The 72,089-nt window shown below is 41.2% G+C and overlaps 1 protein-coding gene across 9 annotated transcripts; it reads right to left on the reverse strand.

Moving 5' to 3' along the window:
• Positions 1-207: 207 nt before the first annotated feature.
• On the reverse strand, positions 208-37,859 carry FAR1 (fatty acyl-CoA reductase 1). Of its 9 annotated transcripts, none has more exons than XM_081878937.1 (13): positions 37,727-37,859; positions 27,917-28,085; positions 20,811-21,005; positions 18,940-19,115; positions 17,052-17,231; positions 15,828-16,005; positions 14,787-14,831; positions 14,567-14,694; positions 12,806-12,873; positions 10,029-10,200; positions 5,728-5,857; positions 5,181-5,308; positions 208-2,714 (listed from the first exon to the last, which is right to left on the reverse strand). In XM_081878937.1, the coding sequence occupies exons 3-13, from the start codon at positions 21,000-21,002 to the stop codon at positions 2,552-2,554; spliced, it is 1,560 nt and encodes a 519-aa protein (XP_081735063.1). In that variant the 5' UTR covers positions 21,003-21,005; positions 27,917-28,085; positions 37,727-37,859; the 3' UTR covers positions 208-2,551. The 9 variants fall into 9 exon arrangements, with proteins under 9 accessions (XP_081735063.1, XP_081735065.1, XP_081735057.1 ...); XM_081878939.1 differs by having other exon boundaries at positions 14,576-14,694; positions 37,727-37,858; XM_081878931.1 differs by lacking the exon at positions 10,029-10,200 and adding an exon at positions 10,472-10,643 and having other exon boundaries at positions 37,727-37,857.
• Between the last annotated feature and the right edge of the window lie 34,230 nt (positions 37,860-72,089).

Below are 72,089 nucleotides of genomic sequence, written 5' to 3' on the forward strand. Positions count from 1 at the left end.
ATTGGTTCAAGGTGCTAGCTTCCAGAGCAGGAGAAAACAAACTTGCTCTATATGACAGCCCTTTAGATATTTGAATATGACTATACATGCAACTTTAGACATTTTGAAATGAGATTTTGCTACTAATTTCTATTTCAAAGCACAAAATGTTTTAAGTTAAAGTTTCTACACAGCTTAAACAACTTGATAAATTCAACAAACATCATATTCAGGAATTTGTTTATTTTTGGTTTACAAACAAAGGCACCCAATATTTCTATTTTATAAAAGCTTATGATTTAAAATTTTGTTTTCAGAATCTGTTCCTACAGCAGAAAGCTACATTGCAGGGTAATGTTCTTCTATGGTCCCAAATTTTAAAGTTCTGGCACGCCTTCTGAGTGATCCATTTCAGAATGCTCTTCTCTCACTTTAGATTGGATAGTTTCTTCAAGTCAATTAGACTTTTCAGACTAATACCCAAAATTATGAATCTTGTTTATTTTAATTAACAAGTCTGAAATTACTGAAGTTGCAACATTAGTATGAACTCCAAAACTGAAGGAACCTTTACAATCTAGATTTATGTGGAATGCTAGAACATTATTGCGACATAGTTATGTTATTTCTTTGTATGAGAAAACTAGGTAACCATTCAAATTAAATGGAAATCCTAGGAATCCAATATGGCAGCCATACTGGAAGTTAAACTAGTGTGGAAAATTAAACAATTCCATCAGTTATTCAGAGGTCTTTTAAAATCGTAGTATGGATCCTGGTGCAATTTTCTCAGCTGCATTAGCTTCAGGAGTAAGCAGTAATTTGTTCCATAAAAAGAGTACAGTGAGAAAATGAACTCAGCATCTAAGCATCTTACAATTGCCTCTCACCAAGTTCAACCACACACACACGTACATATATACACAAATCAAAGTGGCTTGTTGGGTTCCAGGCACCTTGTGCAAAAGTTTACAACGTACTAAAATGCCAAGTAAATATTCAAGTTCAATGAGAAAGAATTAGGGGAGCAGCTGTAGCAGATACAGTAGGAATATTGCACCCAACTGTAAAACCTTAAATCACTAAATCCACAATTTATTGTATTCCAACACTGTAACACCAGACTCACACACTTCTTAATAGTGTGGACTTCGACTATGTAACATTTTGTATCCCTGGAAAATTATATGCAGATCTTTTTTAAAAAAACAACAACTGTACATTAAAGTACTTAATAAGATAAAATATTTAAACTTCAACAAGGAAGCTCTCTCTCCAAAATCAGATGCACATTTGCATGAAAGAAGTTATATTTCCACAGCAGCAAGACATGCTCTATATGTGGAATTATAAGTATAGGATGCATGTGCTTCGTGTAACTCCTATGGTTCATTCAGGATTCATTCACAATTTACTTAGGCATATTAATAAAAAAAACAACCCAGGTATAATAGAAGTTAATTGGTTGCCACCACACATGTATGGTAGATTATATCAAATAAAAAGAATGTTAATTATAGCAGAGAATTGTATGTAACTATGTTTTATAGAGTAAGATTTTAATATTATATGTACTTAATTAAATCTTAGAGCAAGGGTGTAAATGCATTTTTCCTGGTAAAGCAACATGCAGAAAAATACATTTAACCTAGAACCTATTCAGTTATTTATATTTTCTTCATTTCTATTTTCACCATTCCCAACAAACTGTGCTGAGTTTAATTTAGTATAAATATCAATTTCACCCCTTCAGAAGTACGGTAGTGCTCGATAATTTGGTTTAAAATTCTGTAGGTAATTTAAGAAATGTGGCATTTCGTAAACAGATTTATGCTCTAAATCACTGAATAAAATTTCAAAGTTCCTGATTTCTTCTGTAATAAAAGGAAAATACTAGTCACTTGTAATGATGTGGTTCCCTTGTGTGCAACTTCCAAGGGATAAATTCACCTCTTTCCTTGGCCATACAAACAGTTCTAAGCCACAAGTCAGAAAAACATGCAGAGAAAAATGCTGTATACCAGCTGCAGTTTTCCCCTTGAAGGATCCCTGCTTTTTCAAGTCAAGGGATTGGAAAGGAGGAGAGAAGAATAAAAGACTAACGAATGCCCAACTCACAATCATTTACAAAGATACCTCTCTCATAAGAATAACCAGACAAGTCTCAAATAAATAGCTCTACCATCTAAGCCAATAATTTGTTCACCTTAACTAAACACACTTATTTGCAATAAAAATTAAGTTTACTATGTTAAGGCAGATTTTAATTTCAATGCATTCCAGAATTGCACAGTTACACTGGTCAGTGGCCTAAAGTTCTTCCTCATACAGAGATATTAAATTCATTTGGATATTTAACCTACATATTTGCCTAATGACAGATTGATCCAGTACCAGCCATATGATCTTCACAGAAATACACAATTAAGCATCACGTGTACTGTACTGTATTTCACAATCCAGATCTAATATTTCATGTTTTTACAAAAGACGAGATGAGTAGGTACATTTTAGGGCTTTATGCCATTAGACCACCATATGCATAGATGTCCTAATTCTAGAACTGCCATCTTTAATATCTCATAGTGCTGGATGCTCTGAAGTAAGAGAGAAACTTGTAACAGAGGCTAACGACAAAATACCAGATGTTTCTTGCCATTTGTGATCTTGCAATGAAAATACGCCAGATGAGGATCACAAGCACTGTATTGAAGCCATAACGAATGTTCCTTAGCCTAGGAAAGCAAGGAAAAACAAGATGTGAAAAACATAGGCTGAGCCACAAGTAAAGTTAACAACTGTAAGATGAATTGGCACTTGATGCCCGCCCCTGTTGACTAATAAATTGAGAAGTCTAACAATCAGCTACTTGTATAAAGTATGCATTATACAATAAGCCAGCCTTTGTCAACCTGGTGCCCTCCAGATCTTTAGGTCATGCTGGCTGGAGTTGATGGAAATCTGGAGTCTTAAAAATCTGAAGAGCATCACATTACCTATTCCTGCAATAAGGAAATAAGCTGCATCTTTTACCAGTAGATGTTTTCTTTCATGTTTGTCATAGAGGTCTCTACAGATAACCCAACCAGTAACATTTTCAGCTAAGAAATGCCTGGCTCTGGTTTGCAAACTGGAGGGGAAATATCAGAATTCCCCCAGAATTCCTTACCCACCAATCCAGGAGTGGTTTCTAGAAGACAGGTACATAATTTACAAGTGTTGTGAGAAAGGAAGGGCAGCAGTTCTCCTTTCTTCACTGCATACCAGTGCAATCTCAGAGCACAAATCCAAGCCTCGAATTATTCTTTACTATAGTAAAACTAAAAGTAGCTAGGATATTTGTGGCCAGATTGATCATACTTTTGGAAGCTGCTGTGAAGACAAACAGTGGCAAATGTGTTTTTTCAGCTGTAGTATATACTTCTTGCTTAATGCCTATATGGTTTGGAAGGTAGACAACACAAAATGGAGTAAACATCCTAGTATATGTTATCTTTCTAGTCCATAGATCTGGGTTTGATCAAATCCTGGGATAAGTTTAGAAACAACCTACCTAGGATTTTGAGAGAGGCAGCCTCAGAACTGGTAGAGCTTGCCACTGTTGACACCAAGAAAAGGGAAAGATGGCACCTCTGTGCAATGACCAAAAATTGCAGCAACTGTGTGTCCAACTAACACAGTTGTGAAACATGACAATTATACACAGACTGTGAGTTATGGTTGAAAGGTCTAACAGTTAATGATAATTACTGAAGTATAAATGTGTAATAATCATGACTTGTCAACTACCTGTAACAACAAGTCTTACAGTATTAATCCAAACTTCACAAATGAAATGTAACTTTTAATTCTTAAGTCAAGAGCACAACAGATTAAACTGTTTCATAGCTAACATCGTGTAAGAATGTATGTGCACAATACATTCATGATTTCCAGTCCAAAGTAGAGTCCAGTTTTAATAAACACCTGGGCCAAACCCAGATTTCTAGAGACTCCTTGTGACAAGACTTGTCAGTAAACCAGCTGAGGTGGTAAGCCTTCTCCTGTTAAACCCTACGTTGCAAAATTCTTAGCTTAGCTGCTCACCTACATACAAAAATCATGTTATAGCACTGTATTTTATTTCATATCACAATAGAGCATATGGGTAACGCCAGATTTTTTGTGGTGTCAACCTTTTTTTTTAAGCTACCCAATATTACTGCAACTTTCCCCCCAATCGGAAAAGCAACAAAAATGGTGGGGTCATCAAGGAGATTAAATTTTCCATTTGTACAGTTTTATGTATTTTACATTGTGTGATATTTTGACTTATACTATGACTTCACAGCAGCTATATTGTTATACTCCTGTGATGGGATAATGAGCTGCTTGTGCGTAAAAGCTTGATCCCTCTGGGGTTTGGCTGGTCATCCAAACCGATGCACTAACGGAGCCCCCAAAGCATGACTCCGTCAGTCGCTGGTAGAATCTGACAGTGGGCGTCTACGGAATTTACGCCAACATAAAAGCTGTTTGACAGACATGCGCCTTCGTGACTCTCTGCGTGACAGTTTCCGGCGAAGGGTGGGAGTTCCCAACGGGGGTCCCGTTACCTCTCCACTACTCTCACTGGAAGCATCCCAGAGCCTCCCCTCCGCTGTGACTCCTGCACTCCCCCTGCTGGTTCCCTCTTCTGCTGCAGATTCTCTCCTATTCTCCTGGAGCCTGTCCACCACCTGTCTCTCCGATGGCAGTTCCCTGACAACTCCACAAGGAAAATTATCAGTAAACTTTTTTTTTACTTGCATATGGTGTCACACTTAACACCTTCCCTCAGGTAGTATATCTGCATGACAATTCTTTGATCCCAAAACCAGACAGATGCAGCATTACCCTCCTCTGCACCAGACATTAAAAGAGGCAATAAGGTTTCAATTGGCATTACCTTCTAAAAAGTAAAGAATAAAGGTTGAGGGCAGAACTTGAAATCATGCTATAGTGAATTTCCCATCAGCACAAGCACCACATTTTGCCAAGCAGAACAATCTCCTCTCTCGTGTGATGTTAAGGAGGCTCTCCTGACACCTGCCCCCACAAGTCAAATTATTTAGGGAGTATACTAGAAGGAGGAAAAGCTCTGTTGAACAAGTCGAAGCCCTTGTGCAGAGCTTGCATCGATTGGACTTGTTAGGTAAATTCCACCCATAAACTATACATACTTATTCAAGTGTTTCCGAGCTGCTGGGAGACCAGACATTTCCTCGTTCAATACATATTTTTTCGTTCCCATGCAGTAATTTTCCATATATTCTGCCCAGTGTAGTTGTCGAACATCAAAATTAAAGGTCTGTCACAAAAAGAACGAACAGTATTATGCCAAACTTCACAAATGAAATGTAACTTTATTCTTAAGTCAAGAGCACAACAAATGAAACTGTTTCATAGTTAATCAGCAATGCTGGGCAGAGGAATGCTGAACTGCTCTGCAGCCACCAAAACCTACCATACCCGGATTGCTTCTCCACCAGTGGTTGAAGCAGCAGGGCAGGTGGGGGCGCCACCACTTTCATTTCCACTCCCTGAGGTGTCTAGCATTGTAAATTAGTTTTTATAAAAGTTAAAGCAAAGAAAGGAACCAAGCACACAATTATACTATAGCTTGATTTTCTCCTATTTTCCCTGTCAGCTATTCTTTCTTTGAAAAGCTTGACATGTCAAAAGTACAGCGAGTAAGTCATTGCTAAGACAAAAACAAATGTAACTTGCCTTTTTGTCTTCAGGACTCAGCTGGCTCATGAGCATATTGACGTTATCTGTGTTCCATTCCCAAGAATTACTGGTGAAATATTCTAGCAACATCATAGCCTTGTGAAGACGTGTTATTGTTTTCATCATCCTACAGTTCAGGGAAAGATGTTATTCAAGAAAATGACATTTGAAAAACTACATATCTAAACTCAGATCCTCTAATTGTCTCCCAACCCCAAGGCACTCAAGTAAATTTAACATAACTAGAATATTTCTGCATTGCATTTTAATAAATATTTTAAGGGAAATGATGAACTACATGCTTAGACAGTATAGTGAAAACTAGATTATAGAGAGAGACTTAATATGAAGTAGATAGAGTTAAAGAAGAAGAGAAATATTATCTAGTAGTTTTCATTGCAGAGTCAAGAGGGGAAACACTGGATTCAAAAATTTATCTGTAACTTTCTGGCTTGACCAAAGCTTAGCATCAATCTACAAAGGGCAAACTCTAGAGACAGATGTCCTTTCTCTATTTCTCCACCGCTCCCAGAAAACTATTTCTGTGGATAGCATCAAAGGACAGCTCCCCTGCAACAGAAAGTGCCCCTGAGTATAATTCTCACACAAATAATATGTCGGGTATTTATTTGAGAATCAACACACCAGATGCCCGCTCCTATTATTCCAGAGGCCAATAAGGAAAGTTTACATTACAAAACAATTCTCCTTTCCAATATCATCACAGGTTACACCAACTGATGCAATGCAGTATGCCAGTTCAGATGTAAGGGTTTACTACATGATATGCAGAAATATTCTATCCATGTTCGTTGCCTACCTGGGGCAACAATGAATAATTTGTCTGAATACAGTGCATTCTATTATTAGGATCAATATGGAAAGCAGCTTTTCTATTTTAAAAAATATATTTATGTATAAATTTGAATCCAGGAAACTGAATATTCATTTTTTAAATACATGTTTAGTACATTTGTAGGGAAAATTAAGTTCTGGTGCATACTGTCTTCCTAGAGCAACAACTTATTCCACTGGTACCAGCTAGCCACAGCCAAGAGCATACAGTGATTCTACACATACATTTCCAGCCTGATCCTTAAAATGGAAGGCACTGATGATAAAGAGCAAAGAAGATGAAAAGGGGAAAGGGGCGAGAAAATAAAATCAGCATCTGTATGAAACAGCTTTAGGAAAGACTGTGGTTGTTTGCCTATACTGAGCAGGATGGTCAAATTCTACTGTGTGTAAAATATTTTATAATTTAAATAAAAGAAGTATGTTTGGGGGAAAGCTATTTAACAGGAAGAACTACATCCCAAATACAAATAACTACCTACCAGAAAAGCAATACAAGACAATGAAACTATGCAACACTTTTTCCTACTAGGATTTTTTTATATACATTTCTTCTAAGGACCTAAAATGTGTCTGAACTACAACAAGGGAACTTGTGCAGCTCACCCATATTATGAAAAGCTTAGGCAGAGCTCTTCTTTCCAAACATTCATAAGCACAAAATTCAGAAGAACAGAAAAATACTGACTATAAAGATTTTTAGCAGTAATTAAAAAAATGCATTAAATTCAAGTACACTTTAAGTTAAGGACACAAGCTTACTAAGAGTGACTATTTTACTTTCTAGATGAACAATTTTGAGTTTCAATTCCCTGGGTGACATCCAATGGGGCTTCTCACCAGCAGAATTGATTTCTTCTGGCATGACAGGAGTTCCTCGTCCCCTCCCTGAACTGCCTCAAAATCTGCTCTGGAGGGCTGTGAGTCACTGGACCAGAGTTGAAGAGGAGGAAAGAGGAAGTCTGCTCTCACAGACTTCGCTCTCCCCTGGCTACACTTTCAAGGCACTCCACAAAAGGAAGTGGGAATATTGGTAACTTGGTACTTTTTGCTATGAAATAAATGCTACTGATTTAAGCTAACCACAACTGTGGCCACTGTACCAAATACCCCCCTTTCATCCCCACACATGCTGCTGCACCAGTGAGAGGTTAAGCAGTATAACTGCTGTGCCAATGCAGTATCACATACTATGGTACCCATATTGCACTAGCAAGTCACCAAGCATGCTGTGATTTTAAGCTAAGAACCCAGCAGGATCAGACGAAAGACTCGTCCAGTCAAGTGTCCTGTTCTTACTGTGTCAACCAGATGCCTATAAAAAGCTGACAAGCAGGATATGAGTGTAGTATCACACTCCTATTTGTGATCCCAGCATACTGCCTCTGATATTGGAGGCAATATAGCCATTGTGACAGTGCCCATCTTCCACCCATTTGTCTGATCTACTTTTAAGCTGTTCAAATTGATGGCGATCATTACATCTTTTGGTAGTGAAACCCAGTTTATAACTATGTGCTGTCTGAAGCACTTCCTTTTTCTCTGTACTGAATCTCCAACCATCCAGCTTCAATGAACACAAGCTTCTAGTGTTAAGCAGGGGGGCATATATGTGGGCCAGATTCAACCAAAGACTTCCGCTAGGGCAACAGCACTTCCCCTCCTTCCCCTAGTTGCTCCTAGAGGGGTTGGGAGAACCCCCAGAACAGCACAGGGGAGATGACAAGGGGAAAACCTACCATCTGGCAAGCTGAAATAATTTCACTAACACAACGCTTGCAATAGTGCAATGTTGAATTCCTCCCTTAATCTTTAGCTTTCTCTTTAGAATGCTTTCATAGGTTAATTTTCATAGGAAATGATCTAATAAACCCACTGAAGACCACCGTTTTCAAAAGCCTATACTGAGAAACACCTTTGCGCATTGTGGAGTCTTCTAATGTGTGCTGTCGGGTCAACACAGAATGCTAGCTAGGTCTTTTACTGCAATTCTGAAGATTCCCTAGAATACGTTCAATGTTTTCTCTTCAACCACAGGTGTAAAATCAGGAGTGGTAGGCAAAATTTTTCTATTTACATTTTCCTACAATTACTGAACTGAGATACTGAGCAGTGTTAATCTCATAAGGAACTCGATGATGGTCTGGAAAAGTAACAAAAAAGAGTACAAAGCTATGCATATCTAGCCAGAAGTAAGTCCCACTGAGTTCAATGAGCATTTACTCCCAGGTCATTTGTATAGCAGCAGCAGATGCCCTGTGGTTTCCAGATGTTGTTGGACTCAATCTCCCATCAGCCCCTGTCAGCCTGGCCAATGCCCATCCATAATGTAAGGGACTGAAGCCTAAAGTCTTGTACATAGAGAAGAATGTTGTACTACATACATAGAATTATGTTACATACATAAAATTTATGTAACTGACAAGAATGTTAACGTTCTTCCAAAACCAATAGAGCAAATTCCTCTGGATCAGTGTAACAGAGCAGAAGCATGCCTTTATGTGTAGAAAGTCTACTTTGATGGACCTGAGAAGCTGGTATTGGCAGCTGAGAGAATGGCATAAAGTCACCAAATTCCAAAGATGTAGGCATAATACTTGCCCATGCTTCCACAATAGCCATCAAGACAACGCCACAAGCAATAAAGCATAACAAGCATTATTTCTGTGCATGAACTAACTTTTGGTAAAATATGCTGATGCTGTCACAGAACATGGACAAGTTTTATGCTGGCGCTTCTAAAGTCAATAGAGGACATACCAAAATATGCATTTGGTTTTTTTAAAAAAGTAGTAGCATTGCAAATGCTAATTTAACTTTGAAAAGAACAGAACTTGACAGTTCCTCTGTTCCCTCAGATCTCAGTGGTGGTGGTTGTTGTGCAGTTTGAACATCCATTCTGCAAAAGAAAGCTTGAAAATCGTGCCATTTTAAAACTATAAAATAGGAAGAATAAAACTATGCAATTTTGACGAGTTAAAGTAAACTTTTTGCTTACTTAAAAAAGGTAGCCAGAAGAATTATAAGCCGAATGTCAGTAAGATAAAATGTGTTAAGTGACTTGTATCATCCATTTAAAAAAAACCACAAGTGCACCATGATTGTCATCTATATCTATACAGATGGCAATATATACATATATATTTATATATTTATTTATCTCTTACATCTCCTTGCCCTCCCATTCCATTTCAGCTTATAATTTCAATAACAGTGCTAGAGTGGAATGATTCAAAAGACTTAGAAAATGGCTGGGACTGTTAGATTCATTGTAAGAAAATGAACTTCAAACAATCACTAAGTCCTAAGAAACATCCAGCTCTTTTACTGTTATTGTTGATACTTCTATTAGTAAATTTACAGAAGAAGCTCATGCCATTGATCTACACCGCCAAAAAGCTTCCATCACCTTTCCAGCAAAGTATTAGCCCTTTCCTTCTTACCACGGTTTCTGACCTGTCAACCTTAGAACAACATCGTATAACAACGCAGGAAGTATGTGACCGACTGTAGTCCAATAATGATGTTTAAGGGGGTTGGACTGGAGTTTAACATTGGGACGCCTTATTGCTTGTTCTAAAGGATTCCTCTTGAATGTCAAATTTATGTAACTCTCTGTAGGAAAAATAAGGGTCACAATGTTTTGAGCAGCTCTTGTTCAAAGAATGAACCCACAGTTAGGTAGCAAATTCAACAGCCTTAGACATCTTGATGGTTTAGCTACTTAGCACATTATCCATACTACACCATTTTCATGGCCTGAAGTCAAACATCTCTGTGGATTTAGTGGCACATTCAGTCATAATAACAAATAACATGTTAATGTGTTAATCGTGTAAACATGGGTTTGTCATGAGGAACAGAAGACAGAGCTAGTCACCATTACCTTGGGCTTCTTCCTGTAATCCTGAGGTAGATATCATACAGGAATGCTGGGGCCTTATGGCTTACAGCAATCCAGTAGTGATATAAAAGGTGATTGGAGGTTAGATTTACATTGGGCCGTCTGAAGGCCTGTTCGAGAGGGTTCCTCTTGAAAGTGGATATTACATGGTATTCTAAGAAAGAAAAGTTGTGTAACAGCTTTGATAATAACCATTTAAATGTAATGGACTTCCATGGACATAACATACAAGTACTATTCTCAATGAATCAAAGCACATCTTTCGTACACATCTTTCACTAATTAGCAATGTTCAGCATTCATTCGGTTCAACTGTCAAGCCTAAGTAGCCTCTCTCACTGGAATTCTTTTGGTGCTTTCAAGTGCTCCACTGACTGCAGCTTCATTTCCTGTTCTGTGCTCTCTCTGTTCCTCTTTCCTACTTAATTATTAACCTTGTGTTTGTAAATAATTGCAAATAGAGCTCCACTGGCTGACACTATGCTGTGACCTATGTATCACACAACAATTTGTAAGTTGCATTACAGATTAATCCAACATTTTTAATTAGCTCAGGTATCAAACACATCTGAATTAAAGTAAGGAATTGTTCATTAAGGTTTATTTTGGTTTCTCAGACTGAAGGCCTGAATCTGTAATCGTGTACTGTCTTAACCCAACTTCCAGTGAAACTAAAGAAGTGTTCTTACAATAAAAAGGAAGTCCTCCAGAAGAGGAAGATTTATGCACTGCTTTTGACATTTTGACTACACAGAAAAGAAGATGGTAAAGAATAATGTTAAGATTATATGCAGGCTATTAATTGCCTGGGAAGAGATGCTGTAAAAAATAATAATCCAGGGATGTAAAACTTTAAACAAATTAAGTTAGTACGGTTAGAAATTGGAAAATAACTTAGTCCTACGTAACTGCTTTTTTTATATATCACTGATTCCTCAAAACTCAGCAAATCCCATTTTCTCATGGGCTGTAAGTTAGATAAACTAGTTTTACCCACCCACCCTTATCCATCAACTGCTGCTACTCAATATCTAGCCTTGAAACATTTTTTTCTCCTTATAGCTTATCTTTCCCATATTTTAAGCATTTAACTAATGCTCATTGCTTTTGCTTTAACATTTTTAGTGTAAGCCACTTTATGAGGTTTGCTTGAAAAGCTACACAGTGGTATCTTGATTCTCGAATGGCTTGGCCCCCGAACAAATCGGCTCCGGAACGCCGCAAACCCAGAAGTAAGTGTTCTGGTTTGTGAATGTTTTTTGGAACCCAAACGTCCGACGTGGCTTCCGCTTGACTGCAGGAAGCTCCTGCAGCCAATTGGAAATCATGCCTTGATTTTCAAATGGTTTCGGGAGTCAAACGGATTAAGTTCGAGAACCAAGGTACCACTGTACATATAAAGCCTGCAAACTCCACACTGGTGCAGAACTGCAACTCTTCCCTTTAAGAATCATTATAATGTGCTTTGCTCTGATGTTATAACTCTGATCAAAGTACTGCTATCAACTGTAGTCCAATACTTGAGTAAAACCAGGTGTGTATATACACTGTGCTAAAAAAAAATGTAGGAGCTGGGTACTGGTGCAGTTCAATTTGGTAGAAAAATTGAAATATGTGGGCTGAATAAGTTATGAAAATCTGCTTAATGTTTACATTGCTTTGAGTTATTTATTTTATATTTTTCACTATTTTTCATATTTTGTTCTAGAATCATGGTTAATGCTAAGGGAGTTCTACAGACTACTGAGGCTCTGCCCTCAAACCACTGGTAAATCTCAATCACCATTCTGCCCTCTGTGATTTCAGCAGCTATTACCCTCACACTGAAACACTGCTTTGAAGCTGTTTAAGGGTTACATGTTCTCTCTGAAAACTTATGCATTTCTGTGGAATCACATCATAAACACACATACCACTAAGTAGAGCCTCTTTTATACTATATTGTATTTTTATTACTTTTGTAAGGCTTTAAAAAGGCAAATATATATATTTGAAATATTTGGTACACATTGCTCTAACACTACACGCATACACTAAAATGCTGTGTCACACAATGTATTTTCAAGCATACATATCAAAACAATCTTCTCCCCTATGAGCTTAATGGTTCTAGCAGTCTAGAAGGACAAGTATCTATGGAGAAAGCAATTTTATTTGAAAAGCTGCTCCCAATCAGAAAGCAGGGACAAATCAACGCTTGGTCCTTTAAAAGCAATTCTTAATTTATTTTTTTTAGTGAATCTTCATGCATGGCTTTCTAAAGGTTCCCCAATAAGTTAATTTATTAAACTGCAGAGGTTAAAAAAGAAGGCATACCAACTTCACCCCAATGGAAGGGATTGGTGCCACCCGTAGTACAGTTGTATACCATAATATTTCTTGGTCTGAAAAACAAAAATTAGTTAATTTTTTTTCTATATTATCATTTCTCTTAAGACAAAAGAATAGTTCACATAAGAAATAGCTAACCAATACTGCAGCAAATGGTAATATGAATAAGAAGCCAAGGATTAAAAACAACAAAACACTTTGTAGTGTAACATTTATAAACTGATTCAGTGGATTTATTAATTACTCAACACCAATCCTGGCCCAACTGTACTGGCTGCCAACTGGTTTCCGGGCCCAATTCACAATGTTGGTTTTTACCTATAAAGCCTTGAAACAGCTTGGGGCCACAATACCTCAAGGACCACCTCTCTCCATATGAACTGACCTGCACCCTGCACTCATCATCTGAGACCCTTCTTTCTTTGTGTGCACCTTCTGTGAGAGGTTGGGATGGTAGCAACACAAAAATGGAACTTTTAGGTGATGTCTCCCTGCTTGCGGAATGCTCTCCCTATCTATAGGCACCAGGCAAAAACATTCCAGGCCTTTAGCTAATTAAACAATCTGACATTTTAAATGGGGGGGGGGAATTACAGTGGTGCCCCGCAAGACGGAAAACCCGCTAGACGAAAGGGTTTTCCGTTTTGGAGGCGCTTCGCAAAACGAATTTCCCTATGGGCTTGCTTCGCAAGACGAAATGTCTTGCGAGTTCCTGCGGGTTTTTTCCCCTTTCCCCCCCCTTTTACTAAGCCGCTAAGCCGCTTATCAGCTGATCCGCTAAAAGCCGCTAAACCACTAAACTGGAAATACTCTTACTATACATCTAAGAACAGGTTTGGACCTGCCAGAGAAGTGGGAAGAGGAAGCACAGAGGATGTGTTTCTTTGCGCTCTTCGGATGAGAAACACAAGTATATATGTAATGAGGAAGTCCAAGTCACATTGCTTCCTCTTGTGTTTCTTCTCTAGAACCTCTGGAATAGTTCAAAGTAATCAGTATTGGGGCATGGAAGCCTCACTTAGGAAAGTATTCCAGCATTACAATGCTGCCACCCAAAACTTTCACATTTAACCGAGGGCAAAGGCAAGGAGTTCACAAAGCTCCCAGGGACTGCCCGCTAGGATTCTGAAGAGAAGCAATGGGAACTAAACTGCCACGAGTTCACAGCTGAAGAGAAGTGGAGTCAGTAATCGGGGTAGGTAGACTATGTTGCAACACCATCATCCCCCAGAAAATTAGTAACTCATTCCCTCTTATCTATGGATACAGATGAGTTTATCCTAAATATGGTTTAAACTGAAACAAATAATGTGTAGTTAGTGCAGCTAGTGATGATGCAGCCCCTATACACGGATGTCTGAACTGCTGCAGAGGTCTCTGGGGTTCTGTCACTTTACATCTGGAGAGACACCAGCAAGATCTGAAGTGGGGTGAAGTTGTGCCTGCTTGCACGGCTCCCTTTGTGAAGCAAAAGCATGCCAGAGAAGTCCTAGCAACAATGCAGGGGCTTCTCAGGAAAAAACCTGTGCAATTTGCTTGTTTGACGCTTGTCCGGAACACCCCTTGAGCTGTATGCCCCTAGGCCCTGTACTAAATTTGGGGCACGAGACAGTCGCTATGGTAATGGAAGCAATAAGAGTTCCTTGTGGCTATAGAAACAGAAACCACAATCACATATTGATGTAAGCAAATAGTTTACTATCATAAGACCACCGCTTAGTCAATTTTTAAAAAATGCATTGTCACCTGTTATACCTATTAACTCCGGAATACCAGGCAGCAGCTATTGTTGCGTTGATGACTACATCTACTGGAATAAGATCTGCAACTGCATTGTTTGAGGCTCGCATTGTTCGAAGGATTCCTTTTCCTGCCTTAAAACAGAACGTACAAGATAAGAAAGCCATTTCAAGCCACTTTAGCTTTTCAGAAAAATATATTTGTCTACATTTTAACTTTTACTTACAGCAATAAAAAGGCCACTAGGTCCATTAAAGTTATCAATCCATCCCTGTTTGGAAACAAAGCATAAGGAAGATTTACTGGCTTAATTGATATGAAAATAAACTGGGAATCATTTTGCAACTGAGTAAATGCTTCAATTTATTTATGTTTCAACTGAGTAAATATTTCAATTTTTTATTTACAATCCAATTTTATATTTATATATATTGCCATATGCATACACAGTATATAAACATTTTTTCTTTACTACAAACAATGTTTTTGGAGAAGGAAAATCAATGGGTTAAGAAGAGAAAGACATTAACTGTTTCAGTCTTATTAAGAAAGCATTTTCAAAACAATTCACAAATATATTAATTCCATAGCATAACTATGCAGTTTTCACAAAACATTTTTTTCATTCAACAAGTAAAATATTTAACAATAAACTACTTTAGAAATGTATGAATAGTCAATATGCTAAGAATAAGCCCATTGGCTCACTGCTTACTGATTTATCATTAGGCAAGAACCATTTCTACTGAGATAATTAAAATGTTTCCATAAGAAACTCAAGGAGTAGCAACTGTAATATGGGAAGTGATACTAAGTGTAAGGGTATTATTTGGAAGAACGTCTTATTCAGGCATAGGCAAACTCGGCCCTCCAGATGTTTTGAGACTACAATTACCATCATCTCTGACCACTGGTCCTGTTAGCTACGAATGGTGGGAGTTGTAATCCCAAAACATCTGGAGGGCCGAGTTTGCCTATGCCTGGTCTTATTGATCATGTAACATTGTGACTGTATGTTACTACTCTTATTACAGGTGTTCAGTACTTATAAACCATAAGCCCCAAGTAGTGCTTCCTTATGGCCTACATCCATTTATCACTTAGCTCCCTTTACACAAGATTTTAAAAGAGATGGCTTAGACTGATCCAGAGTCAATGTATTATCTGCTTTTCACACAGCCCTGGCCTGTGTCTTAGTAATAAAGACTGAATCAACAGTAAATAATGACTAAGAAATTTTGCTATAAAAAGGTTAAGGTTGACTTACTGGGAAAGGCTCCTTCCAGCTGGCACCCACAATTGATGGCCTTATAATGGCTACATTTAGTTTTGCACCTTCCAGTTGCACAATGTATTCTGCTAAGGCTTTTGTATATGTATAAGTATTAGGCCTGTCTCCTATTAGTTTTGGTGTAATATCATTCACTAGGCTGTCATCCATCCACCTAAAGAAATAAACATATTTATTCATTCATATCCTATCAGTCAACTCAAAAGCACCCAAGATGGCTAATAAAAATCTGTTCTTCATGAAAAAATAAAAGTTATATATATATATTTTAAAATACGACCACTTAAAAAGTTCAAAAGAAGTTTGGAAAAGCTTTTCTAGTCTGTGGAGGGTTAGAGTCAAAAGTCTCTCACTCAGCCTGCTGCAGGTACAGCTGAACAGGGTGGGCACTGGCATCAAGCTGGAGGGGAATTCATGAAACTCAAAGCAGTCATGTTTCCCCTGGGCAACCTTGGATTACTCATAATTGTAGCTCATTTTTAAACAAAGAATGACATCTTAACAAAACTTGACAACTCATTTGTTACTGAAATTCTGAATGGCCATGATTTAGGTGTCATTTGTGTTAACACATTTGTGCTATTTGTGCATTAACTGCACAAAGAAAGAAATGTACCAGACTGAGATGTTATTTCAGTGTTGACTATAAGAACATTTAAAGATCCCACAAGAGTTCGTGCTCTTTTGTTTTCATTTTCCTTTAACACACTTTTGGTTGACGCCGCTACTTCATTGCTCTAGTCATTATTTACACTTGAAACAGAATACCTAAAGTGATGCAATTTTTACTCATAGAAATTCCATTAGGAAAATATGCTCCTTTTTATAGTTCAATACAATTTTTTAAAGAATATTTCCTAATTTATCTTCCATCTGAAACAATTATATTGAACAGCAGTTTACAGAAACTGGTTTCTAGTTTAAGACGTATTTGGATGCCTTAACCCCATTCTGCTTTTCAGTAGCAAACCCTGAGTCATAAGGTAGACTTTCCTTTTTTCTAGCCAATGTATTTCTGAGAGAAGGCATTTCCAAACAAGCCCTACTTTTCTTATTGCTAAAAATCACCTTAGCATATGGCCAAGATCAGAACCAGCAATGTTCAATCCATTCTCATTTTGTATCAGCTCTAAAAAAACTTTCCAACATTTTTCAATTTTGAAAGCATGAAATTAAAGGGGGGGAGCATTAGACACATACTCTAAGGAATCTATTAATTTCTTAGGATCAACAGGGGGTGGATAGACCACTTCCTCAATGTGTTTTCGGTTGCAGTATGCAAATGCTGTTGAAACATGGATAAACACATCTAGATTCTTCATTTTCTGGGCCAAGAAGAGAAGTTGTTGTGTCGCAATTACATTGAGCTGAACAGCATCTCTGTTGAGAGAGAGAGAGAGAGAAAAAAACAAGTGTACTAAAGAATACTTTTAGGTATCTAAACTCAACACGTATGCACAACAAGATTCCTTTGTGATTTGCTGTCTCTTAGCTGTTCAGGAAACATAGCCTGGTCAAATCCAGCTGCTACTAGTGTATCTGCTGAAAACCAACAGCATCTTTTGTGTCAACAGATGGAAAAGGCAAGTGTTTCCAGTAGCATGCAGCTCACCTCTAATCTTCTTGGCACACTTCTATCCAAATCCCCCATTCTCCTCTTACAAAGTATAAGAAGCTTTATGTTTTCTTAGGTTGGGAGGGTACTCAATAATGTGGTTCCAAAACTTCCCTCACAACAGCACAGACTAACATTTCTTACAAATTGAGCATTAGGCTTTTCTTATCAACTAAATGATGCCAAAATCAAGTATATTATATTCTTCAAATGACGCAGGTCACATATTTGCTGTAAATAAAAAGAAGGTGACACTGGGACAATGAACAGATATCTAGTCCAAGTGTCACATGTCACATAAACTGAACCCACTATTTACAGGTTCTTGTTTAAAGGCAATCATTACACACAATAATGCACAAACAGGAGACAGTGTTGAAAATCTTGGCTGGGTGCTATGAGAAAGGATGAAGGCAATGAGTGAGAAAACAGGACTAGAGACATAAAGATGTGAAGTAAGCAGAAGATTCAGCACGTTATCTCTCTCCTCAGATTACAGACACCACAGTAAGAGGATGGAATTCATTTCAATCTGAAGAGAGAGAAAAATCACTAACTTAATTCTAGAGAGACTACTGCAGTCAAGTTGTGACAAGAAAAAAATAAGTCTATCTTGGAAGCATCAAAACCCTTAGGCAATAGTAATTCCAAGATAAAGAAACAATAAAAGTTTGATTAGATGCAAACTTCTGAACTTGTGCGTTATGCATGCAATAATAAAACTGAGCCACAGGACTCCTCCTTTAATATCTATCACTCAGAGAAAGAATCAGCTAATCAAGTAATCCAAGAGTCGGAACACCTGAACTACCTCAGCCAGATTAAATATGCTACAATTTGCTTTACACCCAGCTAGCAAAAAATATTGGAGCTACAACACTCTATACAGTGGTACCTTGGGTTAAGTACTTAATTCGTTCTGGAGGTCCGTTCTTAAGCTGAAACTGTTCTTAACCTGAAGCACCACTTTAGCTAATGGGGCCTCCTGCTGCTGCCGCGCCGCCGGAGCCCGATTTCTGTTCTTATCCTGAAGCAAAGTTCTTAACCTGAACCACTATTTCTGGATTAGCGGAGTGTGTAACCTGAAGCGTATGTAACCTGAAGCGTGTGTAACCCGAGGTACCACTGTACACTAGACTGCACCAAAAAACACAATGCAAAAGAAAATGCCTACCATAATGGGAATGTGTATGAAGCAACAGAGAATGAGACATACCACTTTTGAATTTTGTTTCTAAACTGGTACCGCTCCATTTCACACAACTGTCAAATGAAAAGCTGGGCTAATACCTTTTACTCTTCCCTTTTCTAAAGTTTAAAGTGCATAGAATGAATGCATATGTTCTTATTGTGAGCCGAAAGCATTTAGGCAACCAGGGATAAAGCATTTACTTCTTTTATAAAGGTTACAAGATGACAAAGGTGGCTTTAAAAAGGGAACCAGAACATATTAAATTAATAGTTCAGACTCACCTTAGAATTTCATTGAATCTTACAGTAGCAGCGCAGTGGAATATAATGTTAGTGCAGTTTATGAGGTTCTCCTTGTCTTCCTCACTAAGGGCCATGTCTACTTCTGTAAGGTCACTGGCAACTGCTATAATTTTTTCATTAAATTCTGGCTGTTCATCTCTCAATCTGTCAAAGAGCTGTCAAAAGAAAACAGGACCAAATATAGCTAAGAGTGAATATACAAGGTCAAAAGAAAGTGTAATGACCGCAAGGCAAGAATTCATACATATTCCTCACTCAACTGTTGCAGTATTTTCTTTCCTCAAAACAAACTTTTGAGGGGCAACTTACTCAAGTATATGCAACTAATTCCATATTCAAAGCAAAGCCTTTTACATTATGCATATTAAAAGGCTTTATATTTCTTTTAAAAAATGAAAGTCTTTTGAATGTTACAACAAACTGTTTTCATCCATTTCAACAGCTAAATATATCTTTACACCAAATGGCAGCAATGGACAACGCTGAGGGGTATGGTTTTCTTTGAGAAATAATTTCTTCCGTCTACAGAGAATCTGAATAGGAATAAAATAAGTTCCTCAGTTTAATCTTTATATAGTTCTGAAGAGCTTTCTTGCTGGGATTATTACTGAGTTTCACTGCCTGCTTCAAAATCTATGCAGACTAGCATAGCTAAATTCTGTTTACATGCAAAAACAGTGTTAACTGTGGAGTTAGTATTTCGCTTACATGTTGAAATCCATGCTCTAAACCATGGGTGGTAGCCTTTTTGGGGTCCAGGTTCAACCTTGATTATAACTCCAGGGACCACATGCCAACAGTGAGTATGCTCCCTGCACTCTGTCCCTCCTCTCCAAACACTCACTTACATGAATGCCTACGCACACACAGATGCTCCATTCATCAAGTGGTTGATCTGGTGACCCGGGAAGGGCAATTTACATCCCCAACAGGGCAATGTGTTGGGCAGAAAGGTTCAATCTCTTTTGCTGTCTCTGTCAAAACCAGTGAGGTCTTGGGGAGTCAGAAATAACTACTTGATGGACAGATGAGGCTCCCAGGCCAGAGGCTAACCACCCCCCACTGGATACAAAGCTAGTCCAGCCACTGGAAGTGGCCTTATCCAGGCTTAGAGCCAGTGCAGCAAACAAACAACAATCAATTATGCAGAAAACAGCACTGTCATATTCAGCATTGGCTGTCATGAGTAGCAGATATAGTGATGGCTCAGCAACTCTGTTTTGCCCCATTGCTCCTTAGATGAGAGATAGAATTGCTCAGTTCACCAGTTTATTCTTTTTCATATATAAAAAGAGATAGGAGGTTGAAAACACTGCTAAAAATAAATCCATTTCAAGTAAGATCTATCTCCACACACTTAAAGTATTGATACAAAGTAGTATTAGTTTCTCCTGCAATTTAATGTTACAATTAACTATGAATGAGAAAGGAGTTAGCTAGTTAATACTTATAGCTCTGGTAACACAATGTATGTAGTTTAACAGCACAAATCTAAGGGGATAATTATGTGAGATGGCAACACACACATTCCTCTGCGACAAAGGTATTTTAAAAAGTTTTCTGTATCACTGTTACTCTGGATGAGAGACTAAAAAATGCTTCCTAGTTGATTTTACTATTGATACAAATTGTCTGGATGTAAACTCACTGTACTAAGAAAATGCAGCTTCAAATCTACAAATTATCACATACTAGAGTCCTGCCACATAACATGTGGGTCTCATGTGGCCCATGGAATGAAAAGTTCCCCATCCCTGCACTACCACATGTATTCTCACTATTATTCAAAACTTTGTTAGAATATTTTTTTTTAATGTCAAGTTTAACATAGCCATTTTATGGAATGATACCTTGCAGCTGATCATTTCCTCCACGCGTTCTTGAGAATTCTTCCCTGCTTTGTGTCTAACCAACACATAAACTGTTTTCACCTTCGGACAGGACCTTAGTAGCTTTTCCAGAAGAACTTTTCCCATGAAGCCAGTAGCTCCAGTGAGGAGGACATTCTTGCCTTCATAGTATTCTGGGATGGATACCATCATGATCTTAAGAGAATTTAAGAGTAAGTTAGAGTTTGCATCTGTATTGGCCCTTAATCACATTTTATCTGCTAAATTCTTGCCCAATTACATTTGAAATTCCATTTTTACAGAAACATAATATTCAGCCTAGTATAAATGGTATGACCTCTAGTTGCTGCTAACCATTTTCCTTAAACAAACAACACTCAGATACAAAACTGTTCAATATAAAATACTGAGTTTCACCCATTGAGACTACTAAGCTAGGCCTCTCTGGTTGACCCTACATCAGGAACCAGGGGGATAAGCTTTTCAGAGAAAGCTACCTTGACTTTCTCAACTTCCAACCTCTTAGCTAGCAGCCTATATTTCACTTCTAGGACCTCTCAATGGCATTTCCCCATCACAACTACATTTCCCCATGTCACTGGTGCCTACATGCACCACGGTGACCGATTCCTCCCCAGCACCATCCACCAATCTACACAATGTGAGACATTTGCAACTTTCACACCAGGCAGGCAAGTCAGCATGGCCACCACACACCAAGCTATCTATGTTCTAAATGACTGATTCTTCTACTGACGGGATAATTCCACTCTTCAGAGATGTATTCTTGGCATAACAAAGTATCTATGCACCCCTCAAATGCATAGGTCCTTTTAAAGGGATCACTTTTGTCCTCCTCAGGGTGAGGTCTTCCTCATTCCCCTAACACCAGGGGAGCTGTCAGCTTGGGAGTGGGACACAACTTTTACATCCCCAACTGCCTTGTCCACCAACCTCTCTCTACTTCTTCCAGTCACCATCTTGTGTCCTGAAGACCAGGAGCTCATTGTACTAAACACATACCCACAACTTCTGTTCAGCAAGCAGGCTGTCATACATGTGACATTATGTGCAATACTCTGGAAAGTCCCCATGTCTCTGCTGGCATATCTATTTTTTTAGTTTGTTGAATTTCTGTACTTGGGAACTAACAATTGAACAAAGTAACAGTGATATCAATAAACTATTGGGAAGATGGTGTCACATTTTTGCCTGCTACAAATGATAATAGCCACAGACCATTAAAACTTGCAGTATCCCTGGTGTCTAAGATATATGTGGGTTATACATTCTAAATTGGGAAAAATGCATATTTCCTTTTTTTCAGAAAAGAAAAACGAGTCAATTATCCAAAAATAATTGTTATATCGAGTGCTTTTTTTTTTCTCTAAAAAAAATGTTTAGGGGCATGCATACCCCTGCATCCCCCCAGAAATAAAGCACTAGTTATATCTTTCACTATACTGAATCAAGGGCAACAATGAACCAGAAACACAGTGCTTCATATAAATTGAAGAAAATATTTTAATGTAAAAAGTGCTTTGCAGTATTGCCAATACAATCCAGTACTCAACTATACTAAATTTGTGAATCTGTGGGGGTGTGAACAGAGAACTAATTGTTGAATGAAGAATGAAGTATATTCATTACAAGATGTGCTACAGTTAACACATTTTCAGCTGAATAAGAGGTTTTGGTTACTTTCCCCACACCCCACACAAATAATATCTTGAAGACTTTGATCCAAATGCAAAAACTACACAGATGGCACATGGCTATTCTAACAAAGAAAGGCCTTGAGAAAACTGTAAATTTATTAGTTTAACACTGAACCTCCTGTTTGCTGGAGCTTCAGACTGTTGCTCCATATCACAATAGTGCTTATAGTTCTCAGTGTAAACTACCATATTTTTCGCCCTATAGGATGCACCGGCCCATAGGACACACCTAGTTTTTTGGGGGGGAAAATCAAGGAAAAAAAAATTTATTCCCCCCGCCCCAGGTTTGCACAGCCATCCCCAAGCTAGAAGAGGGAGACGGAGCACTCCATCTCCCTCTTCTGCCTTCAGGGACAGCCTCTCTAGCCTCCGTGGGGCAGCGGCTTGCCCCGCTGTCCCCCGAGCTTGTGGGGCTGGCGATGGGGAGAAGCAAGCTTGCTTCTCCCCACCGCCCGCCTCCAAACCAGGTCGGGAAATAGCGGGGTGGTGGCGCTCTGCCTCCCTGCTATCCCCCGAGCTTGTGGGGCTGGCGATGGGGAGAAGCAAGCTTGCTTCTCCCCCCCGCCAGCCTCCAGATCAGGTCGGGGAATAGCAGGGTGGCGGCACTGCACCTCCCGGCTGTCACCCGAGCTTGTGGGCTGCAGGCTGCTGCCCGTAAGCCTTGCGAGCCCGTGGGACCTCCCGTCGGGCTTGCAAGGCTTGCGGATAGCTTCCTGAAGCCTGGAGAGCGAGAGGGGTTGGTGCGCACTGACCCCTCTCGCTCTCCAGGCTTCAGCGAAAGCCTGCATTTGCCCCATAGGACCCACACACATTTCCCCTTCATTTTTGGAGGGGGAAAAGTGCGTCCTATAGGGTGAAAAATACGGTATATCTCAATCTACATACGTTAACTTCTATGTTAACCAATTAATCAACTTATCATAATACTATTTACACTTGTGATGGGCTGACAACACTACTGATTTTGTTAAGCGAAGATCAGGTTGCTGACATATATGCATAATACTGACATTTCACATATCAATCAGTTATTGAAAAATATTACACTATATGCATGACAGTTGAGGTCCTTAAAAATATGTCATAAGAAACCTGATTTTAGGATTTAAAGCTGGAAATACTCTAAAATACAAACAAACACTTATGGGGAAAATTTTCCACAAATGATCAGTTTTCACAAATGAAGCCTAAGAGTAGGCTCATTTAGTCAAAAAGGCATGCAGAAGTGCATATTTGGTTACTGGAATGAATTTGTATAGCAGATCTAGAATTAAGCATGCACATACATGGGATTCATGGGGGGGGGGATGTTACACACAAAACCTTCAGGTGGGCCTTAATTTATTAACTATGCCGCAATAACTATCAATTCAACCAAATGAAGGATAATCATACTAAGTGCATATTTTGTTTACATTTATTTAAATAGTGGCAACCACAGAGCATATGGAGGAGGGAGAATACTTTCCTACCATACCACAGCCCCCCAAATTAAGTGTCACCCCCACAAGCTACTATTTGCCCTAGGAGGAAAGTAACTATTGGTGTCAAAAATAGCTTCCCTCTATGGGCAAAAAGCAGCTGTTGGGAGTTAAAACTTTCAGCTGGGATGGCAGGATGGGGAGAATGGATTAAACCCCCTCTGCCCGGGCCATGGCCCTATTGTGGATCAGTGGTCCCTTGACTGCTATTTACAGAACAAAATGAAAAAAGACAAATACAAAATATGTAAGTTAGCCCTCACAATGGGTAATATATAGATTATGAAGGTTCCACTATGGTCCTAACATATTGCTTTACAGCTTTCCCTATGAGAGAAACTACTGTTCTTGTTGATTGCAACGAAACACTGCCCTGAGATAATAAGGTCTCAAAAGCAGATGTTATGATCAACATAGCAACAGTTACATGCAACACCTCCCCCAAGTTATATGCAGAAAGTTATCACCAACACATGAGACTACTTCAGAATGAAGCTATAACCATGGAAACTTGAGATATACAGGGAACTAAAAATCGAATCAGCCCAGGCTAGGCTACTATCCCTCCCTAAAAGCACCTAGGAGCACACAGATCTCCCCCATGATGCCTCCACTGGGCTTCACAACAGTTTTAGAAACTGATATATAAGCTAGATGCCAAATAGCACCTTAAAACTAGGTTACAGTTGCCACAATGGAATGTCTATTCGTCAGTGGGTTGGACTATAAGACCCTCGGGGTCCTTTCCAACACTACATTTTTTTTATTGGGTTTTATAAACAAGAATCGTGTTATACGAACAAATATCTATGAATCTATGATCCCAACTACATTGCTTGACTGTAGCTTGCTCTTAAAATAATTCACTTGTCCCAGACACAGTGGAAACTGTATTAACTATGAACTAAGGCAGAGGTTTTTATACTTTGGTCGCCAACCTGGTGCCCAGAAATTTCTGTCATCAAAATTAGACCCATAGCAGTAGCAAAACATGCCTGGCTAATTCCTAACAGTGCTTCATAGCAAATATCTCTGCAGCCCTAGGGCACTCCTTCTCTAGGTCTAAGTAACAATGGCCTTTAAGCACAGGCAGCTCTTCCCTTATCTCAAGACATGGGTTGCAGCATTATGCACACATACAATCCTGAGTGAGTATTCAAGAGCTGAAAATCAGCTCTGTTCTACACAATTATTTCAATAGCTCAAATCATTTGTATCTCCCTAGTCCTTCAGTCCCAAGCAACTTACCCTTCCACAATGAGCTGGTTAGGCTTTGAAGAAATCTTGGTTTATCCTGAACTAAATAATATAGCTCCTCTCACTTTGGCCTCCAACTCCCTGCTCTGTGTCCTAACACTTTTTGCCACAAGAGTCACCAATGCTTTGTTCATCTTACTAGTGAAAGCAAGCAGTAGAAGTAGAAATAACTGGCATGGGGTTAGTTGCCAAACTGGAAAGACAGGAAAGATATCTTTGACAGAGTGCAGGGTACATTTGTCTCAACTCATGGCTAAATGAAGATGCCAAAGTCAAGGAGAGCTACAGGAGTGTCCCTAAGGTTTGCTGAAAAACTGGCACCTTTAATGTATGTGTATTCCACTTGAACTGCTCACTAACATTTAGAAACGTATAGAAAACCAGGGATTTCATTGGAACGTGCTCCAATATGCCAGCCAATAAACGTTTCCTTTCATTGCTAATATAGCATGCATAACCAGTTCATTTACTCACAGATATTCCTGCTATGTGAACATCCACAACAGGTTGCTACATAGTAGCAACTAGTCCTTGATTGTGGAGTGTTGAATCTTGCAATTCAATCTACACTGCAAATGAGAAATAAAGGATAAGCAGGAATGCTGTGCATGCTAGTTTCTTCAATGCTTTGGGTAAGTGTTAGATCAAGAAACATTATGGAAAGCCAAAGAAAAAAACAAAGCTAGTTAAAATTTGACTTTGCATATCTTTGTCACTATCCCCCCCCCCACAAAAGATAAAAAGACCCTCAATGTGAGATTCCTAAATGTTATTTGTCCAGAATTTCTTGCAGAAGTGTCCACTCTTAAATGAAACAAACATTTATAAATTCAGTATTCAGGAGCATAACAATGCATTCTGAGGTACTGCCCTTTTGACAGAAATGTTTGATCAACAGTCTGATGGAAGAAACTTAAAAAAAAAAAATCCAAACAGGGACTAATAGCTCCAGCACTGTGGCCAACATTTCCTCTTAATAAAAGATTCTTGTGTCCAACGCTGTGTGAGCACCATTGTGGAGCATACAATAGTTGCTCTTGTTAGCCCCCATATACTGCAACATCTCTGCTTTGTTGGAAGTACAAGCTTTATTAAATCACATTCTTTTCAGAACTCAAGTTTTACAAATGGAAGAAGATATAGCAGACACAAAAGATAACAATTGTAGATAAAATGTGGACATATACCTAAGCTAAGCTTTTCTGGTTAAATAATATCAATAGGAGCTAGAACTTTGAGCTTTGCAGAAGGGCAACATAGCAAGATACAAAGAAAACACTAAATATATGGAGTTAATTTTTAATTTTGTACTATGCTTGCATCAGAGCCTTGCAGACATTTGAAGTAATATAGCAAAAAAACACGGGATTTATTTAAAACTATATTAACTTAAAACCAAATATTTTATATAGTTGAACCTTAAAATATAATCTAATATTCAGAAGCACAGAAAACAGGTTCAAGATGATCTACATCAGGAAACAAAAACAAAAGAAGATGCTCCACATACTATGATTATTTAAATCAATCCAAGCTGGGTGAAACATCCAGACAGACAACAAGAGTACTGCTCAGTCAAAGCTTACCAATTACAGTAAACACTTTTTAGTTTTGTTTTCAAAACCAAGTATTCTATAGTAATAGCATCCTCGCTACAGAGAATGAATGTTTTAAGGTTCAGCAGTTATCATTCCCACCATTTCTAAAGTGAAGAGACAAGTGCAAAACCTTATATAACCAAAATGTAAGCATCCATACATAAGAGGAAGTTATGGGGATGCTTGGTGGCCAATAAATGCTGGCTGACTGGTTGGAGGATGGAGAAGAGAAGGGAAGTATGGATGAGTGCAGAAATGGAGTATCATGGGAAAGGACATGACAAAGTACCATGGACACTGAATAGAGCCCCACAGTAGCATTTTGTTGGAAGTCCCACTTATTCTATATAGTAAGTAACTTAGATTTCTGACTGCTTCTGTTCAGAGACTGAGCTACCTGCAACAAATTTAATCTAGTCTGGCTCTGTTTTTGTCTACTGTTAAATAATGGATGCAAACTCACCAACTGGAAATAAATGTGGGCATGACAAAAGAACGATTAGCTTAGACTGATAGTGCACTCCTGGTTCTACAGCTGTGTCTGGAATTAATTCCAGATTGCAACAGCAGCCAGGGTACCATTGAAAAGGCCACAAAACTTTCCACTTAACACCCGCAACTGTCATTCATGTTAAATTATTGTGCACTGGGCTGTATTGAAAAACAGAAGTATCAGTATGCATATAGCACATCCAAAAGCATTTCCAGTATCATCGCCGGCATCTTTCAGGTACAATTTAAGGTACCATTTTGGGTCCAAAATAATATGGGTTGAATTATCAGAGAAAGTATTTGTTCATCCAATGTGTCTCATCACAATGTCCAAGTTCCAACAAAGACACCCACCTGTATGTCTTATCTGGCTGGCAAGGGTGTGTACAAAGTGGTCACTTTGAGGCACCTATAAGAATGGACTGTTATTTTTCTCGAGTGTCAAGAGCTCAAAAACATTTATGAATCATACAGACCAATTTGGCCTGGATTTTAAAACTGAAGACTAAGTTGGGTGAGATTGTGCTAACACTGGAAACTTTTCATCAGTTTTATCCTACCTGTTTTATATGGTTTTAATATTAGCTTTCCTTTTCCTGGCCTCTGATATAAGCAGGCTGCACATTTAAAATTGTTGCTTCCTAGTGATTTTCTTGAAGGCTGGAACAAGCTTAGCCATCTCCCAGGGAAGACCAGTTCAGGTTGGGACAAACTGCTTCTTGTTCTGAACTAGAAAATATAAGTATTATATAATATAGTTATTTGCAATAATACATAATTTGCTGTTCTTAAAATTAGAGGAAATCCGTTCAAGTATCAACTTTTGTTATAGTTTTGGCTACTTCACAGAAACTAGAGCCCTTAAAAGAAAAAAAAGAATTAACATATTTCAACGTTTGGCGCTTTAAGTTTTCTTCCATAGTGTGGAGAACTCCAAGGAATATAAATATTCCACCTGACGAAATGGAACTGATGGCACTGTTGCAACAGTATGGAACATGTTCACCACGCCAAAAAAATTCCTTTATTTATCTAAGGATCATGAAACATAGGATCATGAAAAGAACAAGACAACTAAGTTGAAGATATTATCTGAGCTTAGTGCAAAGTAGTTACCGTATTTTTTGCTCTATAAGACTCACTTTTTCCCTCCTAAAAAGTAAGGGGAAATGTGTGTGCGTCTTATGGAGCGAATGCAGGCTGCGCAGCTATCACAGAAGCCAGAACAGCAAGAGGGATTGCTGCTTTCACTGTGTAGCAATCCCTCTTGCTGTTCTGGCTTCTGAGATTCAGAATTTTTTTTTTTCTTGTTTTCCTCCTCCAAAAACTAGGTGTGTCTTGTGGTCTGGTGCATCTTATAGAGCCAAAAATACGGTATATTAAAAGATTCATCAGGACCACATGGGGCTAAAGTTTGTTTTTCAGCAGAATCCCAAAGCAGGACCTCTATAAAAAAGGGATTGCCTCACTGACCTTCAAGCACTGGAAACTATAAAGAAGGCATGTGCCAATTTGGCAGAGCTGACTTGAACACTAGAGATATGTGCTAAAGGCGAGTTCAACCCCTCATCAGAAACTCCCTGTTTTTTACTTTAGGCAAGACCACACTTCAAGATAAATCATGGATTTATCCCACAATATCAAAGTCAAAGGTCTGCTTTAGAAAAGTACACAGATGGGTGGATCTGAACAGGTCAGGGACGAGTCAAAGCCGTATACTTCTGATCACTTAATATCATAATATTTTAAATTATGTTTTTGTATTGTTCATATAATGGGATGCATGCTTTTGCAGCACTAATTGTCGTTTAGAAAATACCAAACATTAAAAATGAAAGTATCTCAAGATTACAAGCATTTCATTCTAACAGAACAGAGTATATTATTCAATGCTATACATCACCCTGAAGAGGAGCATTAAATCCGTAGAGAGATGCAGTTAACAGGCTTGGCTCTTGATTCTCACTCAAACTGGATGTGAAATCAGAATGGTCACATATGCACACATGAGTGAGTGCGGTAATAAATACTTCTCTCAGAAAGTGTTGAGTGCCTTTGGTACTTAAGAGAATGGTAATAGATTCAACTACCGTAAGTTGTTGTGCTTGCAAAAGCCAGTATTTTTGCGGGGAGAACCCTGAGAACAGAGCATAGGTTGTGTGTGTGTGTGTGTGTGTGTGTGTGTGAGAGAGAGAGAGAGAGAGAGAGAGAGAGAGAGAGAGAGAGAGATAGAGAGAGAGAGAGAGATCACTCCATCTAGGAAGCAGAAATACTTGCATTGGCAGAACCATACTGCAATGTTGAATTGCACCCTACTGTTTTTCTAGTGGGGGAAAACAATCATTACACTCTCTGATTTAAACAGCTAGTGGCCAGTGTCTACCATCCCTTTTAGGGGCAAAATGTGCAAACATGTTGTGGCAGCACAGCTCCAGAATTTCCTGTCTGGCTTTCAGTTCATTTCTGGCATTGAATTTGCCCTATTCACCTAAGTGTAAGATCTGTATTGGGACATTTACTATCTATTCTCCTGAACCTCTCAGTGGCTTTTGATACCATTGGCCATGCTTTTCTTACGGATTGTCTCCAAAAGATGGAAACTGGGGGAACGATGTTGAAGTGGCTCCATTCAAACCTGAGAGGACGCAGAAGGTGGTGCTAGGTAATTATGAGGTTCTGCAAGATTGTTTAATATCTGCATGCAACTGATGGCTGAGGTGCAGAGCTCTGTATGCTGCTGATACCTATCTCTCATTTCCATCTGATCCTAGGAAGGGAGCTGAAAGGTTGAACTAATGCTTGGTAGCTGTGAGGCACTGGAACAAGCTGAAGCTTAAGTCAGACAAAACATAAGTACTGTTAGTGGATGGACTTTGGTTTGGAGTGTGTTTTCGATGGGGTTAGACTCTAACTGAAAGACTATGTTTGTAATTGGAGGATATTCCTTGATCTCAAGTTGCCTGCAGACGGCAAAGGTGCAGGCAGGCAGAGGCTTTTTGCTGTAGCACTCATCCTGTGGAATGCCTTAACAAGGGTCAAACTATCACTATATTGTTTTTGGTGACTAGTAAAAACATGTCTGTTTTAAAAGGCTTTTACCAGACTGTTGGTGGCTTTGGGCTTTCATATGAGAGGGTGGCTTTAATGTCAGTATTTGTGATTTAAAGGGTATAGTTATGTAATTTATTATTATGCTTCAGGTTGTAAACCAGCTTGAGTTCCTTTCCAAATTAGGCAGAGTAACGTTTTGAAAACAAACATAAACAAAATAAAAGGCTGGGAGCTTGCCATACAATACCACTTGGAAAATACTGATCAACCCTTCCCCAGTCAGTTGAGAGGCGGTGGGAACTACCTGTGCAACTTTTAATTTAAAAAAGGAGAAAATTTGATGATTTTGTACCCCGTTGCTTCCTTAGTTAGCCACTAATACCAACTGTTTAATCCAAATTCCTGGCCACTTGATAAGAGCAGTAAAGCCACTCCATCTTCCACAGCCACACTTCTCATGCTGGCAAGGGTGAAAGGGAGAGGGAAGGAAAAAGTAGTAGTAGTAGTAGTAGTGGTAGTAGTAGTAGTAATATTTGTATCCCGCCCTCCCTGGCTGAGGCTGGGCTCAGAGCGGCTAACATCATAAAAGTACTCCTTCACTGTGCCAGCTCCTGGGCTGACACAGTAAAGAGCCCTGGATCAAGCCTGCTGCACCAACAGTGACCCAGCAGCAGTCCACCAGCACTAGAAACATCAGGTTTTGGTGTGTGCTGCCAGTGGTAACATGTACCTGCCCTTCGTTGGCAGGGCTTCCCCTCCAACAGCAAAGCTCCCTATCAGCAGAGGCTGGCTCAGCAGGGCAAAGCTGGGCACTTTTGCTCTATCCAAAATCCTTCCAACACAATGCATCAGAGGACTTGGTTGTTCTATGCACTAGGTAATAGTGTAAAGGATTTTTTTTTTACCAGGAAGCATTTTCATATGTAATTATCTTTGCTGAAACTGTGAATTAAATACACCATAACTGGTTTCAGTAATATCAATACTCCAGTATGTAGTTCTTCACTGCATGGATATTTCAGACACTGTCTTCTCAATTGACTACACATTGTGGCAAGAAACCAATTCATTCTCCACTCACCAGAAAGCAGAGCCATTGTAAACATCCAACAGAACTAGTAAGGCAAAATGGTCTAATGGTGACAGTGTTGTTTGCTTTTACAAATTTGTTTCTGAATTTTAAACTTCACTATCTTATGTCAATTCCAACTCAGGTGGAAAATGCAAGAGTGAACAAGCTTGCATCAACGGACTAACAAAGTATAGTATACACATAAACAGCAGCTACTATATTAAGAAGAATAAAGAACGGAAATGATAGTGGCAAGAGTGGTAAAAATGTTTCAGGGCTTAACATGAAAGGTACATAATTCCCCCCCCCATAAGTTCTCTTTAAAGTTGTGAAAGAAGACCTTCTATTTATAAATTCAGAAAAAGTTAATATTTAAGACAGAAACTACCTTAATGACAAATATTAGAGTATTCCTCATTTTTTCCATAAAAAAAGCTTACAATATACCTTTATCCAAATCCAGAAATATGGACTATTCAGATATAGTGATTACAAGTCAGTCACCTTTGCCATTTAATTATCAGCAATGTGTCTCACATAGATATTTACTTTCTCACACCTCACATATCTTAAGTTTCAAAGTCCAGTTTCTGTTTACATTTGAAGTAAAGCACTAAGTTTACTGCCCACATATTTTCAAGTTGGCTTTGCAGGCAGCTATGGATTGCCCTGACTACTCCAGTAAATAAGAATTGTGAAAACACAGATGGAAGAACTGATCCCAATAGTGGCTGGCTTGTATGATGCCATAGGGATCCTGCTTGTCTCCTATACAGTGGTACCTCAGGTTACAGACGCTTCAGGTTACAGACTCCGCTAACCCAGAAATAGTACCTAGGGTTAAGAACTTTGCTTCAGGATGAGAACAGAAATGGCACCGCGGCAGCAGCGGGAGGCCCCATTAGCTAAAGTGGTCTTCAGGTTAAGAACAGTTTCAGATTAAGAATGGACCTCCGGAACGAATTAAGTTCTTAACCCAAGGTACCACTGTACTGTTTAAATATCCATGTGAAACTGCTGGGTGATGTTGCCTATAAGTTTGAGGTTTGGTGTCAAAGCAAATTATAGTACTCAAGTTTCTTTCAGATTTTCCCATCTGATCCTAAGGAAGTATTAGATGTCCTAAATAGGTGTCTTGGATCACTGAGGGACTGATTAGTGAGTGAACAAAATAGTAATGCAGACAGATGAAAGTGCTGGCTGGAATTCTGAAACTGACTTTTAGATGCAGGCTATTTAAGGCTTTACTTAAAGGATGGACTGCTCCCATGTGAATCTACTGTTAGACATAGATCTTCCTCTATGTTCATCTACTATTTAAAGTATATTGGAGGAGGGATTACCTTTCAAGAGGCCACCAAGTCTAGAAGTCACTTCTGAGGAAAAATCAGATCCATCCTTTCGGGCATACCAACAGCTAGTAAATGTGCCCTTGGAGTGCTTTGGTAGCTCTATTTTTGAAGGGATCTCCATCTTTGGCTTGATATTTTCTTTGTTTCCTTGCTAGGATTTGTTTTGCTTACAGCTACTGGTTTTAATCAAATAGCTGTTGATTTTAATAGAGACAATAGTTGTTTTAATATATAACTGATTGTTGGCTGTCTCATGGATGCTTTTTTATTCAAAAGCCAGAATGTAAAATATAAATTTAAAGTGCTGTTACAACCACCATAAAACTAGATATATTCTAAGATGTTCACCAAGGACATGAATGAAGGACTGCTAAACACTGGCATTTTCAATCAATCAATCAATCAACCTTTTTATTCGACCGTCAGTCAGAAAAAAATACAAATACATTTGTCAATACACAGTTAAAACATCCAGGAAGATTTTAGAGCTTAGCCAACACTAAAAGGGCTAAACAGATAGCCCCATGTCAATACAGTCAATTATGGTCTTGCGACGCTTAAAGGCTAAACAAAGAAATTTGGCCACCAAGAAAGGTATAGCTCTAGTGACATTATTCAGCAAGGGTAAAACCTGGTTTTCTCCGGGTAGGAAGCTAAGTTGACATAGGAGTGGGTCTATAAAGTTTTGTCTAAGCTCTGCATAAGAAGGGCAAGTCAAGAGAATGTGTTCGGTGGACTCAACCACACCGATAGCACAATGACAGGTTCTCTGGGCGTATGGTACTCCCCTGTACCACAATATCGCAGAGTCAAGGACATTTAATCTAGCCGCTGTAAGAAGTCTGCGGTATTCCACATAGTGGATTTCTGCAAGGTAGGGGGCTGGTATGGTCCGATAAATCTGGTCCCCTAGGAACATCCCTGGTTTTACCTGGGCTATGTCCTCTTGTCTGGCAATATCACTCAGTCTCCGGGAGATCACATCTCTAGCTTGATTGTACATCATAGACTCAAAGTAAAGGTGAGACAATCCACAGGATTGAACCTCGTTAATGACCTCCCTTTCCCACGATGATTGAAAATCATCCCTCAATATCAAGGGGGCAATACCCACTGGTTTAAAACAAAGTTTGAGCCATAGCCAGAGCTTCGTCTTCAAGGCCACGTACCGTAGAGCTTGCCAGCCGACCTCTAATCTCATGACCGCGCCCGCTACCGAGAGGGGAATCCTAAGGATGACTTTAAGGAATCGCGTTTGAATAGAATCCAGTTTCAGAAAATCCCTACGGGAACCTAAAGAGATGCCTACCAAAAGAAGGGGGAGGATTTTCATTTGAAAGAGTCTCAAAGCTAACTTCACTGATTGGGCCTGATTCTTAGCATATAGAGATCTAATCTGGATGGCTGCTTTATATGCATTTGTTGTTATATAGTCTCTATGGGCCAGAAAAGACCTATTTGACCGTATTACTTGTCCCAGATATTTAAAGCAGTTAACCTGCTCTAGGGGAATCCCGTTCATCGACCATCGATGGAGTCTCGGTCGGGCAGAGAAGACCATGATCTTGGTCTTAGCGTAGTTGGGTTGGAGCTCATGCTGAACACAGTATTCATGTAGAGCTTGCAACATTCTCCTCAGTCCAATAGGGGATCTGGCAAGAAGTGCGGCGTCATCCGCGTACAGAAGAACATTCAGAGATCGGCCTGCTAATTTGGGGGGGGGGGGGGAATGCATCATTGGCCATGTGAGACACCAGTGAGTTAATGTAAAAACTAAACAATGCTGGGGCCAGTAGACAACCCTGTCTTACCCCTCTAGTGGTGGTAACAGGGTTGGAGACTAAAGTGATTTTTCATTCCATGCGTCTGAAATTGATATATAATAAGGGATTTTGGATGGACCTAACACTTCCAAAGGTATCTGATCTGTTAAGTAGAATGTGCAGGAAACAATGTAATGAACCGTGTAGGCTCTACACAAAGAGTAAATGAGTAAGAAGAAACATCCCTGTAAATGTTGTTTACCTGAAACTTGCTCTTTGAATGACCGTATTGGCCTGAATATAAGCCTCACTTCTTTTTTTCCAAGTTCTGACCGTGAAAAGTTAAAGTGTGGCTTAAATTCGTGACCTTACAAAAATTGGCTTTTACAATATCACTGCTGAAACAGACATACGGTAAAACGGAACGGGTATGAGAGCCTGCAAATTTTAAAGGAGCTGCTTATATTTAGGTACTGTCTTTTTTTTCCTTGAATTTTAAAGGTGTGGCTTATATTCAGGCCAATATGGTAATGCTTTACAAAGTCCTTTGAAACCTTGTAAAGCATTAAAAATTCAATTGTGCAGGAAATCTCACTAGGGGCTATAATGTGAAATGAAATGAAAGTCACACTTGCCCCTAGAATGACCAGCAAACTGAAAATACAGAAACAATACAGTCATACCTCGGGTTAAATATGCTTCGAGTTGTGCTCCACAGCAACCCAGAAGTAACAGAGCACGTTACTTCCAGGTTTCGCCGCTTGCGCATGCGCTCAAAATGACATCACGCGCATGTGCAGAAGTGGCAAAAAGCGATGCATGCATGCGCAGATGTGCCGTCACTAGATACATTTACCTCTAGATGCGAACGGGGCTCCGGAACGGATCCCGTTCGTATCTAGAGGTACCACTGTACACTCTTTCCAAAACCTCATTTTAAGCTAATTTCTTCAATGCTCAACTGATTTTCTTCCATTTTCACCTCATTTTCCATTATTTTGAAGTTTCCTACATTGTAGGGAAAGTAGAAACTGCCTTCTCTTTGGAATATCCTTTTAAATAATAAAAAGCTTTGAACACATACTTTGGATCAACATACCCAATTTATTTAGTCTTTACTTCAGACTTTTTACTACTTCTGCAGCTCTTTTCAAAATTTATTCTACTTTGTCAACATCCTTCTTGAACTGTGACATCCCGATGTCTCACTAGTGCTGAATAAAACTCCATCTATACTTTTTATGGCTGCAATACTACACATATTTTCCTCGGGGTAAATGTACTGAACTCATTGGGACTTCAGACTAGAAATGTGTAAGATTGAAGAGAGAGCTGTGGCTCTTTTACATACACAAAACTTTTTAATTTTCTAACCTCAAACTAGTAATCTTGGGTGTATTAAGGAAGTTTGCTTCGCTGTGGGTTAAACCACAGAGCCCAGGACTTGCTGATCAGAAGGTCGGCGGTTTGAATCCCGGTGACGGGGTGAGCTCCCATTGCTCGGTCCGAGCTCCTGCCAACCTAGCAGTTCGAAAGCACGTCAAAGTGCAAGTAGATAAATAGGTACTGCTCCGGCGGGAAGGTAAACGGCAGTTCCGTACGCTACTCTGGTTCGCCAGAAGCGGCTTAGTCATGCTGGCCACATGACCCGGAAGCTGTACACTGGCTCCCTCGGCCAATAAAGCAAGATGAGCGCCGCAACCCCAGAGTCGGCCACAACTGGACCTAATGGTCATGGGTCCCTTTACCTTTACTAGGTTTTGCAATTGCAATTTCCTTAAGTTTTACTGCAAGCAGTTCCTTTTGACAGACGCACATTTCCTAGCTTTGGGTGCTGCATACCTTCCTTGGTATGCCAATTTTTTTCTTGCCAAAGCCAGTATTCACTATTATATAGGCATGACAGGGAAGTCACACTATGGCACAGATTCGCTTACACTGGAATAATGGCTGCCAAGACCCAGAGCTTTATTACAAGGGCCATATTCTTTATCCCCAGCACGGAGCCCCACCCAAGGGAACAATATCTTAAGGAAACAGCCAGAAGGCATTAAAAATACCAGGGCGGGTTGAGATTCATTCTCCACCTTCCACAAACATTTGGCCATGCCCAAGAAAGCTTGGTTCCTCATTATGAAAATTGTGCTTGAAAGACCTGCAGTTGGGGGGGGCGTGTGTGTGTGTGTGTGCAGTTGCAAACTGAAGACTTCCTCAGTCTTCGTGCATCTCGCCCAACATGTGCTCATGACAACCCTATTACACAACCGCAGGAGAACAAGACATCAGCCCACGACCTAGAAACCGTTTTCGGCCGCTTCAGGGTGGAAAGGGGTGAGGTGAGGAAAGCGAAGCGAAGGAGAGAGGCAACCTGCGTTAAGTTGTCCCCAAGGCTCGGTATTGCAACGAGCGACCTCAAACTTGGGCGGCGCTTCTCACAGCCGCCCGTGCACCTCCACCTCCAGGGTCTCTGACCCAGGCGGCGGCAGCAGCACATCTTTCCCCCTGGCTCCACAACTCGGCTCCGCCCGCGGTTTCCTGGCTCTCTCGGGCCTCCGCATTCTCCACATTTTTAAGAAAGGGTACAGTTAGCAATGCCCTCAAATAAATAAATAAAATAAACTCGTGCTCCAGTTAACACCCAGGCCCCTTTCCACTTGGGGGTGCGGGAAACGGAACAGGCCGCCCCACAACGTGAGCGCCGTTTCCCACCCGGCCGCCCTCCCTCAACTCTTCCCAAGCCGCACCAGGAGAGTATCCGCCGCCCAGACGCCCCACCCACCGGCTTTGCTTTCCGAGTCTCCTCCATCCGGCAAGGCTCCCCTCAGAGGAAGCCGCGGCACCCCAGGGGCCTCCTCGCCTCACCTCCCCTTCCCCCGCCCTCCGTGGCGCGGAACTGCCCCCTCCCGCCTCGATTCGCCCCCCTCCCTCGCCCCCCTCCAGAGCCTCTCGCTCGCGACCTCCCCGCGGCCAACGGTCACTCGCCCAACCCGCCGTCCCTCACCGGCACTCGGGTCCTGCCGCACGCACGACGGGCGGTTGCGCCTCCTCCCTCAGAGCCGGCTCGCGCTCACCACCTCCCTCTCTCCCTCAAGCCCCGCCCGCTCCGACGCCTCCCTGAGCAAATCAGCTTACTTGCTGCTGCAGGTCGTGGTGATGCTGCTGCCGCCCGCGGCTGTGGTGGCGTTGGTGCTGCCGCGCCGCTATATGCCCAACAAGCGGCTCTGGAGGAAGGAGAAAAAGAAGACGCGGGGGCGGAGAGAATAGCCCGCTGCGATTGGCGCTCGCGCGACTTTACGGCCGGCAGCGCGCCACTCTGCCCTACGCCGGCCGTCCCTGGTTGGTCGAGGGCCGCGGAGGCCCGCCTCCCGCCGTCCGCTTCGCGTCCATTCAGAGCGCGGGCGGGTTGGCTGCCTCTCAGTTGCGGAGGGAGCTTGGCCAATAGAGGGAGAGGAGAGGAGCAGAGAGGGTTGACTCTGCTGCGTCTCGCCTGGCCTCGCCATTACCTTGGAGGCAGCAGCTCTAGGCGGATGTCTGTAGAATGAGCATTGTCATAATTAAAATGCTGTGCACCGGCTGCGCCTTCGGCTCGGCATTGCTTATCACGGCCTTTTCCCTCTAGGCACGCATAGGTTTCCCGTGGTTGCGTCGGACTCGGGAAAGGGAAGTTGCCGCTGCTTGTCCAGACCTCCGGATTTCCATCTCGTGACCCATATCCTTACTATTTCCAAAAGCTGGTCCACCGACTCCTTTGAGTTATCTAAGTCAGTGTTTCCCAACCTTGGGCCTCCAGCTGTTTTTGAACTACAATTCCCATCATCCCTGACCACTGGTCTTGCTAGCTAGGGATGATGGGAGTTGTAGGCCAAAAACATCTGGAGGCCCAAGGTTGGGAAACACTGATCTAAGTGGCCCCCTATTGCAACTTAATTTTTTCTTCAGTAACTTGGCGTTGAACGTTCGCACCCAGTCATCACGTACATGGACACTGGGGTTTTTTTTAGAGACCTGCACAGATGTAACTATGGACATAGGAGCCAACTCCTAGGGGCCAAGATACCCTTTGCCCCACATTCAAATAAAACATTTGAGGGGGTTGCCGCCCCAAAGTTGATGGACATCACCAGGGCTTTTTTTCTTAAAAAATGTTTAGGAGTACTCATTTTCCTACTCATATTGAAATTCTGCCCCTCAATGAGGCCAAACTTAGATTCACAAAATGTTTAGGGGTATGCATCCCCCCAGAAAAAAAGCACTGGACGCTGCCATTCAAATAGTGTGCATGCTGTGGAAATGTTCAGGGTGGCAGGAGAGGATATCTTATTTATTAATATATTTCCTAACTTGCGTTAGCAAGTTCCTTTACTTAGCAGAGTGCATTCCCTTTTTACATAGCAGAAAACTTGTTGCAAACTTGTGTGAGTTTCTTAAGGCAATATGCAATTCAATCTGGCTTGTCCAGATTGAAATGTGTTTTAATATTTTCCTGGTAAGACCCCTTGAATCCCTCCTAAAAGAATAAAGGCACCACAGTCTTACTCATAAGTAACAAAAAGAAAGTTTACTCACGATCAGGCAGAGTACAGTGCGATCCCTGAAGGCAGGCTTTAGGCTTAAAGTTTCAAACATACAAACAGGTTTACCCCTTAAGGGAGATTTACCTAGTGACTGCAGGCTAGCAGTCCAGCAGTTCACAGGACGAAAGGAAGATAGAAAAGAAAAAGATTAGCAGCATGCCTTGGCCTTTTACCATGTCTGGAAAGGTCACGCCCGCCCACTTGTCACATGCAATGAAGGATGCTCCAGCCCAGGAGGAACAGAAAGTTTTGACTGGCTGCACCAAACATTCCTTGGCATGTCTACTTTAGGAAAACAAGGCATGTTGTATTTGATGGCTCCCAATGGATTACACCCCACACATGCGCCACATCATGCGATTGATTATGCAGGGCAGGGCTTAACTGCCCTCCCCTCAAATATTCTATTCAAGTTGGCATCCCTGACTATGGAAGTCTACAGTAGTTTTTTCCAGCACAGTGCAATAGATTCTTTACCTTTAAGAAGTGTGGTACTGTCTGTTGAGGGTAGGAGGCATATCATTCATTGGCACATAGATTGTCTTTGGGGCTTTAAAGAAGCTTTGTGCATCATGGGTGTTAGCTAAGTGCTGGATCTCTTGAACTTTTTTAATCCATCAGGTACACAGTGTATCTTAGTTCTGTGTTTCTTCTTCGAACCTCAGCGTTAGCATTGGCTAAGATATTTGTCACATAATACCCGTTTTGCATTTGTAAGAATGCGATAATTTAGTGTGGCAACATCAGTACTTTGAAATTCCCTGCCAATTGAGATCAAGCCAATTGAGCCTTCACTGCACCCTTTTTGGCACCTGGTAAAAACATGCCTGTTTAGACAAACCTACCCAGATGCTTAGAAAGTTCAGGTAATTTTAATCTGTTTTAGTATTTTAACCTTTTTTCTTTTAAAGTATTGTTGTGAATTTTTCTCAATTACAGTCAAACCTCTGTTGACAAATGTAATCAGTTCTGGAAGCCCATTCAGCTTCCAAAATGTTCGACAACTGAGGCGCGGCTTCCAATTGGTTGCAAGAGCTTCATACACTCAAGCGGAACCCGCACTGGACGTGCAGCTTCTGAAAAGCATTTTAAAACTGGAGCATTTAATTCCAGGTTTTTGGCGAAATGTTCCAAAATGGAGCCATTTAGGAACCGAGGTTTGACTATATATTGCTTTATCTTTTTGTAAACCACCTTGAGGTATTTTACAATCAAGTCATGTACAAAATTAATGAATACATAAATAAGCAATGAAGATGTGGGTCCTGGGGAAAGTGGGGTTTGTATGTGACACTTTTGGTATGGAGCTGCATCTTTACAACACAATAAATGTTGGGTCTACTTAGGCCCACAACATTTCATTGCCTACAAGAGTTGAATTTATTTTATCTTGTCTGCTGTGCTTACACTGAACAAAATACAATTTTCTAAAAGTTTTCATCCTTGCTGTCAACCTCAAGACAAAGAAACCAACTTTCCAAATACTAAGCTTTATTTTTAAATAGAATATTTGATTGGCCTTTTACCTTTGATGCTAAATAAACGTATTTACTCAAGAGTCAGCTGCCTTGTTTTCCTGGATGTGCAGTATTTGGATTCACATTGCACTGAAGAATCCTTGTAGAACTTTACGTTTCTGTAACCAGTAAAACCTGCTGTTCTGATCTATAACTTACCCTACCTTTATTTACCTTTTTGGCATTTACTTTATAGACACAGAGTTCCATAGTCTGTATAAAGTTATAAAGATTGTTGGGTCTCTGGACCGTAATAAAGATTGATGATGATGAGTTATAAAGAAGTTGGTGCAAAAAGCTGTACCCATTTCAGCAACTGATGTACTGTACTCACAGTAATCTTGTTAAGTATGGTGATTTAATTCACTGAAATTGTAAATGCTTGTATGTATTACAATGTGTTTACATTTGATTGGTTGGTAGCTGAATTCTAGAGTATTCTCTAGTAGTTCTCTTTTTTTTTCTTTCAATAATATTTATTCAACTTTTAAAAGGTTACATAAAAGAACACAGTATACAAAACCAAAACATTATCCAATATAAAAAAGAGGAAAAAAAATAGAAAAAGAGAAAAAGCAAAAACAGCTAAAAAAGAAAAAAAATTCCAAAAGAGAATCAAAAGAACAAGTTAAACCTTAATGTAACTCCCTTTCTTAACTTATCTCCTTGACCTCCTCACACCTCCCCTCTTTGTATTCTAGTTCATATGGATATTTCAGGAAATCCTTCATCTTATTTTTATCCATATATCTTATCTTAATATACTGTAATTTTCCATTCTTTCTTTCACCAATTAACCATCCACTTTTACTTTATTTAATCTTATTTCTCATTAAAACTTATATATCTGAACTTATTCTTAAGACATTTCCCCTAGGGTCAAAAAAAGATTCCATTCCACGATTTTCCCATCTCTCATTAAAAGAAAAAAAGAAACAAATTATTATATACACTTTAAATTCCCAATTTTCTTTCACCAGCTCCCCTCCCCGGTTTCAGCCCCTAGCAATAGTTCCAAGAATCTCAGAAAACCATCAACCCGGAGATCTTAAGTCCGAGGCTCTTAAGTCTCTTTCATGTCCCCTCTGCCGATATTTTTGGTAGTCTTTGGTGTTAAAAACCAAATCTCGGGGATGCTCCAACCCAACGGTAATCATATTCCTTCCTGCCAGACTTCCATAGTTAAAAGTAGGGCCTATAGGATATTCCAAATCTTGTTTCACACTCCTTTCAAATATCCTATAGGATATTTCAAATATCCTATAGGATATTTCAAATCTTGTTTCACACTCCTTCCAGAGGCCCCAAAAGCTCCAACCTCCACCTGGCTCAGATTTGTATCCCAAAGGTCATTTGATCTCCACATAGGGTGATCTCTCCATCTTTCATTTCCCAAACCAAGCCAGGCTTCCATCTCTAAAAGTTTGCTTCTCCTAGTTGCCATCATGTAAGGCCTCAAGTTGTAGTCCACCATTTGCCTCTGTAGGGTTACGGCTCCCCCTTTCGTCACTTTAACCAGAACAAGTTTCTCCTTCTCAAATTCTTCAATTTGTTCAGTTTGTTCAGTTTGTTCAATTTGTTCAATTTGTTCAGTTGGAAGAGGTTCCTGTACCGAGTTCTTGTCAGCTTCTTTACTAATGCCCACTTTTGTTCCCAAGATTACAACATTAGTAGCCATAACATTTATCTGGTCTTGCAGCTTTCCCAACAGATAAAAAGTCCTGTTCAATTCACACTCAACTTCCTTCCCGACCGCCATCCTTAAACAATCCAAGGTCAGCAATTTCCCAGCTGCATCCTTACGACAATATCCCAAAGCTCCCTCTAGAGGGATTCAAGTTCCTTTTCACTCCTTCCAGCACAGTCCCAAAGGTTCCATACGTTAAATTGTAACAGTTCCTTCCTTCTTTTTTAAACGTAAGATTGTAACAAAAACGGACAGTAGAAACAAAGTCCTTCTTTTGTAACTTGACAGCTAACTTGACAGCTGTCAGATTTATCTATTCACCATCAGCGGGCTCTCGCAGACCACTCCCGGGTTTAGGGAAGTGGCGCTTCAATTCCCGAATTTTAACCTTCTCCTGCAGGCTCCCCTGCTTCCAAAAAAAAATATTGATGGTAGTTTCAATCAGTGGAATTTAAATCCTTTACATAAGACTCTCCACAACCTTAGTTAACAGGTTATTTGCTTCAGTTTATTTACAGAAAGGGGAGGTGGACTTCCTGTTTAGACCTTCCCCGATCGGTGCCAATTTAAAAATACTTTGAAAATCCAATTTCCTTTCTACTCACGGGTTGTTGTTTGAAATCCAATTGTCCACAAGAAAAAGTCAGCGCTCTCCGGCAACGGCTACGCGGCTTCACTCCGTAAAAATAGCGGTCGATTCAAAACACCGCGCTGCTCACCCCACGTCACTTCGGAACCCCCTGGTGTCAGCCGAATCCCATGTTCCCAGGCTTCATCCGCCTGGGATTCCTAAAGAGTCTCCGCCTTCGCCGTGGCGGCACGACCCGAATTCCACGGAGCGGGTTCCTCTCAGTCAGAGGAACACCGCCATTGCCGATGGCGCTAATCCGGAAGTCCCTTCTCTAGTAGTTCTCATGTGATTGGCTAACGTCTAGTAAGGGAGAGACTCCATTTTATGTGAAGCAAGATGACTGTGTTTCAGAATCCACTGTGAACCCTGCTAAGAGGGTTGAACACTAAGAGTGTTGGAGTGCTGCTTCTCTGAAGTAAAGAGCAAAACTGAAGGAGAAGGTAAAAGTGGAAATCTCTTATAGGAGCTTCAAGGCATGGCCTAATTGAGATACAGGCAGCTGAGTGCTGAGCTCTGGAAAGAAAGGAAAATAACAGTTGTTTGGAAGTTAGAAAAAGAGACTGAGCTCTTTTTGGGGGGAGGTGTTATTGGGTTGTTATTGTCTTGAGAGAGAAGGGGTTATCAGAAAGAGCCACCCACTTTCTCTGTGCACTATTGGCTTCTGCCCTGACCACCCTCAGTGTGTTGATCCCAACAGACTACCCATAAGGGAGAAAAATATTCCCTGTGATGTGTTCTGTCAGTTCCTTTCAGGTACAGGGACCTTGGATGACATTGAGCCTCCTACAGTTACATTACTGTGATATAGGCTGCTTCTCTGGTGGGGTGAGTCATTTGGGTGGAGATTAATCATCTGGTGGAGGATTGCAACCTTGGAATAAGAGCAGCACAAATCAAAGTACCGGTTTGTAATTGCACCTTGAAACCTTAATGGCAAACTGTTTGTTCCTTCAGTTCCTAGAACTGTGATTAGGAAAGCCATGGTGAAACAACTTCAGAGATTCTTAGACAAGGGTGGTTTTCTTGGTCCATGCCACTTTCATTGCAAGCCTAGGGTTGTGACTGAATTAGCCTTGGTTGTCCTTTAGAGAGAGGACATGTGGAATGCCACCTTCTACCTAATCTTTGATACCATTCACCATGGTATTCTTCTGGACTGACACTGTGGAATGGGTATCATTGATACTGTGTTGCAGTGGCTCCATTCTTAGTTGCAGGGTCACACCCAGAGAATAGCATTGGGAGAGTGTTCTTTGGTCCCCTGGTATTTATGCTGTGAGGTGCCACTTGGCTCTATTTTTTTGTTTTTTTGTTTTTTTTTTGAAATTTTGAGGATATTTGAGTGTTTTTTTATATATATATATAAATATTTATTGAAATTTTTCCAAACAAATCCAAATCACAAACACAAATTCAAAAACAATACTACAAAAACAACAAATACAAAAAGAAAAAAATATTATTTGCATTACTATCTTTGCAACCTTCTTTCCTGACTTCCTCACATCTCCCTTTTCTGTGTTCCCCTTTACACAATCAATTTTAGCAATTTTCTGCCCTCTTTCTAAATCCTATTCAATATTATATATTTCAGACTATTATGCCTTTAGTTTCTTTTTCTTTAAAACCATTTTCTCACATACTCTTTGTAGCTTAATCCTTTGTGTCATTTGTTTAATCACCACATAATGTTACTCCGGTCTTATCCCTTCTTTTCCAAATCATTTTAACATACTTCTTTTTACCAAATCCCTAATGCCATATTATTTTTATATCCAACATCTTTCTAACATTCAAACATTTTACAATGTTTTCGAAGGTAATCTTTGAATTTCTTCCAGTCCTCCTCCATCGATTCTTCTCCCCGGTCTCGGATTCTGCCGGTCATTTCTGCCAATTCCATATAGCCAATCACTTGCGTCTGCCATTCTTCCAAGGTGGGCAAATCTTGTGTCTTCCAGTACTTTGCAATAAGCACTCTTGCTGCAGTTGTTGCATACATGAAAAAAACTCTATCTTTCTTTAGCACTGATTGGCCGACAGTGCTCAAAAGGAAGGCCTCTGGTTTCTTAGAGAAGGTATATTTAAGTACTTTTTTTAGTTCATTATATATCATTTCCCAGAACGCCTTAACCTTTGGGCATGTCCACCAAAGGTGAAAGAATGTTCCCTCAGTTTCTTTACATTTCCAACATTTATTGTCAGGCAGATGATAGATTTTTGCAAGCTTGACTGGGGTCATGTACCACCTATATATCATTTTCATAATATTTTCTCTTAAGGCATTACATGCCGTAAACTTCATATCAGTGGTCCACAACTTTTCCCAGTCAGCAAACATAATATTATAACCAATGTCTTGTGCCCATTTGATCATAGCTGGTTTAACTGTTTCATCCTGAGTATTCCATTTTAGCAGCAAGTTGTACATTCTCGAAAGTATCTTAGAAGGAGTTAGAGCAATATACACACAACAAAGAGCCAGATTAATTATAAATAACAACCTGACAGAACAGTTTGAAATAGCAAAAGGTACTCGACAGGGGTGCCCTCTATCACCGCTGTTGTTTATCATAGTCTTAGAGACAATTACAAATAAGATAAGGAAAACCCCAGAGATCCGTGGTATAAAAATCGGCGCGAATGAACATAAATTGAAAACATATGCAGATGATCTTATGTTGTCATTGGAAGAACCAAAGGAGAGCATCGGCAAAGTTATAAAATTACTAGAAGAATTTGGAAAATTATCGGGATTTAAATTGAACAAAGAAAAAACCAAAATAATGACTAAAAATATGAAAGAAGACACCATAAATGAGCTTGAAAGACAAACTGGAATTAAAACAACCAAAAAAGTAAAATACCTTGGAATTTGGATAACTATGAAAAATATAAATTTGATGGAAAATAATTATAAGAAAACATGGAAAGAGATAATGAAGGACTTGGATACATGGAACAGATTACATCTCTCGTGGATGGGCAGAATGGCGGCAATTAAAATGAGTTTATTACCCAAATTACTTTTCTTATTCCAGAACATTCCAATAATTAGGGGAATTGCAATATTTAAAGAATGGCAGAGACTACTTTCCAAATTTATTTGGCAGGGAAAAAGACCCAGAATTAAATTTAAACTGCTTACAGACCAAAGAGATAGGGGGGGTCTTGCGGTCCCAAATCTGAGGTTATATTATGAGGCCACATGTCTTTGTTGGGTAAAAGACTGGATCGTCATTAAAAATAGAGAGATGTTAGATCTAGAGGGGTTTAACTTAAGATTCGGTTGGCACGCTTATCTATGGCGAGATAAGGGAAGGGTTCATAAAGGTTTTTCTAACCATATTTTCAGAGGGCCACTACTGGAAGTCTGGGAAAGGAATAAAAAATTGCTGGAGCAGAAGACACCCTGGTGGCTATCACCAATTGATATTTTAACAATTAAAAAATTAAACATTGAGGGGGAACGATGGACGTATGAGGACTTACTAACCAAAACAGAATCCGGGTGGAGGATTAGACCATACGAAGAAATAAAAAATAAGTTGACTGGTTGGATTCAATATCATCAAATAAATTCAATGTGGACGGAAGACAAAAAGATTGGAATAAATGAGAAAAAATCTAGATTCCAGATTGAAATAATAGAAAGTAAAACAAAATTATTATCAAAAATGTATAACCAGTTGCTTGAGTGGGACACCAAGGATGAGGAAGTAAAGGAGGTGATGGTGAGGTGGGCGGTAGATCTAGGGTATAATATAGAGTTTGATAAATGGAAGGCTTTATGGTGTAAAGATATGAACTTTTCAGCATGCACGACACTTAAGGAAAATATGTACAAGATGATGTACAGATGGTACATAACGCCGATAAAATTGTATAAAATTTATAGAACAGGCGACAAATTGTGTTGGAAATTAAGAGTAAAGAGGGCGAATTTATTCACATGTGGTGGACGTGCGAGATTCTCAAAAAATTTTGGGAATCCATCTATAATGAATTAAAAAAAATTCTCAAATATACGTTTGTTAAAAAACCTGAAACCTTCCTGCTGGGGATAATTGGCAAAGATATTAAAGAAGAAGATAGAACCCTTCTTCAATACGCAACAGCGGCCGCTAGAACCCTCATAGCACAGTACTGGAAAACAGCAAAAACCCCAACTTTAAAGGAGTGGCAATTTAAATTAATGGATTATTTAGAATTGGCAAAATTGACTCAGAAAATAAGAAATCAAAAACGTACAAAAGTTAGTAATGAATGGGATAAATTTAGAATATATATGGAAATAGAGACAAGGGGAAAATCAAAATGTTAATCAGAAATATATATGTATCAAAAAAAAAAAAAAACAGTAGGCATGAGATAACGCTTACTACGTTATAAATTTTATTTTGGAATAGATACAGCAGAAAGATAATTAAGATAACGTTATCCGAAATCGAGATAAAGGGAAGTCGATCAATGTTGTTGTAAAATTAATGTAAGTCGCGTCGTTTATGTTGTATGTATTTTATGTTCTTTTTCTTTTCTTTTTTTTCTTTTTATGTTTATTTCATTTACTTTTGTCTGTTGTATGTTTGTGAAATATATTTATGCAAAACTTAATAAAAATATTAAAAAAAAGAAAGAAAGTATCTTAGTTTTAGGTTCTAACAATTCTGATTCCAATTTCGATTTTTCCACCTGGAAGCCTATTTTTTTATCCAGATTAAAGGCTTCTCTTATTTGGTAATAATGTAACCAATCTCGCACTTTATCTTTTAGTTTCTCAAAACTCTGCAGTCTCAATGTGTCTCGATCTTGTTCCAATATCTCCCAATATTTTGGCCATTTAGCCTCCATATTGAGTTTTTTCAGAGCCTTAGCCTCCATGGGCGATAGCCACCTTGGAGTCTTGTTTTCCAATAGGTCTTTGTATCTTATCCAGACATTAAACAAAGCTTTTCTGACAATATGGTTTTTAAATGCTCTATTAGCTTTTACCTTGTCGTACCACAAATATGCATGCCACCCAAAGGTATTATTGAACCCTTCCAAATCCAAAATGTCAGTGTTCTCAAGAAGTAGCCAATCTTTCAGCCAGCAAAAAGCTGCTGATTCATACTACAATCTCATATCTGGCAGGGCAAACCCCCCTCTTTCTTTAGCATCTGTCAGTATTTTGAATTTTATTCTGGGCTTTTTGCCCTGCCAGATAAATTTAGAAATGTCTCTTTGCCACCTCTTGAAACAATCCACTTTGTCCACAATTTGCAAAGTTTGAAACAAAAATAACATCTTAGGCAATACATTCATCTTTATAGCAGCAATCCGACCTAACAAGGAAAGCTTCAATTTTGACCAAATTTCTAGATCCTTTTTGACTTCTGACCAACATTTCTCATAGTTATCTTTAAACAAATTCAAGTTTTTAGCCGTCATATTGATCCCTAGGTATTTCACTTTCTTAACCACAGTTAAATCTGTCTCCTTCTGAAACCTTTCTTTTTCCACTGTTGTCAGGTTTTTCTCTAATACCTTAGTTTTTTGTTTATTCAATTTAAATCCTGCTACATGACCAAATTCTTGAATCAATTCTAACACCCTTTTTGTACTAGATTCTGGCTCCTGTAATGTCAAAACCAGGTCATCTGCGAAAGCTTTCAGTTTGTATTGTTTGGCTCCGGCCCTAACTCCTTGGATCGACCAGTCCCTTCTAATCGCCACTTGGCTCTATTTTGTCCCCAGTGCCATTCGACATCTATGTAAAGCTACTGAGCAGTGCTATTTTTCTAGAAAAAGAGTTGCTGAAACTCGCCACAAACGCCTCCCTTATTCTCTTAGAATGGCAATGGTGCCCACCTGAGAGGTGCCGGAACTGAGTTCTGGCAAGTTCCAGCTGAAAAAAAGCCCTGCCACTGAGAGTGATCATTAGGATTGGGGGAGCAAGGTGCCATCAGTATGCTGATGATGCCTAGCTTCTCAATTACAGGAGAGGCTGTACAAGCCCTAGACTGGTGTTTGAATGCAGAGATGAGGGTCAACAAACTGAGTTGGAGGGAAAGGTGAGGCAGTTCTGGTTGCCTCCGCTCAAAAAAAGATACAGTGGTACCTGTGGTTACAAACTTAATTCGTTCCGTAGGGCCGTTCTTAAGCTGAAACCATTCTTATCTTGAGGCGCACTTTTGCTAATGGGGCCTCTCACTGCGGACACGCCTCTGGCGCACAATTTGCATTTGCATCCTTTTTTATAATAATATTTATTAATTTCAGTACATAAACATAACAAAAGAGAAAATTGACAGTAATAAAGAGAAAAGAATGAAATAGAAAAAAGAAAAAGAAAAAAGAATATAAAACCTAAAATACAATGAATCACCACAACATTAACAATTAATTAATTAATTAATTAGATTCCATCTTCATAAACATATTATTTGACCTCCTCAAATCTCTTCCATCTGAGTTTCTTAGTAATTATATCTTTCATAATACCATATCAGAGACAGAATCATATTTCCTAATATATTTAATCCTAAATTTACTCAGCCTTATTAAATATTTCAAGTGATTACATATCTTTAATATTACAATATTTATTCAAATAGTCTTTAAATTTCTTCCAGTCTGTAGGAGTGCAAATATCCAGAGTGTGGGGTCAGGTGGGATTACTATGAGGAATTATAAAATATGCATCAAGCCATTGTGTCCACGATGAATGCATTGTGTTGACTGGGTTTGATTCATTGACAATAATTCCTGATCAAATCCCACAACCCTCTGCATTTCCTCTGCCATTTCCTCTGCTGCCCATTTCTCTCTCTTCACAAGTCAGGTACACACTTAGATAGGCAGGCTCCTGGGTCATCAAAGACAGTGGGCAGCTTCTTTGAAGTAGCCTTTCCAATATGTTAATCTCAGGATATTAATCTTGGGGCCAGGAAACAGATCTCACATGAAGGTGATAATGATCAATGATCTCTGTCCTCCTGGCCATCCTTCTTATCATGTATATTGCTTGTTTATCACCTCTGGCACTCCTTTATAGTTCTGTTCGTTGTTTACCCCAGAAATATGTGTGCTTATTTTCCCCACGTGGGGTTTGTTGAAATGCTCAGAAGAAATCTGATTGGTTCTTAGGAACACTCTGTAAAAAGCTTTTTTGTGAATAAAACGACCTGGGCCAGGGGCTGGAGGCAGAGAGAGACGGAGAGATTATTATACGCACCCTTCCCAGAGTCTTGCTGGTTCAAGCCTCTGTGTGTATTCTTATTAATCAGAGTTCAGTCCTTCCTTTACTTTGGGAACGCCTCACAGTCTTCTTGGTGTTCCTCTTCGTTCTGGTCGCGGATTCTCCCGGTGAGGTCAGCCAGCTCCATAATCACTATCGTCTTCATCTGCCATTCTTCAACCGTTGGTAATTCTTGTGTTTCCATTTTTTGGCTAGCAAAATCCGTGCAGCAGTTGTGGCATACAAAAATACTTTTACATCTTTTTTGGGCAGTTCAGCACCTGTTATTCCAAGGAGAAAGGCCTCTGGTTTCTTCATAAATGTATATTTCATCATTTTTAAACATTCATTATAATTTTTTTCCCAGAAGTCTTTTACCTTGGAGCAAGTCCACCACATATGATAGAAAGTACCTTGCTTTTCTTTACATTTCCAACATAAATTATCACAATTGTGGTAGATCCTTGCCAATTTAACAGGGGTTAAGTACCATCTATACATCATTTTCATTACATTCTCCTTTAACATTGTACATGCAGTAAACTTAACCCCTTTCTTCCAAAGTCTACCCCAATCCTCCAACATTATGTTATGTCCCACATCTTGTGCCCAATCAATCATAACCGATTTTACTTGCTCATCTTTTGTATGCCACTCCAATAACAAACTATACATCTTAGACATATTTTTAACATTAGTATCTAACAACTCCATTTCCAGCTTGGTTTTTTCAGATGCAAAACCTTTTTTCTTGTCAATCTTAAATAGTTCATTAATTTGGTAATATTGAAGCTAGTTTACTTTATCTTTAATTTGTTTGAATTATTTTAACTTAAATCCCTCCCCATCATCAACCAATAAATCTGAATACAGTGACAGAACTGTGTACATCAAAGCAGCAGCAAGAGAGATGTTTGGATCCCTTTCTGAGCTCGAAATATGGGTACCCCCAACAAAATTTAAAAATTTGGCTGTGTAATTTGGAATTAATATGATTTGGAATTAATGTGATTTGATTGGCCTGTTAATAAAAATCATTTATTAAAAAAAACAATATGGAAAATAAGTGGTTGAGATACAGTGGTGCCTCGCAAGACGAAAAGAACCCGTTCCACGATTCTCTTCGTCTAGCGGTTTTTTCGTCTTGCAAAGCAAGCCCATTGACAGCTTAGTGGATTAGCGCTATTAGCGGTCTAGCGGCTTTTAGCAATCAGCTGTTAAGCGGCTTTTCAGCGGAACAGCTGATAAGCGGCTTAGCGGCTTAGGAAAGGGGGGGAGCGGATAAACCCCGCGGGAACTCACAAGATTTTTTCGTCTTGCGAAGCAACCCCATAGAGAAATTTGTTTAGCGAAGCGCCTCCAAAACGGAAAACCCTTTCGTCTAGCGGGTTTTCCGTCTTGTGAGGTGTTCGTCTTGTGGGGCACCACTGTCCTCACATAAGATAAAAAAGAAAAGTCCCCCCCTTTCCAGTTCCATTCCGACATACTGATCCTTTGATGAGTCTTCTCCTTGATTTATGAGTCCAACCCGTCACTCCACTTCACAGAGATCATTTTAATTAGCAGTCTTATCTCCCAATCTTCACTCGAAATATGTGTATTTGCTTCTCTCTCTAATTGTTTATTTTGAGTTGCTGCAACCAGGCCACGCAATCAGAGACAGCGTCAGGGATAGCCGTCTCCCACAAGGGCTGTGTGCCTAGTGCCCTCACCCCCTTCTTTCGAATCAGGGGGTGATTTATGGCAACCGCAGGCAAGACAGTGTCCCCCATTCCCTTGGGGTGACAAGGGAGGCTGCATACTCCCATATCAGCCTCTTAATTACCTCGTGTGAGACGGAGAGATGTTATTGTCGGCCATCTTCCAATGCGCCCCTAGCGGCCCCCCCTTATTTTCCATATTGAGCTTTTTTTGTGCCTGCGCTTCCATCGGTGAGATCCATTTGGGTGTTTTTCTTACCAAAAGGTCCTGGTATCTAATCCACACATTGTAGAGTGCCTTCCTAATTATATGATTCTTAAAAGCACTATGGGCCTTTATTTTATCATACCAAAGATATGCATGCCAACCAAACCTATTATCCAGTCCCTCTAAATCCAAAATATCTTCATTTTCTAAATTAACCCAGTCTTTAATCCAGCAGAATGCCGCAGCCTCAAAATATATCCTTAAATCAGGCAGGGAAAAACCTCTTTCTTTTGAATCCGTAAGTAATTTATACTTAATTCTCGGTTTTTCCCCTTGCCAGATAAATTTGGACAAGGCCTTCTGCCATTCTTTAAAACATTTGACATTATCAATAATAGGTAAAGTTTGCTTCTATATAGAAGTTGACAAGAACCCGGCACAGGAATCTTTCTTAACTGAACAAATTGATGAATCAGAGAAGGAGAAAGTTGTTGTTGTTGTTTACAAAGCAATACAAGGGGGAGCCTTAACCCTACAGAGGCAAATGGAGGATTACAAGTTGAGGCCTTATATGACTGTAATTAGGAGAAGCCAGTTTTTGAAGATGGGAGCCTGGCCTGATCTGGAAAAGGAAAGGTGGAGAGATCCCCTTATGCAGGGATCAAATGACTTTTGGGATATGAATTTGAGCCAGGAGGAGATTGGAGCTTTTGGGGCCTTTGGACTTGGAAGAATTGTGAAACAAGATTTGGAATACTTTATGGGCCCTAGCCTTAACTATGGAAATCTGGCATACCTGTTTAAGAAGGAATATAAGCATCGTTGGGTTGGAGCTCCCCCGAGATCTGCTTTTTAGCACCAAAGATTATCAAGAAGATTGGCAGATGGGACATGAAGAAGAGTTAAGATCTCCAGGTTGATGGACTGTTGGAGGTTGATGGAACTGACGGCAGGGGCCGAGACCGGGGAGGGGAGACAGTGGAAGAAAATTGGGAATTTAAAGTGTATATATGGAGATTTAAAAAAAAATTAATGAGAGATGGAAAAATCGTGGAATGAAATTTTTACGACCCTAGGGGAAATTTCTTAAGAGATTAAGTTCAAAGATATTAGTTTTAATGAGAAATAAGATTAAATAAAGTAAAAATGGATGGTTAATTGGTGAAAGAAGAGAATGTAAAATTACAGTATATTAAGATAAATTATTAGGATAAAAACAAAGATGAAGGATTTGCTGAAATATCTAACTGAACTAGAATACAAAGAGGGGAGGTGTGAGGAGGTCAAGGAAATAAGCTAAAGAAAGAAAGTTATGTAAAGGTTTGATTTGTTCTTTTTTTCATTGTATGCATTTTTTTTCTTTTTTGTCTGTTATCCTTTTTTATTTTTTTCTTTGATGTGACTTGTTTTTATGTATTGTTTTGTTTTCTTTTTTGTTTAATTGGGTGGTTTTTTTGCTATTTTTTTATTCATGTAACTTTTAAAATCTTAATAAAAATCTATTAAAAATAAATAAATAGGTAAAGTTTGGAACAAAAACAGCATTTTCGGCAATACATTCATCTTAACCACCAATATTCGACCCATAAGTGAAAATTTTAAATTTGACCAAATCTCTAAATCTCTTTTTATTTCATTCCATACTTTCTCATAATTATCTTTATACAGATTCAAATTCTTCGCTGTTAAATTCACACCCAAATATTTGACCTTGTTCGTAAATGCTAGGCCTGTTTTTTCTATAAGGGTTTTTCTTTCATCTTTATCTAAATTTTTGTCCAATACTTTGGTTTTGCTCTTGTTTAATTTAAAACCAGCCAGCTGCCCATACTCCTGTATCATCTCCAGTGCTTTCACTGCACTGGTCTCTGGATCCTGTAAAATTAGAACCAAATAATCAGCAAAGGCTTTTAATTTATATTGCTTAGTACCCACTACAATGCCCTTGACTTTCTCTTTTTTCCTCAAACTATTCAGCAAGACCTCCAGGACCAAAATAAATAATAGATGGGAGTGGGCACCCTTGCCTGATTCCTTTCTCAATTTTAATTTCTTCCAATACCACATTATTAAAAATTATTTTAGCTTTTTGTTCTGAATAGATCGCTTTGATACTATTTAAAAATTGTTGACCAACCTCAATACTTTCCAGATTTTTTTCCATAAAAAGCCAGGAAATATTATCAAAGGCTTTCTCCACATCAATAAACATTAATAATGCTTTAGTATTTCTTTTAGCCTCTAATCTTTCCAAAATATCCACTATGTTTCTGATACTATCTTTCATATGTCTTCCAGGCAGAAAGCCTGCCTGGTCTTTATGTATATATTCTGATAAGACTTTTTTTCAATCTATTAGCCAAAATATTTGCAAATATTTTATAATCCACATTAAGTAGTGAGATTGGTCTGTAATTCTTTACATCTGATCTATCTTGCTCAGATTTCGGTATCAGAGTTATAAATGCGTCTCTCCAGGTTTCAGGTGCCCTCTCCCCTCTCAATATCTTATTACAAACATCTGCCAAAGGTTGAATTAGCCAGTCTTTGAAAGTTTTATAATATTTGGCAGATAATCCATCCGGTCCTGGGGCCTGTTGGAATCCGAGCCTAGTCAGAGGAATGTGCCTCTCTCCAGGCACCGGCTGAATTCCTCGCTGACCTCCCCCTGCGACTCCCGGCAGGAAAACAGGCGAGGTCTGTAACAGGCGATCCTTCCCAGACGTGAGAAGAACACACCACTCCTTCACTCTCCTCCCTGCTATCCCCAGGGAGGGGAAAGAGACAGACAGAAATGTATTTACATGCTTTTATTTCTGTCTTTTGCAGCAGTACAGAGAAACATGTCTGCACTCTCTTTACATCCACAGCAGAGGGAATAATAACTCCTCCCATATACTTCCAGTACAGGTCAGATGACACACTGAGCTAACATCCAGCGCTCAGTACAGTGAATGGACTGCCCCTTTCTTCCCATGGTAACAGTCACAAACATTCACATCCTGTTTGGCTTTCCAGCCACCTGCAGCTGAAGAAGCTGCTGCTCGCTGCTGCATTGCTCCTTTTTGGTAACAGGGCCTTGCCCAGTTGCATCTGGTTTATTGCTATCTCAACCTCCTGTCTTGTAATCATGTCATTGAGTAGTGGTCTTTTATCTCCGGGAATTTTCTGCAATTCATTTGTCCTAAGAAATTGCTCAATTTTATCTTTATCCTCTTTACCTTTTTTATACAGTTGTTTATAATATTTCTGAAAACATTTTCTAATATCCCCAGGGTTTCCCACAGATTTTCCCTCCAATACAATATTTGTAATCTTATTTTGTTTCTGTCTCTTTTCTAATTGCCAAGCCAACCATTTTCCTCATTTGTTTGCAGATTCAAAGTTTTTCTGTTTCATTAATTTTATTTTCCATTTTATTTCTTGATTTATAATTTGAAAAAATTGAGTCTGCAATGCTTTAATTTCTTTTTGTATGTTGGCTTTTCAGCTTTGATCTTAAACTCTTATCTTTCTCTTTAATTTGAGATAGAATTGTTTCCTTTTTTCCTTTTGTTTTTTTTAAAAATGATATTTATTAGAATTTCAAATAGTACATAAAAACGAAAAAAAAAAAAACAAAAAGAAAAGAAAAGAAAAATTCAGCATTTACAATCCATATTTTCAGTACCTTCTTTCCACAACTTCCCCTCGCCTCCCCTTCTTGTATTCCCTGTCCAAAAATTTATTCAACAAGTTCTTCTCCCTAAATTTTTAACCTTAGTTTGTTGTTATATTAAATTCACTTTATATATCAACTTTTAGCATATATACATCAATCATTATACTTGAAAGCTTTTTCTAAGATTGGCCCAGTTCCCCTTCCACGAATTCCCCATTTCAATACTAGTGAGAACACAGAAAGAAATAGAAATAGAATAAATCAGAATATTTTAGTACACCTTTTGGATTTCCAAACCCCACCCTCCCTTCCCCGGTTTCGATCCCCAAACCATTGTCCATTAGTCCATCTGTTTATCAGCCCGGCAGCCTCACGTCTGAGGCCCTTAAATCTCTCTCAGTCCCTCTCTGCCGGTTTCTTTGAAAGTCTTTTATGTTAAACACCAAGTCTCGGAGGGGCACTATCCCTATAATGTCCCTGTTCCTTCCAGCCGGATCTCCATATTTAAGAGTTAAGCTCAAATCTTGATTTTCAGTCCTTCTAAGTCCAAATAGCCGAAATGTTCCATCTTCCATCTTGATCAGATTTGTAGACCATAAATCTTCAGATCTCCACAAAAGGAGATCCTTCCATTCCTCATTTTCCAATTCAAACCCAGTTTTTGTCATACAGTTCTTATTTTCTTTTATGTCCATCTTGACAGGCCTCCGGCTCTCCTTTGCCTTCTGCAACATTGCAGCCCCTCCTTCCTGCTCCTCCTGCTCAAATTTCTTTTCTTGTTCAGCTGCCTGGATTTTGTACATCAAGTCCTTTTCCAGCTCAGTATATTCCTTTACTGTTGGGTTCAAGGTTGTAGCACTTGTAGACAAAACATGACCTTGTTCTTGTATCTTACACAACTTTCTCACGAGAAACCTAACCTCATCCAGGTCAGCTAGTATTTTTCGACCTATTTCCATTTTTGTAATGTCCCTGAACCCCCACTAGAGGGATTCTGATTATTCAGTATTCCTTTCACTTCCAACCCAAAAGCCAAGTTAGTTTGTTTCAATTCTTCTTTATTTTCAACAATTTGTAACTATATTATATCAAATGTAAGCAGCAAACACATCGGAAACAAAGTTCTCTATTTTTTCTGACTTTGACAGCTAGTTTGACAGCTGTCAAAATCTTCTATGTCTCCTCCGCAGGCTCCTCTCGCAGATCGCTCCCGGTCCCGGGATGGGTGGCACTTTTACTCAGAAAATTAGCTCTTCTCCTCCAGCACAATTACTTATACTATCAATCCGTGGAATTAATAACTTTTATCAGTTAAAGAAAAGACTCTTCTCTCGACCTTAGTAGTCAAAATCCTTGCTTTAAATTGTATACAATAGGGGGGAGACGGACTTCCTTTTTGCACCTCCCCCGCTCGCACCGAATCCAAGAAAGTTTTTAATCCAATTTCCAAGTTACTCACGGGTTGTTGTTTTTAGATTTAGTCCAAATTTTCCAAAGAAGAAGTTAGCGCTCTCCGTCGAATGGCATGCGGCTTCGCTCGGCAGGGGAAGCAGAAGACTCACAGCACCGCGCCGCTCCCCGTCCCCCGCTCCGCAGCCTTTAAAAAGGCTCCTTTGCGGGTCGGGGAGGGCACAAACGGTGCCCACCGAGTCACCAGGTCCATGGGCTTCCGCGCCCGTGGTTTTTGAGGGTCCCCGCGTCGCCGGCGCGGCAGGACCCGACCCCTGTCGAGCAGATTCCCTCCGGAGCTCGGAGGGAATCCGCCATTCGGCTATGGCGCCAACCCGGAAGTCCCCTGTTTCCTTTTTTCATTTTGTATCTTTTTCTTTATAGCATTCTGTTGTATGAGGAATCCTCTTATCACAGCTTTGCTAGCGTCCCAAATGACTCTTGTTTCTACCTCTGTATTTATATTTAATTCAAAATAGTCTTTTAGAGTTTTGGGCCTTTCCCACCACCTGTTCATTCCTCAATAACCCATCATTCATCCTCCATCTGAAGGAACCCTGCAGATACAATTTCATTTCCAATAACATTGCATTATGATCAGATCATGTTCTAGGACATATTTGGATTTTTGTTACCCTTGGAACTAAATTTGCATTTGCATCCTGGAGCAAAGTTTGCAACTAGGAGCAGCTACTTCTGAGTTAGCGGAGCTCATAACCTGACGTGTTCGTAACCAGAAGCATTCATAGCCAGAGGTACCACTGTATTGTAGAGTTGGAAAAGGTTCAGAAAACGGCCATCAAAATGATCAAGGGACTGGAGCGAATCTCTTATGCAGAAAGGTTGCAGCATTTGGATTTTTTTAGCTAAGGCAAGTAAGAGGTGACATTTAAAAATTGTGCATGGCATGGAGAAAGTAGATAGAGAAAGGCTTTTCTCCCTCTCTCATCATACTGGGCATCCAATGAAGCCTCTCCTGCATTTGAACTTCCCTGCTATGCATTTTAATTGCAATTAAAAACAGAATGAGAGAAAAGGGGAGAAAAGAAATCTTAAAACAAATTATAGAAAATGAAAAAAAGCTAATTACTAGGCCCAAAGATGAAAAAGTGAATCAAAGTATAAAAATGCTCCAAACACAATTTGCAATGATAATCAATAAAGAAGTAGAATGGAATATAAAAAGAATGAAACAGAAGAACTTTGAATTTGCAAATAAGTCAGGGAAGTGGTTGGCGTGGCAGATAAAAAAAAGGAAAGAACAGAACACAGTTAATAAAATTAAAGTGGAAGATCAAGAGATTGAGAATCCAAAAGGAATTAGGAAAGGATTTGTGGACTTTTATAGAGATCTGTATAAAAGAAAAGAGAGATGTAATAGAAGGATGATAGAGGAATATTTAAAGAGGAAAGGGGTGCAGAAAATAACAAAAAGTAATAATGTAAATGGTATAAAGGCAATATATTCTGAGCAAAGAGCAAAATTAATTGCTAATAATGTAACAACAGAAAATATTGCTATAACTAAGGGTACAAGACAAGGGTGTTCTTTGTCACCATTGTTATTCATATCGGTCCTAGAAGTCTTCTTAAGATCAATAAGAAATAATGAACAAATAAAAGGTGTGACAGTTGGTCGTAATGAGTATAAAGTAAAGGCATTTGCCGATGACTTGGTTGCAATGATAGAAGATCCCATAAAGAGTGTTAAAGAGGTGTTAGAAGAAATAGAACAATTCGGACAGGTGGCAGGTTTTAAATTAAGCAAGAAAAAAACTAAAATAATGGTGAAAAATATGGATCAAGAAATAATTGAAAGAATACAGCAGCAGATAGAGATAGAGGTGGTTAAGAAAGTGAAATATTTAGGGATTATGTTGACTCCCAGGGGTATTGATCTATTTCAAAATAACTATGTACCAATATGGAATAAAATTAAGCGAGACTTAGAGGTGTGGGGGAGAATAAAGTTATCATTTTGGGGAAGAATTGCAACAATAAAGATGAGTGTGTTACCGAAAATGTTTTTGTTTCAAACAATTCCAATAATCAAAGGAGTGGCAATATTTAAAGAATGGCAAAGAATGATTTCAAGATATATTTGGCAGGGGAAGAAGCCGAGAATAAAATTTAAGTTGCTAACAGATGCAAAAGAAAGAGGAGGCTTCGCCCTGCCAGACTTGACTTGAGATTGTATTATGAAGCAGCATGCCTTTGTTGGTTGAAAGCATGGATGAAATTAGAAAATATAGAACTGTTGGATTTGGAAGGATACAATAATATATTCGGTTGGCACGCATATCTATGGTATGATAAAAAACGAGTGCATAAAGGTTTTGAAAATCATATTATTCGAGGAGCTTTGATTGAAGTTTGGGGTAGGTATGAAAACCTACTGGAGCCTAAAACCCCACTTTGGTTATCTCCATTGGAGGTGATGAGTGTTAAGAAGGTCAATATGACCGGGAGGTGGATAACATATTGGAGTTTAATTAACAAAGAAGGGAATAAATTGAAACCATATGAAGAAGTTAAAGAACATGTAAATGATTGGCTGCATTATTTTCAAATTAATGAAATGTTTAAAAAAGAGTTAACAGAAAGAGGTTTTTCTGAAAAGGAATCTACGTTTCAACAGGAAATATTGAATAATGAAGTGAAGATGTTATCCAAAATGTATAAATTATTATTAGAGTGGTATACAAAGGATGAAGAGGTTTAGTCTGTTATGATTCAATGGGCCAAAGACTTTGGATATAATATTCAATTTGATGATTGGATAAAATTGTGGAAGGAAGGGATGAAGTTTACTGTATGTACTGCAATAAAGGAAAATGTTATGAAAATGATATATAGATGGTACGTAACACCAGTAAAGTTAGGAAAGATGTATAAGGTGAGTAATAAATGTTGGAAATGTAAGGAAAAAGAAGGAACATTTTATCATATGTGGTGGGAATGTAAAAAAGTGAAATGTTTTTGGGAAATGATATATAATGAGATAAAGAAAATGTTGAAATATACATTTGTTAAAAAACCAGAAACATTTCTATTAGGAATATTAGGTGGTGAAATAAAAAAGAAGGATTGGAAAGTATTCTTATATGCAGTAACATCAGCTAGAATTTTGTTGGCCCAGAAATAGAAACAAGAAGAAATCCCTATGATTGAGGAATGGAGAATGAAACATGGATTACGCAGAACTGGATAAGTTAACAGGGAGAATCCGGAACTGACGAGACCAGAGATTCACTGAGGACTGGAACAAATTTACAGAATATATTAAAAATATATGTGATAAGTAGATAATGTTTGTAAGTTTTCAGGAAGCTTTGTGAGAATGTTTGGTAGAAGTATTGCTTAAATAATATGATAGGGCAAATAATGATATAGTGCAATATTTGAGAAATGGGGGGGGGGGGAGTAATAACATGGAGAATTGTCAGACAAGTTGATGGAAGTCCAAAAAGAAGATATTGGTGAGATTGGATGTTTAATTTTGTATAAATTTATATGGAAAAATTAATAAAAATTATTTTTTTTAAAAAAAGAACTTCCCTGCTATGTAGGTGAAGGTGGGCACTTGGTTCTGTGATGCCTACATCCACTTCTCTCATCACTTAAACGCAGGAAGCCTGAATCATTGAACCATGTGATGCATTTGAACTTCCCTGCTATGCAGGTGAAGTTGGGCAGTCAGATGAATGTAAGAAGAATCCTGCTGGATCAGACGGAAGGCTCACCTAGTACTGCTCTCTTGTCACGCAGTGGCCAGCTTGATGCCTGTGGGAAACCCACAAGCAGTACATGAGCATCATAGCACTTTCCCATTCATGTTCACCAGCAAATGGTATCCAGAGGCATGCTGCCTCTAATCCAGCAGGTACCATATAGTGATAATGACTGGTAGCCATTGATAGCCTTATCCTCCAGGAATTTGTCTAATCCCCTTTTGAAGTCACCCAAGCTAGTACAGTGGTGCCTCGCAAGACGAAATTAATTCGTTCTGCGAGTTTTTTCGTCTAGCGAATTTTTTCGTGTTGCGAAGCACAGCTCTTAGCGGCTATTAGCGGCTTAGCGGCAAGACGTTTTTGTCTTGCGAAGCAAGCCCATAGGGAAATTCATCTTGCGAAGCACCTCAAAAACGGAAAACTCTTTCGTCTAGCGAGTTTTCCGTCTTGCGAGGCATTCGTCTTGCGGGGCACCACTGTCGCTCAGTCTTGTAGCAAGTTCTGTCTTTTAACCATACATTGTTCTTGCTTTTGTCTGTCCTGATCTCCTACCTAGCAGCTTCCTGTGTGGGATGTGTGTGTGTGTGTGTGATATAAGTATCTTCAAGGTTCAGGGTATCCTGATGAAACCCTTCGGTTGTTTATTAAATAGTTTAGTACAACATTTGATTCAGAATATTTTTTTTCTTGTTTTCCTCCTCTAAAAACTAGGTGCATCTTATGGTCGGGTGCATCTTATAGAGCGAAAAATACGGTAGCTAAGCCTGCAAGGCAGCTTAAAGGTAAAGGTAAAGGGACCCCTGACTGTTTGGTCCAGTCACGGACAACTCTGGGGTTGCAGCACTCATCTCGCTTTAGTGGCTCCCCAAATCAACAAAGACTGTGGAAACTTCACACTGGACTTCAAGCATCTGGCATTGTGTGCCTCCCCATTCTTCCTCCAGACTCTGGGTCTTTGGTTTCCATATGAGATGCAAAAGCTGCTCTCATCAGAAAAGAGATTTGGGGAGCCCTGTCATTAGCTGCTGTTGGTCCACTGTGCTTCATTAAGTCTAGGGTCAACGCAGCCGTCTACCAGGAGATTTTGGAGCACTTCGTGGTTCCTTCTGCAGACGAGCTTTATGGGGATGCTGACTTCATTTTCCAGCAGGACTTTGGCACCTGCCCACACTGCCAAAAGTACCAAAACCTGGTTCAATGCCCTTGGGATTACTGTGCTTGATTGGCCAGCAAACTCGCCTGACCTGAACCCCATAGAGAATCTATGGGGCATTGCCAAGAGAAAAATGAGAGACATGAGACCTAGCAATGTGGAAGAGCTGAAGGCTGCTATTGAAACATCCTGGTCTTCCATAATACCTCAGCAGTGCCACAGGCTAATAGCAACCATGCCATGCCGCATTGAGGCAGTAATTGATGCAAAAGGGGTCCAAACCAAGTAATGAGTACATGTGCATGCTTCTACTTCTCAGAGGTCCAATATTGCTCTATTTGCAGTCCTTGTTTCCTGATTTCATTTAATATTCTAATTTTCTGAGATTGTTAATTTGGGGTTTTCATCAGCTGTACGCCATGATCATCACAATTATAACAAATAAAGGCTTGACATATCTCGCTTTGCATGTCATGAGTCTATCTCATATCTTGGTTTCACCTTTTAAGTTGAATTACTGAAATAAATGAACTTTTCCACAATATTCTAATTTTTCAAGTTTCACCTGTAAATACAGTAATAAGCTTGATTACCTATTTCCTCACCAGGTATGGGGATGTGATATAGCTAAGCCTGCAAGGCAGTTTATGTTAAAAGAAAAGGCTGCAGGGTGGAATAAAGGGGATAAAGCAAGCATGCTGCTCAAATAAAAGTCTGCTGCTTCAATTTTCAAGAGAGAGAAGGGGGGCTCTGTTTTGTCTATGTGGAAAATGAGAAGCAGGCAAATGGGCAGCAGGCAATTTCTGCACCTTTTCTCCAAAACACATTTTTCTAAAAAAAAAAGGAGCTGCCTGTCGACTGCTCCTTGTGATTGACTAGCAGGAAAACAAACAGAGCAGCAAAAAAGTTGATTCTGCATTTCTTTCTTCACAATTTCACACACACACCCCTACAAAAATCTTCTGCATACTTGACAAACTTAACACCCCAGGCCTGTGTGAGAGATATATCATTATCCAGAATAGGCTGTAGATCCCTGGATTATACATTGGATTGGAATGTTTTTATCTGGGCACTATAGATAATAACACACAGTGTTCTGTAATTTTGTGTTCTAAGTCTTCCCTGTAGCACAGTATTCGTGGGAACCAGTCTGATGTTATCAACTGGCATTTTCACTTTGTTGGTTGGGTAGTGCCTGACGTAAATGTCTAACTTAAAGGCTATATGGCCGAGAAATGCCTGACGTCAAGTTGAGAGTCATAACAGAGACAACAGAGCTTGGCTGCAGACATTGGGTTTCGGGGTGTGATCTGTGTGGATGCTGGAAGTATGTAAACAGCTGTAGCAGTCAGTATCTTTTGGCACTTGTGAACCTCTGTCCTGGCAAATCAAGTAAATCAATAAAACTCTTACCCGAGTGTTCTGCCTCCCCAACATGAAGCCTGCCCCGCTCCCAACACTGCCCTGCAACATAAATCCTGGCTGCGCCCATATGCTGAGGTGAGGTCTATTGGAGATGCTAATTGCCTCCTTCCCTGACATTGGATTGCTCATATGAATCAGTGGTGCCAACTTGAATAAAATAATGGGTCGGCCGAGGAAAGCCCAATCCTGCAAAATCGATCACATGGTGTGGCGCAGACACCCCTTTTGAATGGCAATGCCCATTAACTTGGGGGTGCAGCCCCTAGGAGTTGGCTCCCATGATGTGAATAGAAGGCTCCCATGATATGAATAGAACAATCTCACATATCAATAGCAACAATAGCACATATCAGCTGGAGAGAAGGGTGCTGTATGTATTTTGTACATTGTCTGTGTGAGTAGGTGGGCGGGTATGGCCACACCCATCACTGACTGGCATGTGGTCCTCTGAGGACTGACCAAGGATGAATGTGGCTGTTAGGGAGAGGGAAGGATAGGCATTCCTGCTTTACGGGGAGCTGTCTAAAGGCACCAAGCCTGGTGGTAGACATTGGATTGGAATGTTTTTATCCAGGCACTATAGGTAATAACACATAGTGTCTGGGTTACACTCCGGGTTACAGAAAATGTGTGCAAACGTGACATGTAGGCGGGCATCATTAACCCCGCCATATGGAAATCCCTTGTGGACGACCACAGAGTCTGGGGACAATCCTGTTAGTTTCTGTTTGCCACTGAGCAGCTGGTTAGAGTCACAAGGCTCTGTTTACATTCCAGAGACCTTCCAGGCTGTTGGAAGTCTCACGGGAGAAGGGAGATGAATGTGACATACTGGTTTCTCTGTTCCTTTGTTCAGTTGCTCTCGGCTCTCACAGGGAGAGGATTTATTTTTCTTTGCTCTCTGCGTAGCTTAGTAATAAAGCATAGCATGTAGCCATAAATCTCGTCACTTCTGCTGCTTTGATTCTCTGCTGAATTGGAACGTGCCTGAAAGCCTCATCAAAGGCTCAGGTCGTTAATTATTCGTCGGGAGGCCAATTCCAGAAGATGAGCCTTATCAGCTTGGCCGAGCGGAGATCCCGACATTTTTGGTCCTGGGCCCAGAAGAACGACAGAAGAACGGAATGCAGCTTATCTTCTCCGCGTGTCAAGAAGATTTATGAGAGGTATGTGCTCATTGCCCCGGAAAGTCTGCCAGTCCCTAATTAATGGCAATAAGGGGTGGACTTTGAACTTCTAGCCAAAGCACTTACCGGCAGCGGCAGAAGAAAGCAAAGGCCTCAAGTAGTGTGCTTTTGGAATGCAGCTGGAAAAATAGATGCAGCTTGCTTTAAATCACACAAGATGGCTAGTCCAAGAGTAACAGAGGCTCTTGAAAACACGATGGGAATTCCAAAGCTCCCAAAAAATAATTATCAGAACTGGGTGCAGTATGCAGAAGCTCTGCTAAGAAAAGAGGGTCTGTTTAATGTGATAACAGATGCCCCCCTCCAACTCCAGTGACCGAAGAATGGAAGGCCAAGGATTCCAAAGCAAGGGGAATGCTGACGCTTATTGTGTCCCCTGAAGAGCTATGTCTTTTGCGTGACAAGGCCTCAGCCAGACAGATGTGGGACAGTCTCCAAGAGTCACATTTGAGAACAGAGGCGGGTGCTTCTTTGTTCTTTTATGCCAAGTTGCATGATATGGCACTTGCTGATGGAGCAGATGTACGTGCTCACCTCATGGAAATGCAGAATCTTAGGCATGAGTTGCAACAGCGTGTAATCACCTTTCTAGAGGCTGTGTATTCCTTCATGATTCTACATTCTTTGGGTTCAAGTTGGGAAGAGATTGCCAGCCAGCTTGCTGTTTTGCCTACTGCTCAGCTAACAGTAGCGCATGTTATCGCTGTGGTGTTAAATGAAGTGGATCAGCGTAGTGCTAGCTGCATCACTAAGTGAGAGTCCTCACAGACGTCATCCCAGAATGCAGTGCAACCACTTGATTGTGCCAAAACTTTGAAGGCAGTGAAATGCTACTCGTGTGGACGTCTAGGCCACATGAAGAGGGATTGCAAACATCCCAAGGGCAAGGCAACAGAGCAGCGCAGCGAAAGCTCAACGTGTGGAAAAGGCAAAGCCAAAGGTCAGAAGTCCAGGACAACGGAACACAAGGCAATGGTCTCACGCTTCACTCCTAAGGTCCAGAAGATGTCTAGATCTTTCTTCATAGTTGACTCAGGAGCAACCAGGCATGTCTGTCGGGACAAACACCTGTTTGTGTCTTTTACTCTGCAGGAAGGTGCGATTCACCAAGCGGATGACCACACGATCTCCAGTCAAGGCTATGGAATGGTTGTTTTTCACAGCTTGGATGCATCAATATGCAATGTTCTTTTTGTTCCAGATGCTGCACACAACCTACTGAGCGTCTCACAGCTGACTGAACAGGACATAGTTTCCTTCATGTCAGGGAACTGACATCAGAGCGAGAGGTGGAGGCAAGGCTCCAAAGTGATGCAGGAGAGGGGACCAGCAGGGGGGAAGGAATTCAGCGTAACACCAGTAGAGAAGGGAGGGAGATGGAGGATTCGGAGAGAGGTCTCCAAAACTCTTCACCTGAGACTAGTGGAGAGAGCACGGGCACGCCTCTGCCTACTCCTTCCTTACGCAGAAGAGTCCCGCGCAGGGAGAGTAGGCGGAGACTTGGCGTCAAACAGCTTTTATGCTGGAAGAGGTTCAAGAAACGCCCACTGACGGATTCTGCAAGTGACTGAACGGTCACGGAGTGAGGGCTGTCAGCCAAGGCATGGTTAGCCAGGCAATCCACCCAAAAGTGACGGCAACTTACGCACAAGTAACCCCTTATAACCATTACAGCAATCCGTCAGTCACTGAAGTTACTTGTGCACAGGCAGGAGACCATGAGTCAGACTGGAGGTGCCGGCGCCATGGAGCAAGCTGCGAGTGTGCAGGATCTGGTGGAGAGGAACCGGGATTTGGAACAGCATGTAGCTCTGCTGATGGCGCGGCTGGATGAAAGGCGAGCTCAGGATGTGCAGGTCAGACCCACCCCCGTGGCAAGGAAGGTGCCTGGACTGGTACACAAGTTTGGGGGGAAGCCCCAGGACTATAACGCGTTCCTAATGGAAATAGAGTACGCTTTGGAACTGCAGCACGATGACTTTGCTGATGATGCAGAGAGGGTGGCATATATCGTGGGGCATCTGCAGGATGGGGCGCGGGAATGGGTCAGGCCCCTAATGGCCACGCAGAATGCGGCCATGAGGGACGTTCGGAAGTTCCTTCAGGCTTTGGACACGATGTATTCAAGCCAAGTAGAACAGAGTGCGACCCAGCGGGAACTGATGAGATGCAAGCAGGGGGACCTATCAGAGACTATTGATCCCGTTTTGCGATGTTAATACACCGGCTGGAATGGAACCTAGATTCCCCACCTATACAAATGCTGTTTGAGGAGGGGTTGTCCCCAGCCATGAAGGACGAGCTCTCCCGCGCGCCCCGCCCACAATCTATAGACGGATTGACCAAAGCTGTGCTTGCGATAGGAGTAACACAGGAAGTGCACGCTTTGGAGAGGCGGGAAGGGAGAGGAGAGCGTTGCCCTGACTACCGCATTCCTGAGATGCCAAAGCAGCCTTCCCGGTCCGTTGAGCCAACGGAAATCGATGGAGAGAGCGCGCGCGAGAGGTTTCAAATGCCAGCGAAGGATGCAAGAGGGAGGGAAAGGATGGCAAAGGCACCAAGAAGTGTTTCCTCTGCCAACGGCCAGGACACTTTGCCAGGGCTTGTCCACAAAGAAAGGCTTGGCAAGGGATGGTGGGAGCTGCTGGTGGTGAGGAGGAGAGGGCAGAGGAGAAGGTGCAGTACGCTGACCTGCAGGAGGTCTTCAGCGAGAGGGAGGCGGACAGGCTGCCACCACATAGGCCCTTTGACTGCCAAATCAACCTACTCCCAGGGGCGCAGCTGCCAGTGGGTAAGCTGTATGCCATGTCGGACTGGGAGATGCAGGAGTTGCGGAACTTTATTGACAAGAACCTGAAAAGGGGTTTCATAAGAGAATCTAAGGCAATGTGGGGCAGCCCTGTGTTCTTTGTGGACAAAAAAACCACGAATCAGCCCAGATTGGTTGTAGACTATAGAATGTTAAACCTTGTATCAGAACCCGTGACCTTCCCAATGCCCAGAATTGATGACATTCTAACACGGGTAAGGAAGGGAAAGATCTTCACCAAGCTGGACCTCAGGGGAGCATACAATTTGATTAGGATGAGGGAGGGGGATGAATGGAAAACCACCATGTTCACCCCCCTAGGGGCCTTTGAGTACCTAGTTATGCCATTTGGATTACAGTCAGGCTCAGCCTGTTTTCAAGCCTTCATGCACCACGTGTTGGGTTCCCTGCTGTACAAGAACTGCATAGCATTTCTGGACGACGTCCTAATCTATTCGGACAATGAGAAACAGCATGTCCAGGACGTCAGGGAAGTGCTAAAGAGACTGCAGAAGCACCAGTTGTGGGTCAAGCTGGAGAAGTGCCAATTTCACGCCAGGGAAGTGGAATTTGTGGGGTACAAGTTGTCGGACAGGGGCCTAGCTATGGATCCCAGCAAGGTGCAGGCAGTGCTGGATTGGAAGACCCCCAAAACACAAAAGGATGTGCAGAGATTCCTCGGGTTCAGCAACTTCTACCGGAAGTTCATCAAAAACTTCGCCCACTTGACCGCGCCCATCACGGATTGTCTCAGCAGCAAGAGGAAGTTCGTCTGGACCGAAAGTGCCCAACAATCCTTCGAAAGACTAAAGAAGGTGTTTGCTTTGGAGGAACAACTCCTGCACATGGATCTGCAGAAGCCAATGAGGCTGGAGACAGACGCATCGGATCTGGCCATCGGAGCGGTGTTGTTGCAGCTGGGGGGGCCAACACGCCTGGAGACCGTGCGCCTTTTTCTCGTGGAAGCTGAGCAAGTCGGAACAAAACTACACGGTGTATGATCGCGAACTGCTTGCAATTTACGCAGCCTTTCGGCAGTGGAGACATCTGCTAGTAGGAGCCGAGCACAAGATCCAGGTGTGCACGGACCACAAGAACTTGGAATACTGGAGAACGGCTCGAGTTCTCAACCAGAGACAGATTCGATGGGCACAGGAGTTCTCGAAGTTCTTCTTCAAGATCCGGTATGTGCTGGGAGAAGAGAACGTGAGGGCAGACGCGCTGTCCAGGAAGCCGGAGTACACGGAAGAAGAGGGACCGCCGGAAGTGAGACACGTGTTCCCAGAGGAATGATGAGTGTGTGGGGGAGCGTTGGTTGGGAAACGAGAACTAGCCGAGCTGATTTGCCACAACGAATTCGCTCAAACCGGAATCAGGGAACTCAGGGAAGCGAGGGGACACCAGGGAGGCTTTGAGGAAAGGGAAGTAAAGCCAGGTACTTCATGGTTCTCATTGATTCATTTTCCAGGTATATTCATGTATTCAATCTCAAGCAGAAATCAGAAGCGTTTCCTAGGTTCAAGGAATTCTGTGTTTGGTTGCAAAATGTGCATGATAAACAGGTGAAATGTTTATTTACAGATCAAGGGGGAGAATTCACTTCTCAGCAGTTTGAAGCTTTTCTGACTGAGAAAGGAATTCAACATGACCTTTCAAGTCCACGGTCTCCTTGGATGAATGGACTTTGTGAAAGGGCCAATCAAACATTGCTTCAAAGCTTGAAAACCTTGCTGCATGATGCCAATCTTCCAGAGCGTTATTGGGCAGAATTGCTCAGCTGTTTTGTTTATACTTATAATTGCAGATTGTCATCACCGATTGGTTGTACCCCCTATGAAAAGATGTTTGGCAAGAAACCATACATCAAGCACATGAGAATTTTTGGTTCTGACATGTGGGTTCACACACCACAAAGCTCCAGGTTAGGCAAACGTGGTTTGCATGGTATCTTTCTAGGGTATCAGAAAGGTTCTTACAGAGTAATGATGACTGACTCTAAGATAATTAGACTCACTAGAAGTGTTGAGTACAATGCCAAGAGGGGGGAGAATGTGGGAATTTTCCAATGTTATCCTGATGACAGTGAATAGTCTGAGAATAAACAGCAGCAAAACCCCTCACCCACTCGTGAAGGTTCTGATTCTGATTCTGAATGTGCTGGACCCGGGGGAAAGGTACCGTGAGCGTAGTCTGAGTCCACACGAGGAGGGGCGAGGTCTGAGGCGGAGAGCCGGGCGGGGAACAGGAACGCTGGAACAGGAGGCCGAGCAGGGAACAGGAACACCGGATGGTCAGGAACAGGAGGCCGAGCAGGGAACAGGAGCACCGGATGGTCAGGAACAGGAGGCCAAGCAGGGATCAGGAACACAGGAAGGTCCAAAGCCAACAACGACGTTGCTCCCGCAACCTGGGACCGGGCTGACTGGGCTTTTATCCTCTTCTAAGGCCAGGGGCGGTCCCGGCCCCCAGGAGCCCCGCCTCCTCTGGCCTTAAGGCGAGCACTCCTCCTGGGAGCAACCAGTTCCCTTCGCCTCTCTGCCCTAAGCCTCTGCAGATCAGGAGAGGCCGAAGGGTTACTGGGCCCTGGAGGAGGCTCACCTGTAGCCACTGAGTCCTCAAGCCCCTCTGGGGCCTGAAGGGTTTCACCTGGGGCCAGCTCCTGGTGCTCTGCTACAGGTGCAGGCTCTTCAGCATCTAGGCCTTGCCCCAGTTCAGCCGGCCCTGGAGGCGGGGACTCCTGTGCAGGCTGGGATTCCTCTGGTTCATCCTCTGAATCGGAATCCCAGGCCATCACACCATCCCCCCTCCCAGGCCCCCCCCTCAACCGAGGGTCCGGACCCGGCTTGCCAGGGTACGTCGCATGGAACTCTCGGAGGCAGGCAGGTGCGTGGACGTTGGCCGCTGGTTCCCAGGAACGGTCCTCCGGTCCGTACCCCTTCCAGTCAATGAGATACTGCAGCTTTCCCCTGCGGTATCGGGAGTCCAGGATGCGTTCCACCTCGTACTCAGGCTCTCCCTGAACCAACACTGGCTGCGGTCGGGGACGGTTCGGGTGGAACTCGTCGGGTGGGGCCACTGGACTCAGAAGGGACCTGTGGAAGACCGGGTGAACCTTCAGGGTTGCGGGTAACCGGAGACGGAATGCCACAGGAGAGACTTGGTCCACGATAGGGAACGGGCCGGTGAATCGGGCGTCCAACTTCCGCGAAGGTCGAGAAGGGTGGAGGTGGCGAGTGGAGAGCCAAACCAGGTCACCGACGCGAAGTTCCGGCCCCACCTGGCGGTGGCGGTCGGCCTGGGCTTTGTACGCTTCCTTGGCCTGGTGCAGTTGCTCCACCAAAAGCTGTTGCTGGGACTGGAGCTCTTGAAGCCACTCCGTCACCGCCGGGACCGCGGATGCCGGCAGCACATCTGGAATTAGCCGTGGATGATAACCGTAACTGGCCTGGAACGGGGTCTGCTGGGTGGACGCATTCACCGCGTTGTTGTAGGCGAACTCCGCCAATGCCAGGTGGTCGACCCAGTCATCCTGCTGGTAGCTGCAGTAACACCGGAGGTACTGCTCCAGCACCGCGTTCGCCCGTTCCGTCTGGCCATCGGTCTGTGGGTGGTAGGCTGACGAGAGGCAGACCTCTGTCCCGAGGGTCTGGTGTAATGCTCGCCAGAACCGGGATGTGAACTGAACGCCCCGGTCGGACACCACGCGCTCAGGTAGGCCATGCAGGCGGAAGACATGCTGAAGGTACAGCTGAGCGGTTTCCTTGGCTGTGGGTACAGATGGGCAGGGGGCGCAGTGCACCATCTTGGTGAAATGGTCGGAGAAAACTAGGAGGCAGGTACAACCACGAGACGGGGGTAAGTCCACTACAAAGTCCAACGAAACCGTGTGCCAAGGGCGCGGTGGAACTGGCAATGGCTGAAGTAGGCCGGGGGGTCGCCCGGTAGGGCCCTTGGCGCGCCGGCAGACATCACAACCAGCAACGTATCGAGCCACGTCAGCCTTCAGGCGGGGCCACCAAAACTCACGACTGACCAGATGGGTGGTCCGATACCGTCCAAAGTGCCCCGCTGCTGGGGCATCATGGGCCATCCGGAGAACCTCCAGCCGCAGTGGCCCTGGCGGGATGTACAGACGACCGTGGTGCAGCAGAAGGCCCTGATGCAGGACCAGCCCCGGATACTGTGGGCTGGACCCTTCAGCCAGCTCCTGGAGTCGTTCCTGGGCCCAAGCGTCGACCCGCTGCTGTTTCCGCACCCGAGCCTGCAGTGGCTCCGCCTCCTGGGTGGCCAGGAATGCAGCTGGAGGTAGGATCGTGGTGGGTTCTGCTTGCTGTACCGTGTCTGAGTTGTCTTCAGGTTTCCGGGACAAGGCATCCGCCTTCTGGTTCTGAGAGCTAGGGATGTAGCGGATCCGGAACTGGAACCGGGAAAAGAACAACGCCCACCGGATCTGTCTTTGGTTCAGCTTGCGGGTGGTCTGGAGGTACTCCAGGTTCCGGTGGTCGGTTCTCACCTCCACCGGATGTCGTGCCCCCTCAAGA

The sequence above is a fragment of the Podarcis erhardii genome (genome assembly GCF_964252035.2).
Source record: "Podarcis erhardii genome assembly, chromosome: 1".
Classification (NCBI taxonomy): Eukaryota; Metazoa; Chordata; class Lepidosauria; order Squamata; family Lacertidae; genus Podarcis; species Podarcis erhardii.

Coding starts and splice junctions, on each gene's coding strand:
- FAR1 (XM_081878937.1), bottom strand. CDS start 21,002: ATGATGGTATCCATCCCAGAATACTATGAAGGCAAGAATGTCCTCCTC. Junction 5,858..10,028: donor TTGACAGGTCAGAAACCGTG/GTAAGAAGGAAA, acceptor CCTGAACTGTAG/GATGATGAAAACAATAACAC. Junction 2,715..5,180: donor GCTCGGAAACACTTGAATAA/GTATGTATAGTT, acceptor TTGCTTTCCTAG/GCTAAGGAACATTCGTTATG.